This window comes from Neopelma chrysocephalum, unplaced genomic scaffold, assembly GCF_003984885.1.
Source record: "Neopelma chrysocephalum unplaced genomic scaffold, ASM398488v2 Primary Assembly neopelma1_96246, whole genome shotgun sequence".
Taxonomy (NCBI): domain Eukaryota; kingdom Metazoa; phylum Chordata; class Aves; order Passeriformes; family Pipridae; genus Neopelma; species Neopelma chrysocephalum.
The window spans coordinates 359-70937 of record NW_020924895.1 but is presented as its reverse complement, the minus strand read 5'-3'; the positions used below and the strand labels follow the sequence as shown (position 1 = coordinate 70937).

Sequence of the window (70579 nt, the reverse complement as noted above, 5' to 3'; positions counted from 1 at the left end):
TTAACCAACACCTCTTCTCGTTGGCGCTAGCAAGAGCAGAGGTGTGGGCTGTCCCAGGCTGTACAGGCAGGCGATAGCTCTGAGCAGCTCGTGTGTCCGTTCAGCACACGGATGCTGAATTGAGTGGAACGGCAGCAAAGTAAGATGTTACTCTGTAGTTAGGTTGTTCAGCAGTATTTCTGCTATATTTGGAGTTAGAGAGAGCCTGCAGTAGTGTTCACACCTTGGCTTATGGCTGCTGCTAGCATTGAAGAGACGATGATATTAATTAACCAAGTTAACTGTCCCCTCAAAAGGGCTCTGTCCTCTGGATTTGTAGAGTTAAAGTGAGGTAAAAACAGAAGGGCAGAACCTTACCTGCATCTACTATCTATCTGTCCTGAAACCACCTCTGTCTTGCCTTAAGCTTGTGGTCAAAAGCCAGGCTGGTCCTTGACTTCTAATGGTAGAGTCTCCTGTGAGAGGTGTTATTCCCTTCACTGTGCCACAAAAGCAGTTTACCTTGAGATGCAAGTCACTTATGAGTTCTTCCTTCTTGATAGCTGCAAGAAGCTGCAAGACAAGAATGGGAAAGATTGATTCTTAACTCCTATAAGGGATATAAAATATTTGATCTCTCTTCACTCCACCATTGAGGAAGTGGCAAAAAAGAGAATGGTAAATACAATAGGTCTAGGGAGCAACAGAATGTGATGGGATGAAGTCACAGAGGAGAACTCAGAGTTTTCTCTTATATACAATGTTGGATTGATTCAGAAATAAAATGGCAATGTATTTGAAAAATGAAAAGTGGCTAATAAAAGATAAGAGAATATAAACAGAATGCATATAAAGAGACAGGCAATTTACAGGTAAATATGACTGTGTTTTTTGTTTGATTATGCTTCCCTGCTTATCTGTAATAAACACATTTTCTTCATTGTGTGTAAAATAGTTGCAAATTTTTTCACAGTCTGAAAGCTGAGTGGGTGTACAGTATAATCTGCAAAGGTGCAGTTGGTGTAGCAGGATTAGTAGTGAACCATGTTCCCAATTTCACTGTCATGCCTGGATCTACAAAAACACAGTGATGTGCCTTTTAATTATGAAGGATTTAGTTCTATTCCTATTTATCTCATGGGACTTTAAATTAACTGCCACATATCTTCAAGTAACAATGTAGGAACAAAGAACAGTAGTGGTTGTTTTGGAATTGAATCCAGACTGATTTTGAAGTACAGGTTTTTATCTTTGGCACTATGTAGTTTGGTATACTTTCTTTTTCTTTACTTATGTCTTAGTAAAACCATTTATTGCCTGTAAGAGGTAATTAGAATTCCCTGATGTCTCAGGATGCCAGCTGTTCTCTGTGATACATTTTGACAATAGTAACATGTTTATAGAGGTAGCGTATGCTCGGTAGCTGCAAATAAAAGTCTCTGTGTGAATTCAGCAGTCCAGCAATGATCTGATTTTTGCTTTTGTTTCCATCAAGAATGAATTTCTCTTTGCCAGTTACATCTTCACTTTGTATTTTTTTTAGTAGAAAAACATGATAGGGACAGCTGGTAGGGTCAAACTCTTTGGAATATTCATGAGTGAATTAGATAGGCTAACAGCAGCAGTTTCTTATAGCTGAGAAATAAGACTGGTAGTTGGTTGGCTGGTTTTGTGCTTTTGTGTGATCAGTTATATTTGAGTGTGTGTGAAACTTCATTATCAGTCGCCAAACTGCCTTTCAGTTGCTGTCTGCCAGGTGTTGTAGTTTTTATGAGGGATAGGTAAACCCCAGAATATCAAATATTGCCCTGTTTGCATGTTAAGTCAAGGAAGTTAATGACATGACCTTCATATCTGATGAATTTGATATTTAGATGGTGAGGATTGTCAGCTCTTCTTAAAATCAACATTTTCCCTGTCCTTAAGCTTTTCTGTGTAATAATACTATTGGCAACAGGTGGGTAGGTAGAAAATTGTTACAGTGCCTCTTTTGCTGAGAATGTCTTAAGCTTTCTTTTTAACATGCAAGCTCTTTTGTTTCAACAGTGCTTTTTTAATTATAATGAGCTCAGAAGCATTTCTGAAAAATACTGCATTCCTCTGGGGAAGGAAAAATCTGAATTTCTCTCTGACCTAAGCTCAAGTGGTGAGGGATCTGTGTTGTCCGGAACTGTACAAGTGAACCTATCAAGAGAAACATGATAAAAGCTTCAGTTTTATCTGCAAAAAAAGCTGCAGTGGAGTTGAGCCAATTGATATTTTGCTGCTGCCAAAAGGGAGAACTGTGCTTCTCCCTTCTCCATCCCATCTGTAAGCTGTGCAGTCCTCTTTCTCCACATGACTGGGCAGTGTGTGCTCACAGTCCATGAGAGCAGCCATATCCCGGGCTGCATCCAAAGCAGCGTAGCCAGCAGGGTGAGAGAGGTGATTCTGCCCCTCTACTCTGCTCTGGTGAGACCCCACCTGGCACACTGCATTCAGCTCTGGGGCCCTGCAACATAAGAAGGACATGGACCTGGTTAGAGCGAGTCCAGAGGAGGCCACAAAGATGGTCAGAGGGATGGAGCACCTCTCCTACAAAAACAGGCTGAGAAAGTTGGGACTGTTCATCCTGAAGAATAGAAGGTTACATGGAGACCTCATAGCAACCTTCTAGTACCTAAAGGGGGCCTACAGAAAGGCTGAAAAAGGTCTTTCTACAAGGACGTGTAGTGACAGGCCAAGGGAGAATGGCCTTAAACTGAAGGAGGGCAGGTTTAGATTAGATATTAGGTAAAAATTTTCTGTTGTGAAGCTGGTGAGGGACAGGTTGCCCAGAGAAGCTGTGGGTGGCCCATCTGTGGAAGTATTCCAAGGCCAGGTAGCATGTGGCTTTGAGCAACCTGGTCTAGAGGAAGGTGTCCCTGCCCATGGCAGAGGGGACTTGAAACTGGATGATCTTTAGGGTCCCTTCCAAACCAAACCATTCTATAAATCTGTGATTCTCAACTTTTCCACATATTAGGGCAGATGTTGGTTATACCTGGTATTGCATTGCTTTGACTTTTAGAAATGGACAGAATATTTCTGCAGTGATGGTGGCAGAGTGAATAGCTTTCTGTCATCTCAACAGCTGCCGAGGACGAGAGACCTGCTTTGCTGTTGAACGAGCTGTTTATTTTGGCTCATCATGTCTCTCGAAACCAAACCCACAGCCCAAAACCAGTGACAGAGTCCCTTCCAGTTGTTGAGAAGACAGGCCTTGCTGTGTCCACCTCGCTGCTCTGCCAGCTTTTCAGCCCCCTTAGTAGCTGACCCTTATTCTACCTCAGCTTCTGCTGTGTTTTTGATGAAGTTAGCTGATAGGTTCAATTATGTAGTGATAAGATGCAGCAGAAAGGAGGAGGGACAAGGGGGAATGGGATGGTAGCAATGACTTACTAGGTTGTCTGAACTCCATTTCGTGGAACTGCAGCCTGTGTTCTTGCTTCTTAGCTAACTGTGGATACTATTTGACCTAAGTCTTCGAGTAAGAGTAATTGCTACATTATTCAGTTTTTGATTTATTTGAGACATCAAGGGCTTGAGTTTCAAAGAGCCCTTAAAATGAAGCTGCTGAAAAATATCTCCAGTTGAGAAACCAGACAAGGCAGGCGCAGAACTTTCTGTCAGTTTTTGAAAAGGTAGGCTTTGGAATTTATTTTATTAATTTAAATCCTAGTAGTTTATGTTATTCTGGGGCTGTATAGTGAGGGAGTTGTGTTGTAAACAGCGCTAAGCCTGAAAATGTACTTTTTTTTCCCCCCCCTTGTTCCTTCTAGTCTGAAGAATTTGCAGAACAGCCGGAAGATCCGCTACCACCTCCCCCGCTGCCGCCACCGCCGCCGCCTCCACCGCCCCCGCCCCCGCCAGCAGCTCCGGTGCTACCACCACCTCCATCGACTCCTTTCCATTTGCCCCAAATAGATGCCAGGTTTGTAGACCCGAGTATTGGATTACTGATGCCTCCTCTCCAGACCCCCAGCAACCTCGCCGTTTTTTGTGATCATAACTATACCGTAGAGGATACGGTCCACCAGCGAAAAAGAATTCAACAGCTGGAGGAACAGGTTGAAAAACTGCGGAAGAAGCTCAAGACGGCGCAGCAGCGATGCCGACGTCAGGAAAGACAGATTGAAAAACTGAGAGAGATTGTTCAGTTTCAGAAGGAAAAAGACATACTGGCAGGAAAAGGCTATGTGATTCTGCCTAATGACTATTTTGAAGTTGTAGAAGTACCTGCCTAGAAGTCACGAACATCACTTTTCACTTCAGCAGGCCAAGAAATTTAGTTTAAAAACTAAATTCTTTCTAATTCTGTATGTAAGACTCTCCAGAATTCTAAAACAGTAAATAAGCAGTCATACAAATGAGGTAATATTTTTTCTTCACTGTCGTTTCAGTTTGATACACTTTTAATACATTGAAGATGCACACATCTCAGAATTAGAATATGCAGTGAATTTACAAAATATGAATTGCTTTACAGAAGGAAAGGATGCAAGGTTGAATACACCTAGGAATTTTTTTTTTACAATGTCTGTCTTATGCTTAAAGGGAATGGAGATTGAATCTGGCTGAGAGTGAAGTTGAGGTGGTTGTACACCTGGTGCTTTGTCAAGGAATTTAACATAGGCTTTGGTAATCCCCCAGTAAGTAATTTTCACTGATTTTTAGAAAGAGCAGAATTAGGTCAGCTAACAACATCTGCAAGTTTTTTAACAAGTGCTGCAGAAAGATAGATGAGATACACATTTCAGTCTGGGAAAACTTCCAGCCTCAGTTTGCTATGCATTTGAAGCACTGCGAAAAGTCTAATTCCTGGATCCCTTTGGGTGAGGTATGTAAATGAACCTCGTCTTTTGGAATAGCTGTTCAACACGTATGTTTTGAGGGTGGAGAGCTGTAGAAGCAGCTTTTGTGAAGTGAAGGGCTGAACTGAACATGTATGTTACTGAACTGTTGACAGGATCAAGAGGGCAAAGTACTCTTCATGGTGACTGCTTTGCAAAAGTACCCTGGTAATATACAGTCCCCAGTATGTTGTAGTGTCATGTTCCCATAAGCACATTACCCATGTAATGGGTAGAGTGTTGCCCTCATTTTAAATTTTTGCACTTAAGTCACATGTGAACCCTGTGTAGCTTCAGGAGGTGAAGGCTTTTTTCCTTATCCAGGGAGTCAGATATTTGTGACTTGCTCTGCAATATACTGTGATTTTCTTTCTTTTGCTTTTTTTTTCACTCCCCAAAAGGCATCCACCAAAGGGCAGTTAGGGAATTAGACTTTGGAGTTGCTTGGTGCTAGACTGGTTTATAACATCTCAAATGCTGCTGCCTCTCCTTCAGCCTTATTAAGACTCCCAGAAAGAGTTTAGCATGACAAAGTGGTGCAGCAGTTTGCACTTACTTTTTAATAATGTATTTAGTCAATGAATTCATTCAAAATCAGAGAAAAAGGCATCTTGCTAACCCTATTATAATCCTTACAGCTGAAATTTCTGGATAAACTAGATGTGAGGAAGACTGCTTTTCTCAGTCTACGTCAAACTTATGTGCAGTGTGGATTCTAGCTCTGATGTTCAACAAGCCTTGTTCATGATGGTTTTAAGAGCCTCCCTTGATATCCTACTAGCATGACATTTTGAAATGTTTCGAACCAGTCTTGAAACTTCTGACCTCACTCATGCCATGTGTCTATTTTCCCTGCCATTTCATACACTTAAAGTGAACAAAAATGCTGATGCTTCCATTTGTGTACCTTTATTATACCTGATTAAAAATTAAAAAAAACAAATGGCGTGCAAGATTTTTAATTACTCTCTTTTCTCTTTTTCCCAGGATTTTGCGAAAACTGTCATGACATTTTGCCTTTTTTTTTTTCCTAGTAGTTCCTGGTTTAGCTGGGTTTTTCTCACAGAGCTCCAAAATCTTGTTACTGTTACACTTTACGCTTAAAATAAACTTGGAATTGCTGAAATTCAAAAGTGACAAGGAAAAGACGTTTTAACAACTGTTGCCATGCTGTTGGCATGTGTGACCAGATAGCAGATTGCATCTGTTTTCTCTGCAAAATAAGCCTCTCACTCTACAGGAATTTCAAGTGTGACTTCCTGAGGCGTGGTGGGTTGCTGCAGTGCCACACCCCCGTGGCCTCTGCCCTCCAACATGGAGTTGGGTATTCCCACTATCACCCTTCCTATGCCCACCAGTTCTGGTGCTGGTTGCACTTTTTTGCACTCTGCTTGTAGCAGAGGGGCAGAGGAGGGCCAGCAGTACCACATCTGATAGGAGGGAAAGACATGGCCAAGAGCGGGGAATGATGAGAAATAAATCCTCTCCTCTGGGTGCAATAAGTTGTTGCCTTATGTCAGCTGCTTCTGAAAATATGAGGGTAACTTCATATTCTTAATGTTCAGCACTGTTTCCTTCCAGTCTGGTCAAAGATCCCTGTTTTCCCCCGCCCTGTTATGCTCTGGCTGCTGTGCTTGTTCGACCCTTCCTTCAGAGATTTTAGCTTCATGACCTTCCAGGAAAGCAACACAACAAAATTAAGTCTGCAAGGTAAATTTAAGGTGTGCTGATAGGTGGCTGATGTGTGGAGTTCTTGTGTGTTTAAGCTTTTTGTGTTGGTGAAATTGGTTTAATAGCTGACTCAAGTAAATGTTTCTCCCATTGAGAGGGATGATTATTTCTCCCCTGGAGCTTTTCAGAAGTACCAGATTGAAGAGGGGACTGCTGCTCGGTTGCTGGCTTCCTTTCCTATTACCAGAGGATTTTTCTAAGAACAGATGCACTCCATTCTGACAATGGGCTTGGATTTCTCCTGCAGGAGCTTTTTTTTTTCCCCTTTAATAAAAAGTCTTGTTAAGTGCTGATGCACTCATGTTAGGGCTAAGTGTGGACTTTACTAGACCCATGAGAGCTCTCAGTATCACAGAACTCTGAAGTAAGGGAAGAGAGGCTGGCACAAAAACAACCAATTGTCTTTCAACAGTTGACTTTTCACGCACTGCACCCTATTCCTCTCTATACCACAATGTCTCTTGTTTGGTAGCAATATAGAAAGAGGAGAGGAAGGCTGTCTGCTACTGGCCAGGCTAGGAAAAGAATTCTGGCTAATAAGCACGATGTGTTTCCCAAGCATTGTTAAAATTTCCTCTTCTTTTTTCAAGTGGGATCTGTTGCATCCACACAATCATCTGTAAAAGAGGTCTGCATCACTTACTGTTTGCATTGGCCACAACTAGTACCTGCACAATAGCAGAAATTTTGGAAACTTCACTGAAAAAACGTGATTGGAAGTTAAAAAGCAGAGATGGGAATTGTAGAATGGCATATGGTTGTTCAATTGTGCTCATATGAAGTAGCTGACAATTTGTATAAACACATTTCACTGAAGCCTATTTTGTAAAGCAAACAATTCAATGAAGTTAGAAAGTAGCAGAATAGGCAAAAATGCCCCACCCTTAAATTATGGAAAGAGAGATTTGTTTTGAAATGGGCTGATGCTTCAACAGGTAGGAATTGGAGCCAGTTCTAAAAAGAGAAGTTTTGGCTTCCCCATTGCCCCAATTTCCATTTTGCTGTGACATGGTATCTGACCCATGTGAAGTGCTTTGCTTTTTTTTCCTCCTTGCACCTCTGCAAAGATTTCCCTGTCTAACTGGGACAGTTCAAATCCAGAGGTATGTTTTATGGGTAAAAAATAAATAGCTAAATACTTGGATTACTTCTTGTCATACTGAGGGAGTAATTTTTCACTGACCTTTTTTCTCCTGTGTTTCCAGTTACCATCTTGTCTATGTTGTCAGTAGCATGGTCTTAACAACTGTAGCAGCAAATTAACAAAAATAAAATGTCCAAGAAATCTTCCTGGGGTTTCATTTTCCTTCAGCTCTACTTAGAGTTTGGGGTATGGGCACCCTGTGGGAATTTTGAAGGAGTTCTCTTGAAGCTGAAGAAAGTGCAAAGCAAATCCCAGTTTGAATTTAGGAAGAAGGAAAGCAAAGTAGTTGCTTTGGTAAAACTAAACCCACAACAGTTTCTAAATACTTTTCAGAAGACTTCTCCCGTTACATGCTTTTCCGGACTCATGCAGTTATTCCTAGTTGCCCTTTTGCTTTCTTTCTTTCCTGAGACCTGTTTTAGTTTTTAATCTGTTGGCTTTCTCCGTTTCCCATCAGCTTACACCTTCATCAGGTGGCTTTGGCAGGGTGGAAGGGGGTTTTTTGAGCTATGTTTTAATTTTAACAACCAAAACACAGTCTGCTGAAGCATATTGATGACTGCAAGTTCAGGTACGTAACCCCTGCTGTTTTAAGCACAGCAGGTTATTTACCATACTTTGCCATGATAATGATTTGTTTATAAATGAGAAAGAGAAAAACAGGATACATGACTCAAAAGCATGACAGTAATTGCTCTTAGAGATTTCCCTTTGTGTTTGTTCAATGCTTTCAATGGAATTTTTATCTTTGTACAGACATCTTTGATGGAACTGCAGCTTTTTATTGTGCAAAATGGAGAGAAGGCCCAATTACAATGTTACATAGGCTGAAACAGGTGAAAATGGGGGGAAAAAAAGTGTTGCAAAGTTGCTGTATAATCCGCTATGAATAACTTGAAACAGTTGCCAAGGAATGTCATCTTAAATACTCCTAAATTAAAGAAAACATTTAAATAGGTTACTGAGAAGGAAATCTTCAAGTACCCCTCTTGAGAATAGTTATATTACATTGTCATAATTACATTATGGCAATAATTAAGTATTTCCACGGTCCTGCCACTATTAGTTCATGTAGCAGTGAGTATCAAGCCTTTTGTTGTGTGAAATGATCTATTGATTCTCCTGTAGCTGTCTCATCCTATTGTACAAGGACAATAGGTTTTGTAAGGCCTGGGCTCACACATTCCTGCAGCCTCTAAAACAAAGTGATTGTCCTCTGCCTCTTAATTGGTTCTACTGGTCTCTTAGTCAGGGAGGAGTATGGAGAATACCCAATACCATTGGGGTGGGGTTCATTTGTTTGTTCTGTTTTGGTTTGGTTTTGAACTCATGAAGGACTTGAGCAAATCAGGCAGGCTCCTCATTTCCTTTCACGTTTCTCTGGATGTGACCATTAAGGATTCAGGGTGTGTGGCTATACTGGTCATCTATATAAGAACCAGTGCTCTGGTATTTGAGGCTATGAAAGACATTGTGACTTCCTACTGGGAAATCTTCAATTCAATGACAGGTAATGCAGAAGAAGGAGGAGTTCTTGTCTGCAGTGATCGTTTCTTCTTTTGTCTTGGACTTATGTTGCATCCCCCAGCCACAGCCCAGTATTCTCCAACCAAGTTCTTGTAGATGTATCCAGGACTTTGTTTTAGCAGAATGATACAGCAGTATACTGAAACTGCAGCACAAGCACAAATATAGCAATTGCAATACGCAGCAAAATCACAATACAAACGTACTGTGCAAATTACCATTGCTGGTTTCTAAATGCTCACCATCATGGCACTGTGTCCCCCCCACTTTCTGTGAAGGAACGTGCAGGTCGAACTCAGATCAAGCCAGTTGTTTGTTTCCAACTGATTTTGTGAGCTGTTTAGTTTTTAGACTTTTTGTTGGGCTGAGTCACATACAGACTACCCTCCCACGCTGGTCTGGCTAGCTCAGGAAAACATTACTCTTGACTAACTATTCAGGGAAGGTTGTTTATGCAATCCAGTGACTGAATGATGCAGCTGTATTCCTAAAGCAAAGGTTACTATCCAGTCCCCCTTGTGCTGAGATAATTTCATCTTCCTTTGTGACAATTTGTTGTTTATCCTTACATTCTTCCCTCAGCACATCATTCTTGTCTATCTCCTCTGGGCCTTCCTCCATTGCACGGATCAGTCACCCACACTCACACCGGCTCTTTTCGGGAGTGTCCTCACACATGTCTTTTGCAGAAATAGGTGAACTTTTTTGCCTTCAGGTGCTTTACAGCCTGGGCCTGTGGCTCACAAGGGAAGGAATTTTCAGGGGTGGAACTTTTTTTGTATTAGGAGGAAAGGATCTTGTTTTCAGCTTGGGAAATCCCAAGACTTCCACCTGCGCTTTCAGGTTTGGGGTAGCTGGCTCTGCAGAGAAGGAAGCTTCTGGATACCCACTTTCACAGCTCAGTTCAGTTTTCTTGCCTTTTGTTTGTTTGTTTCTTCTTTTCTTGTGTTGATAGGATTGGACTCTTCATTCACCAGTTCACTCATGTTGATGCTGTCAGGTCCAGAGGAATAGCATCTGCATGCAAAGAAAATCTAAAGGAAGAGTTATTCCCAAGCTGGTTGTGAGCTACCAAGGTGGAGTTTTCTGCTCCCACTAGAGCAGAACTCATGTGAACTCAGGCCACAGAGGATGGCCTTACTGATAAATGTTTCAATTTTAAGCTTAGTCTGCACTTGCAGGCTTGTCTTGTAGGTGTCCTGAGCTGATACTGTGTTTTATCAAGTGATTTTGTGGTGCTGGTTTGTCTGAGAGATGCCAGGAATTGCTACCAGGAGAATGAATATTTGCAGTGTTATGTCAAAGGACTGAAAAAGAATTTACTTATCAATAACCTCAAACTCTGTAGTCTGTATATACTTTTATTTCTTAATTTCTTTCTTTCTGAGTTCAGACAGGAAAATATTTTTATTAGGTTTTTTTTGTTCTTGTTTTTGGTTTTTGCGATTTTTGGTTGGTTTTTTTTTTTATATGTTTGTTTTGTTTTGGTTGGTTGGTTTTTTTGAATGACAGGGGACTGAAATTGCTCAGAGTTTATTTATGTGTTCAGTATAGTGAGGAACTGGGCAGGTTCTCTACTACAGGTACTACATCATGGAAATCTCATGGTTGTGGATAATAGGAAACATCTATTTCCCTAAGTGAATGTACGTGTCGCTATTTCAGCTTGAAGAACTCTAACTACTTGGAAGTTATCTATTTGAAATATAGACACACACAAACCACGGTTATAGTATCCGTGGAGTTATCTTTCTTTGATACTGTCATCAGCTGACAAAACCAGATTTCTTTGTGGTAAATTTTCATATAACTAAAAGCCTATATATATATATGTGTGTGTGTGTGTGTGTGTACATATAGGTATATATATATATATGTAACAATTTTTACACTCAAATGTGCAAGCAAGTTTATGATGACATTACTTAACCTAATTGTATCACTCTGTTGATAACCATTCTTCCATCAATATTGACATTTACCTTTTGGCTTGTCTACTAAGGTTGCTAGAACTTATATTTTTTTTCTTCGTGTAATAGCTGTCAGGTAATTTATATGACTTCACTGATAAGATGTAATTAACATAAATAAATATCTGCAAACGGTGCTTTCTTGTATTGTTCACAGTGCTGCCTCACAGACTGGATTCCTACACCAAGTAAAACCCCAGCCTTCTTCAACGCCATTTGCTCCTTCAGGTGCAGAAGAAACTGGAAACTTACACATAGATTGGCCTTGCTTGTTTTTCACAGTATGATCACCACAAGATCTTGCTGTCTAGTAAACCCATCATCTCTGTGATGAGATATGAGTGTAGAAGTAAGACTTTTCTCCCCATTAGAAATCTTTTATAATATTGAATGTTATATAATCTTCTCTTTTTCTTGTGTGCCTTGCCTTGCTCCTCTAGAGCACCACTGTTTTCTCCTAACAAAGATTCATATGATTTTTCCTACTAATACTCTCAGAATTTAAGCATCTCTGTTTTTCCTTTTTTGACCTTTAGTACGTGGTAAAGAGACACTGACTCGTTCGGTTACGTGGGTTGTCAGCGACTGAGCAGGGGAGTATTTGGAAAGTGAGGCAGTAACCTTTTATTATGCTCTGGTAACTTTTTGCTGTTTCATAGTATCAAATGTGCCACAGAGATGAAAATGCAAAACACTGTTGGAAACAGCATGGGAATGAAAAGCATGTCTCAGCTGGAGGCTGCTTCAGGTTAATGGATGAGTTTGGCCTGAGGAAAGAGGAGGCTTGCTTAATATTTCAATAGATTTCACTCTTTGTGCTTTCAAGCTGAGTTTTTACTTTTATTCTACTTGCCTCTTGATTTCTATATATAAGAGATATAAAAGTGAGCTTAGCAATTCCCAGGGGACAGTGGAGAGCTTTCTGAGCAATGCCTTCACCACTGATGTAACTTTCCTCCCACAGAAACCACCTGTAAAAGTCCTGCTTTGCACTGAAATGCTGAACATTTTGGGTAAAGATTTCCTGAGTCCCACGGAGGTGAGATTTCTTCGAATTTCTGGAAATGGGCTGGTATAATCGGGGAGCTGGCCGTGGGTTTTTCTCATCAGCCTTGTTGCAGAAGAGAGTTATTGGGGCAGCGCCATTGTGTCAGACAAGACTAAGCAGCATTGTTCTTCAGGAACAAAGTCGTGAAGTCACATATGGCTTCAGCTGCCAAGTGTTTGCTCATGATGCAACAGCAGGAGATGGGCTCGCAGCAGTGTGGCAGTCTGCTGTGCTGCTGTCAGATCATGGTGAGGTGAAATCCCATTGCGATGATGAGTGGTTATTTACCTGAGCGAGTAAGCTGTCTGATAGCATTCCTGTACCAACAGTCACCTGTAGGGGAATTAAACTCTAAATTAAGCTCTTTAGTATTTTTTATTGCTCCTTTTGATTTTGCTGATTATCAGGTTGCTTGCACATGGTGTTAATGCATCAAGCTCGCTGGGCTTGCTGAGAGCCTTGGAACATTACAAACCATGTGAAATCAGGACCGTTGGCTGACTTGCATTGAAAGTGAATGTGAGGAGTTGCCCCACTGAGGAGATATAAGGGTGATAGTGTGGAGAAGGATGATGGCAGCTAAAAGGCCTTTTTGGACCTTTGTGAAGCCTAGTGGAATTGGCGTTTGTTCTGCAAGTTATACAAGAGCCATGGCAAGTTGTCTCCTGGAACTCCTCCCCATCGTCCATTGACCTGCCAGGAACTGTCCCTACACTTATCAGCCTTCCTTTGGAAAGCTGGATCTCTTCCCAGCCCATTCCTCATGCACCATGGGAGTAGTCTGCAGAGTGTTTTGGCTGCAATCCCATGTACTCCTCCTACTAGACACAAACTGTTGCACTGTGCTCGCAGTTCAGGGAGTTGTTCCAGCTCAGCCTTGGTTTGCTATTAGGTGAAGGTACCTAAATACCTTTAGGTTAATTCTTCTGACTAGGCACAGACAGGCCATTAAAATAGTTACAGGAAATAGGACATTCTGACATGGTAGAAGAGGCAAAACTTGTTTTTGTGTATTTTTTTGAGTAACATCAATTACGCTTTCTAATGAGGTGAAGCTGTAAACACTTGGGGTTTGTATTCAGCTTCTTTGGCTTGTAAAACGCAAGCCAAATGACAGAAAGTTGTCATGCGGTAGAGATACAGTCTCAAAACCTCTCAGTTTACTGTATTGTGTCTTAAAGCTATTGGATGAACTTATGCAGTTTTAAGATATGTCCATTGGTTATGTATGCCACCAAATAATTACAGGACATTCTACTGCCTAACACTACTCTCACATCCCTTTTGTTATGATTATGTATTGACTAAAATTTAACTTTTGCAAATTATATGAAGAACATACTCTGACTTCATTCAGAAACTGTGAAGGCATCTCATACACTGCTTTGTTTACACTCCTGTTTCACATCAATTGTTTCCATAGTTCCAGACTAGTTGATATTACTGAAACTGCTCTGTTGTAGCTACAAGCTATTATGCATGCATGTCAAAGGCCAAATTTCTTCTGTACTCAATATTCTTGTGCATGAAAACTGAAAAAAAAAGAAAACCACCAAAAAAAGCTACCTAATAGTCATAATTTCACTTGTGCCACTCAGAAGTCTGAGTTTTATTTGTATGTATTCGTGAGCACAGCTTTGAAAACATAACATGACAGGCAAATACCTGGAGGTAGACAACACAGAATTTTAAACATGTAGGTAGACATTCAAGGGGACTATAATGGCTTCATAGAAGTTACCATGGATAGGAAATTGAAGAAGTTATTGTATGTGATTCTAGGTCTATATTTAAGTATACTATCTCTGTTTATGAGCCAGTGAAAATGGAAGCCCAAAATATTCCACTGATGTTCAAAACAATGGTTCTGTATAAACTGTATTTGGTTCCTACTTGTATTTCTATCTAATCTCTAAGAAACCTCTAGAAGGAGTAAATATTATTCTTTATAAATTATTTGACATTAGCCCCAACAATATCGACTCAGTGTGGCAAACAAACATATCTGGATAGAAGACTCACATCCCAGGTCAAATCTTCAGGAATTAGTTTCAGAACAGCAGAAAGTCAACTTGAGCTCTGCTCTGACAGCCCTGGAGAAGGATAGATGCAAGTTAGCAGGAGTTAAATTAATTAATTAAATATTAATTAATTAATGACCTCTTGCAAACTCTTCCACTACTATTTTCCCATGGAGAAAGTGGTTTTATGATGCTGTGACAGAGGTGAGGTCTGGTCTGCTGACTTGCTGCTGCCAGAGCAGTTTCTGCTTTTTAGCCGTGGACGCTCCAAAGTAAAATTCTTGCACTTCACAGGAGCTGCCCCACCCAGCTGAGTCTCCCAAATGCTAAAATTCCCACTTTGTAAAATTCTTGGCTGTAATGTAGCTTAGCAGGAGTCCTTTGCTCTCATTGTGCTCCAAATATGAGCCCAGGCTGAGTCCAGCACAGGGCCCAGGCCCCCTTCTCCCTGGGCGAGAGTTGCAATCATTTGTTATCATGCGAAAGGTGCATCTCAAACACGGAATCACAGAACCCTTAAGATTGGAAAGTACCTCCAAGATCATCTAGTCCAACCTTTGACTGAATACTGCCGTGCTCGCCAAAACACACCATGAAGTGCCACACCTACTCATTTTTTTGAACACTTCCAAGGATTGTGACTCCACCACTTCCCTGAGGAGCCTGTTCCAATGCTCAACCACCCTTTCAGTGAAGGAATCTTTCCTAATATGCAACCTGAACCTCCCCTAGCACAAGTTGAGGCCATTTCCCCTTGTTCTATCCCTTACTGCCTGGGAGAAGGGACCGACTGCCAGCTTACCACAACCTCCTTCAACGTCAGGAGTCTTGCTCACAGGAATACTAAACAGCCTGGGTCCTGGGTGGCTGAAGATGCTTGGCATTGCCCAGGGCTCCTACCTCATAGAAACCCAGCCACCATTTGGAGATGGAACATTTCTAAGTGGAACACGCTCGGTTTCCCTTTGTGGGACTCAGCATCTTCTCATTTGTTGAGCACCTAGAAAGTCAGTCTTAGCAAGACAGGGCCTGAATAGCTGGCCATCCTATGCTCAAACTGTCTGTTAGCCAAACGGGGAGCCTTTTAACATCTCTGGCTCTGGTTTTTAGTGGGAAGGTATGCAAGGGGTGACAGGGCATTCTGCTGATGAGTGGTTGCCAGGAGAAAGTTTCTGAAAAGCTCGCAGGGTGAAAGGGAAATGGTCAGAACAGATGTGAGTCAGCCAGGGAGTGTCCACCTTGGAACACAAGCAAGGGTTTAATACTTGGGTTTATTGTTTTGTTTTGCTTTGGTTTTCTGTTTGTTTGTTTTTTCTTTTTTTTTTTTTTTTAAGTGCTCCTGTCTTCTTCCAATTTATTTCTGAAAGCTAAAGATGGAGGCACAGGCAGCTGTCCTGTAGCTCAGTGGGAGGGTTGGAGAGCTATGTTTTTCAGCACCCTGAGTTTTGTAAGGCTTAATGTGGCTGAGACAATTGTCCTGCTGCATTTTCTGTAAAAATAGTAGCTTTCAAAAAAAAAAAAGGTAGAACAACTCACATTGTACAGAAATTCAAGTAAGAAGGTTGTATTCATGAAACACAGTTTGATTGTGTACTTGCAGATTTGAGTATATGATATGTAACACTTTTCCACAGAAATGTAAGCTGAAAATGGTGGAGAACTTGTGGAATAATCTCTAAGTCTCTAATCCAACCAGGTAGCAAGAGGCAGAGAGCAGCACAGGAAAATGTACAACAGCAATTGCACTTCTTTTTATTAAAATATAATTAAAAAAGCCACAAGCACCACAACAACATTCAGTAGTGTATGTAATGTAGTGAAGAAAGAGACGAAAGAGTATGGGCTTCCAGACATTCTTAGTACATGTTGATGAAACATGGTGATTGTTTTAATCTTTTGGACAATACAGAATTGTTATCTGTGTCCAGACATATTTCTGAAGCTAAAAAAAACCCCTCTTTTTGAATTGCATGGACCCACAGAGCAACCATCTCTGCTGACTCAGGAGAAGATTATAAAGAGCAAATGCCCTCAACTGCAGAGAGGGACAGAGCTTGTAGATCTCGTCGAATTTCTGACAGAGCATTTGATTTTGCTATGATATCTTCAAGGAACTCCCCTACCCTCCCATGCCAGATGCAGCAGAAAGATTGTCAGCTACCGCCATTCCAGCTGTGTGATGGGGCTGTCACATAAGAAGAGAAGTGGATGAAATGAACAAAGCTGTGTGAGGATTCAGGCGGCTTATCGAGGTCATAGGATGTGGCAGGAATTGCCCTTTGAATTTTATGATTGCCTTGGAGATAAAAAAACTGTATTAAATTGGAAGGAGAAAGTGGAATCGCTTGGCATGGAGCACTGCGTGTGTTGGGATAAAGGCTCCCAGGCAGCAGGTGTTATCCCTGAAAACGAGAGGCAAAGAGGTTGATGCAGAGCTAGGCATGAACAAAGTTTCTGACACTCCTGAAGAAGTTATCTTTAAAACATGGTTTTCTCTCACACTTTGCAAAATCTGGACCCTACTACTACTAGTTTGCCTACCCCTGAAGTCTTCCAAGCCTTGACATCTGAACAGCAAGTCCATGATGCTTTGGGCTGCGAGGAGCATTTATGAAAGCAGAGATCAATCAGCCTGATGAAATGGAGAGACAAGCTGATAAAACAGCAGAGCCGAGCCAGATCTTTGTTTACAGTTATCAACTCAGAACAAATGGTTTCGAAGATTTTCATGTTCAAAGCTAGGTAGTGCCACCAAAACGCAGGAAGTGATCACAGTGCCCTGAGACGTGGTGCCACCTCCTGAATGAGACATCACCGTAAAGTTAGAACTGAAAAAAGAAAACAAAGATTCTAATGCAGAGGACAATCTGTTAGAAATAATAATGTGCCTACAGCGGTGATGAGCCTGTGCATCTCCAAAGAGCCCAAGTCCCTACATGTCTCCAGTCCCAGTGAAGCAGTGGGAGGTTTTTACAGGGAAATGGGCAGCAGGCAGTTGATGTACTGTGTGCTGTCAAAAGGCACAGGGACTCAGTACTGTCTCAAGCATGCATTCACATAAACGTGGTGGAGGAAGGAGGGCAGGCAGAGACTTCTCGTGGTAGGAAACTACCGAGGAAGCCAAGGACTGAAACGGCCCTTGTTCTGCAGAACCTTGTCCCTGTACTTGCAGAGCCTGGTCACAGCTCAAACAGCTGCCTGGGTGCAACTTGAAACTGAATTCAGCTCTGGCAGCCCATCAGCCCTTTCCGAGCCTCCTGTGCTAAGTGGCTGCTTGTTCCCTAGCTCACACACAGACAAGTGCATGATTCCAAGCACGAGTTCGCAAAACCACACGTGTTACGCTGGTCTCCCGAACAGAGCTCACGCAGCGTGCAATATGCATCGCAGCCCCAACAAGTCCGACGCACCAGTTATATCCACGGCCTCCGAAATCCTCCGGGGAGTCCTTAGCTCAGCACGGCCCTGGGCAACCCGCGCGGTGCTGCCTGCGCTGCCCGCGTCCTGCCACGGCGGGGAGCTGGGACAGCGGGGACGGGACAGGGAAAAGGCAAGGAGAAGGTCAAAGCACCTCCGCTCGGTGTGAGAGAAGAAAAAACGAAGGAGGAGGAGGTGGAGGAGGAAAGTGCTGGAGCACCGCGGTAGAGATAAAGGACAGTGGGATGCGGTGCAGCTGCCTGCCGGAAAAGGGTGCACAGAGGAGGAGGAGGAGGAGGAGGAGGAAGGGATTAGAGGGCAAACAGCGGTGAGGGAGACACTGAATGGGGTTTGTTGCTGGGGCCTGTAAGCAAACCAAGAGAAAGCAGGAGGGTGTTTTGGGGGGACAGGAAGCCGGAGGAGAGCAGAGAGGTTTCAGGGTGTATGGGCAGGTGGATGGCTGGTGCCAAACTGTGCCCTCTGGCACGTGCCCTCTGGTCCTGCAAAAGTTACTGGTGAGCTGGCTAAAAACATGTCTTACCCAGCAAAGATGCACATTTTAAGAAGCTGCTGGTGGGGAGAGGTGTCTGCTGGTGGCCAAAACTGAGATCAGAAAGGACCTGAGAAGTGCCCAGGGCAAAGATGAGGCTCCAGGAGTTCTGCCATTTCCCACCCTACCTTTGCTCCAGAAACCAACCCTCACCCCTTCAGGGCTGGTATTTTTCTGCTGGCTTCCTGTGTGGTGCCAGATGGTACAAAGGTAGTCAGTCCTCCCTTGGGAGCTCTGGGTGTGCCTTCCTTGGCTCCTGGCATACCACCCCCAGGGAGCAGGGAAGTTGAGATGGCTTTGGGAGGGAGAAGGCACATCCTCTTGAAGGAGTCTCCTGCCCCATAGTTGCTGCAATAGCCTCACCTCTGCAGCCTCTCTTTCTCCTCCCTGCAGCTGACAAACCAAGTGGTGCACCAGATTCCACTTTGGCTCTTGGTTCTGGAAACGAGGCTCCACAGTTCTGGTTCAGAACATCTCCCATCTGTGTCCTTCTCTTGACACCCCTTCTCACTTTAGTCCAGGTTGCCCACCCTCTGATTGCCAGCCAGCACTGCCACCTCTCCCTGGAATATGTGTTTTCCATACTTGGCTGCGTGATGCCTTCAGGTAACATGGCTTAGCACTCTCCATCATAACCTCGAGTTTTCAGTTGCTCCTAACATTAACCATGTGGGCTCAAACTGATGAATTTGTGCCTCTAGGGGGATTTCTCATTTTTGTTTTATTGGCAGTTTTGCTACCTAGGGGTTGAGGCCCAGCTCCAGCATTGCCTTTAGTAAGGCAGTTCTTGGCTCTTTGCAGCCTGGAATTGCAGCCTTATCTCTGTTACAAATCCCATGAAACCTGTGGAAAATCAAAGGCATGTTCTTGATAGAGAACAGCCACTTGAAAAGTGCCACAAGTGGAGTTTTACCCAGGAATTAATTTGCTGCCTCAGGCAGGATGCTCCTCAGGCTTCCTGGCCTATCTGGTAATATGGAGTATTCATGTGTACCTCCCTTTCCAAAATGTTGGAGGTATATGGATTAATAAAGACTTGTAAACAGAAAACACCACCAGCAGGCAAATGGAGTTTATTTCTCCAACACCCTCCTTGGCTGTTGGATAACTCTGGAAGACAAAGACCAGGCAAGGTAGGTCCTTACCTCTTGTCACAGTCTAGCAGTGGGTGGGGGCAATGGGAATGCAACCATGCTTCATATTTCCCTCCAAGCAACTATCATGTACTAGCAAAAAGCCTACTCCTATAGCCAGCTGATAAATTAACTCCATTGCCACAAGGCGGCACATTAAAGCCTTATGAAAAACAAGTTTCTCTTGTATTGTCTACCAGAGCAATGCCTGGACATGCTCTCGGTCAGTAACTACGATCAGAGGCATCAGTGGGCAAAGACTGGGGCTTGTAGTCATGACACAAAAATGTTGGATGATGCCTGAGAGTGCTGAGTCCTGTAGAGGACCACAAACATGGGGGAAAGCGTGGGCTAGTCTGCAGAGATCATTTTAAAAGGGTAACTTTGTTACACAAAAATTTACATTGGGGAGGATAATTGTGTTTAGCCCGCACTCAACTTTATGGCAGACTGTGGTGCTGTCTGTCCACACCATTCCAACCGAATGACTGCTGTTCCTTTGATGCCAGCATAAAAAAAAGGACCCTTTCTGTGTACCTCAAAGTGTTGTGTGCTTGTGCCTGGTCTGCATCTAATGGGTCAGCTGAGCAGTCTGGTAGTGCCAGCAGCTGGTGACGACAATACACTTCCTTCAAGGCAGTTTTTGGTAGCTCTGTTGGTTTTGACTTGCTTTCTGCATCTGGGATGAGGAAAGGTGCAGAGGAAGCCAGCTGCTCCTCTAGCCCTGCCAGGTGAACACTGGCAGAACTGAGGAACTGACGAGGGCCCTTGCAGATTTCCCGTGTGCGGCACAGCAGTGGAAAAAGGAAACTCACTGAATTGCTGCCAGTGGCCTGCCCAAGAGCTATGGATGAGGTAGGCTGCAAGGCCACAGAAGCAAGAATAAGTTAATAGAACACTACAAGAACGTTACTTGTAGCAGCAATGTGACTTTGAACCCCACTTAAATGACAACTTTTTCCTTACAGGAAGCTGAATATAATTTGATAAGGTTACAGCTGACAGTTATCAATCCTCTGTGAGGACCTTAGATAAGGCAAATCTGAATCACATAGCTTATGACTGTACCAAAATCTGGGCCACTGCAAGAACTGAACCCAGTGTTGCTGAAAAAAAAACAGGCTTCCCATATAAAAGTCAAATTAAATAGCCAGCAAGAATAAAGCAAAGCAGGAAGAGTTTTGGGCTGGGGGCAAACTAAAAGAATTCAGGACCCCCCTTCCTTAAACTCGAGAAGTTCAGGGATAACTGCTCTTTGGAAAGGGATAGCAAAGGGACTTTCATTTGAAAAGAAAACAGAGAAGATCCTGATATCCTTTGGCAGAGGAGTGGCAGGGGAACAGGAAAAGAAGAATATGCATCTCTTTTGATTATCAGTGATTTCTGGCTGTTTCTGAAAGAAGCCCTGTCCACAGTGTCATTGTAGAGGACTGACACTTACAAAGGAACTGGCTAAATAACCAAAGGCCCCATCACTCTCATTGCTAAACACAAGACCCCGGGGTAACATACTCTATTAAGCTGTGCCAATGATTAGTACTGTGCAAGCACTTCTGTGCTGTTGTCTGTGATGTTTTATGTAAGGGTGATGAAATATAAATTTAGAAATCAGCCTTGTCTACCCAACTATATCTTACTGGCATTTTTTTCCCCAAAAAATCCATTTTACGGCTGTAAAACAGCAAGTGTAGTATGAAAAATGAATAAGCTAAGTTAGGTCTGTAGGGAGTCTGCCTCTATTATTAGACCAACTGATATAGCTGGAGCAAACAGGAAATCTTTGAGGCATGTGATTTATCTTTTGGTTTGATCTGCAGCCTGTTTGTTTTTTTTTCCCAGCTGTAATTAGCAGAATAGTGAAAGACATTTCTCCTCCTGAAAAGACTTGCCTCTCTTATACTCCTAGACCGCAGTGGCTCTAGCCACCCAAACACTGCCACAAACAGATCAGTCAGAGTTTAGGACCCAGAGCCCTGTTTTAGGCTTACGGGATGTGACAGCTGACTGAAAATCAATGAAGTGTGATCTACCGAGCGTCATAACGAGGGCAAGATAAGGCTAGAGGTGCTGCCTTGCCTTGCAGACTCAGCTGCCCGCCTTGGTTTTCAACTAGATTGTTTTAGTCTCCTACTAAGATGAGACCGATTTGCTTCTGAAAACAGAAGATCAGATCTGAAGGAGAAGCCACGGCGGTGCCCATGCTGTCCCTGGTGCTCTTTGCTCTGTGTCTGAGCCACTCAGGTAGGTGTGATTTCTTCTTCTTACAAGCTGAGCTGCAGGTGGTCAAGATCTTTTTTTCCACTGGCCTCTTGACTCTGCTGCTTTCCAGGTTAAGGTGAATACTGGCTTCCCTTGGTCCTCCTCTAAACACTGTTTGACTAGCAAAAGAGGGTTATATCAGCTGCTGCCTTTGTGTTGCAACCACAGGCAGTTTCACAACAAGGTTTTAATAACTGGTGGCAAGGCGGTTGTGGGGCTAGAAAGTAGCAGAAAAAATCCTAAGCTTGACTCTCACTGCTAAAGGAAATCACAGGAGAATCTCCGTCACCAAGAGGGGAAACTAAAATGCCTCAGGCAAACTGATGAAAGGCTAATTGTCCTGTCTGTATTTCTTGGGGTGTTTTGCACATTTGTTTTGAAGGCTTCCTGCCTCAACACCTGTTCCTGCACCGGTGCGGAACTGCTTCTTGCATGGATCACAGAGAGAAACAAAAACCTGGGGAAGAGTGGGGATGGCAAACAGTGCTCGGGTACTTGCATACATGGTAACCTGCCGGGGAGCTCCCCAGCTTTTGCCTCCTCTGTGCACCAGTGGGGGATGTATCTGTCCTGTGGCTGTTTCTCTGTTTTTTTTCAAAGGCAGTGCTACTTTGTTCAGTGTTTTCTCCGTGGCATTAGCTGGCTTCTTCATCAGATGGGTCTTGATCAAAGAAACTGTTAGGCTATTTTCACACTTGACATGTCTTACTTCCCATTAATAGCTTCTGCTTTTAAACTGTATTTGTGCAAGTACTGAGGCTGCCTTACAAAGGCAGCAACCTTCTTCTTTCTTACTTAATTCTTTGTGATACTTCTCTTTTTCACTCTTTTGTGTGGCTTCCCCAGCAAATGAGAATCAACACATCCATCCCCCAAAACAGTTTTGTCACCTCTCTGCTATACCCTCTTGGAGCATTAGGGTCCCTGAACTTCGTGTGAGGTGTGGGCTGTGAAATGGCACCAATTTCCTATGAGGGATGTTGTACACATCCACCGACACACAGGGTGCGTGGCTGCATATTGGTGTGCGGGAAGTCATACCCAAATAAACCCAGAGTAATGTATTCTAGCATTAAGACAGAGCTGATTTTGATCCTGCATATTTAGGTGTTATGGATTTTTCTATGCAATGGCTTTTCCATTAAATTTCCTGTTTTTAACAACCATATATTCCTATGAGGCTCCTAAAAGGAAGGTGAAAAGTTTAGGAGACGGGTCTCTGCAGAGACTCTTATGTGTCAGGGGATTGGACCACTGAGGTTGTGGGTAGTGAGGAGGAAGAAATGTGTTCTTTCTTCTCCTTTGGTTGTGGATGCAATGCTTGTCTGACATGTTTGGGCAGCCAATCTAGTTTCCTAGGATAGACCCCACACTCTGTCCTTAATTTGCTGTGATGGAGCTAGAAGCAGCTCTGACATGAAAAGAGGCCCTGGAACAAGCAGAAGGGACATTTGTGGTTCCCAGCTGGATATAGAAGATCTCAAGGGCTTGTGACAAAGGGGCAAGGCAAAGGGTGGCCACAAGAGCTGCTATAACCTGTATTGTCACCTGCATGAGCCATCCCTGGCTGTGGGACAGAGCAGGTGGAAATGAGCTTGAAAGCTCCCTCTGACCAGCCAGCCTCTATCCCCCCAAGGGCTTAGTAACCCCACCACAGCTGCACTCCAAGCACAGGGGACAAACACAGCTTGTGCTAGAACAGGAAAGTTAATTGTCACCCTGTGTGAGGGGCAATCATTAGATTTCAGTGTTTATAACTCCTCAAAGAGGAACAGTCATTTGCTGTGTCTGGAAGCGGGGGGACAACAGTGTTGCTTGGACCTTGTGCTATCTTAAGAAAATCCAGACTGCATGAGGGAATGATTTTGACCCGTGGAAAGCTCTGGCATGAGAGCAGGTTTTCGCTTTAGGCAGTCCCTCAGCTGTGCTGCTTGCTGCCAGGTCTTGCCCTGCCCACAGCCTCAGACAGACCTCGCTGAGGCAGAGGAGGCTGCACAACCTGTCTTGCCCAGGAGATGGGCAGCAGCTGCTGGGGAAGAGGAAATGGACAGAGACAGTGGTCTGTGGTTATATACTTTCTTCCATGTATGCGACAGAGCACTACCCTCTGCCTCTAGTTTTCTCTCTGGAGGAGCTGCTGGGCTCAGATGCCCTCTCCTCTCTCCCCGTGGCATAGGGACCCTTCTGGGGACTGCCTTGACTCTCATGTTTGCTGCACAGTGTGTGTGAGCCCATTAACTGTGCCCTCCTGCCAGGGGTCTCCCACAGTCCTGTCCTTGCACTGTCCCTCAGCCGTGACCCTCTGCCTGCAGACCCCTCCTGCACCTAATGGCTGGCAATCCAGGCACAGGGAGCTCACCCTGGGGCTGGCACGGCATGAGCTAGGCCCTGGGCAGCACCCTATGGGATCCCCTTTGACTGCTGACACAGCAATACTGGCTGTGACCCCAGCAGTATGGGGTCAATCAGCAGGAGCTCCTTTTTCCTTCATGGTGGCTTTGAAGAGAGGTAAAATCCCTCTCATCCTTGTGTGCTGTGTGTGCTCACAAGGGAAGAGGTGGAGGTCATCATGTCAGGACCTTGGCATCACAGGGAGCGGGGATGAAATTTTGGGAAGGATGGAGGGTCTGAACTGCCCTTCCCCTTTCACAGTAACAAGGGTAAGGGAGAGCATGGTGTCAGCGATCGTGGGAGTCCCAAGCCTTGCCTCTGTGCTTGCCTTGCTTGCCAGGGCAGACCTGGCCCTGGCTGCCTCATCCAGCCCCTGCTGCTGCCAGATGAGCTCCTTTTGCTTTTTGATGTTGCCTACCTGCCCCACCTGTCCACTGGGAGAATTCAGCTTTCTGGATGATTTGCTGCTATCCCCTGGTTAACCCCAGAAGGAGGATTCACTTTCAAGTCCTGCATGAGGCTCCCCCAGGTTTGTCTTACAGCGAGGAAATCCCACCACCCCAATCCTTGTGCAGAACAGCCTCCATCTCAGAGAGGCCACAGAAACTGGCCAAGTGCAAGTGAAATCCCTGGACCCTGAATTGCCCACAGTAATTGCTGACACAGTTAGCCAGCTGGGGTTTGCCCCACAGTGACCAGGTCTCCCCTGTGGCCCCAGCTCTCTGTGGTACAGCATACATATCTGAAATATCAGAGCTCTTTCTCAAGGTGTTTTTTTAATCAGGCTGGATATTTGCTACTCAAGAGTGAAAGAGGGAACCTGGTGTTCTGAGCCTGTGGGTCTTCTAAAGAGGGATAAACAAGGAAGACTGGGCAAGTGTGTTGTCCCAAGACAAAAAGGCCACAGAAAGTATAAACCTAGTACAGAGTTAGTGCTCTGGACTAAAGGGTTTTTTTGTATGTGTATCTTGTCTTTCCATCCTCTTGTTCTGCTTTTGCTGAGAGTCTGTGCATCTGAATTCCTACAGACTTTACAAGACAAGAGCTGCCCAGAGGCAAATTTGTCTCACATCATCGCTCTGCCTCACTCCTTCGTGTCGTGGCTTTCTCCATGTCTGCTTTCTGGCATGTCCCCACTCTGTGTTGTTCTCTTCTAGACGTGGATGCCTTCAGTTCAGTCGCTGAAAACGAGGATGCACTCCTCAGGCACTTATTTGAAGGCTATCAGAAATGGATCCGTCCTGTGGAAAACTCCAATGACACCATCAAAGTCTTCTTTGGATTAAAGATATCACAGCTTGTGGATGTGGTAAGTGTTGCATCAGGATTGGTAAAACACTCCTTCTTCTATAGAGAGCCATGTATCCACCTGGGAGGGCTGGTGATGACGTTGGCTTTTGCCTGCTCACGCACGAAATGCACAGGGATGGTTGGGCAGCAAAAGGCTGAGTGTGATACGGTGCTATGACCTTCTGCCCCCCACACAGCGTGGGCTGTAGGACTCATTTGTTTTGAAGGAAACCTGAAGGTCCTTTTTCCCCTCCTGTTCTCAGGAAATAAGGCCTAATGTCCATCAGGTTTTTATCAAACAACCCATGCCAGACAGTCCCTGGCATCTGTGTTTGCAGTTTAATGACAAGGCAGCTACAGGATGGGTGAGAAAGGGTAGAGCTGGTTGGACATTATTCATTCTAAGCAAGCTTGTCTCCAGGCAAAGGCAGTTCATGTCTTAACCCAGCTGGTTACTCAGATAAAACTCTAGAGGCAGAGCAGACAATCCCATGTTTTTGCCCATGTGGAAATTTTCCCTTCCCTTTCCACTTCAGTGCACAGTAGAATTTCCACAAGGCCCAGAGGTACCCACACAACAGTGTGCTCCTTACATCCCTCAGCCCCTGGCAGTGTCCTCTTGTGCTGTGGAAGGCAAACTCTAATTTTGTGCTTTATTTACATATTCAGGACAATGTTTCAGCTTGTATCTTCCCAAACTCCCTCTGGGCTGAGCACTGTGGGGAGTTGAGCCCACAACCACCGTGTGTGCGACCTGACACCGCTGGCTGGCTGAGCCCTGCTGCCTCCCTGGTCTTTGGCATGCGATTCCTTTGAGCTCCTGTGAAATGCCAGACCTCTGTTTTCCAACTGCAGGAGCTCCCAGTGAGAGCAGGGACAGCACCCAGGAAGTCAGTTCATTTCCCGCAACAGTGACTGAAGAGCCCAGGCTCACGGGGAAACAGGACCACAGGGATCTCCTCATCTCAGCACAGGGTTAGACTCAGCAGGCTAGGTCTGCTTCTACTGTCTGTTTTCATATTGCAATCCTCTCTACCTTGTGTCACCCTAGGATGAGAAGAATCAGCTGATGACAACCAATGTGTGGCTGAAACAGGTAAGTTAAACCACATCAGATCTCCCCTGTCCCCATGTGGGGCTACTGACCTGAGTGACCATCCTGGTCTGCTGCCCACTGTGTCATCCATCCCATTTCATGGTGCTGAGTGGCTGGACAAAGGCTGCATCATGTTACCTTGCCTGAAATTTTTACTTCGGTCTTGTCACTTCAGAAAATGTGTAAAGAGACAGAAAAGCAGGGAGGTGGGCCTTTAGGACATAGGGTACCCTCTTTTCCTGACCTGCACTCCAGCTCAAGCCAGCTGTATTTCAGGGAAGCAACACACCTGATACTGCAGTGGCTATCCCTGGGATGTTGAGTGTGCCCTGAGGGACTATCCTGTCTCAGACTTAGAGGTCACACAAGTACTGTCTCCCTTGCCTGAGCTAAGAGTGGTGCCTCAGATAGCTTTCTTCTTCATTCTTTGGTATACGTAAAGAGAAAGAAAAGGTCAGCATGTTACACACACACCCATACACCCTTCTCCAATAAAAGCTGTAGCAAATTAATCATATCTCCCTAACGTAATTGCTTCTGGAAGTGACAATGATTTATACAAATGCAGGAACGGTGCAAGTTGAACTGTTAGGTCTCCTTTTGTCTTCAGTCCTGCAGAACACTGCTTTTGGTTTAGGTTACATTGCACCAGTTTATTGACCTTGTGACAATTATTTTAAGTCTCTCAGCCATGTGAGTATCTACAAACATGTCAGCCGATCCCAGGCCGAGGACATAAAAAACCGAGCTGCACTTGAAATCATGCCCTGGGAAAAGGTCCCTGGGGGTCCCTGGGCTGGTGGAGGAGAAATGTGGCTCAAATTTTGTCTCAGTCTGGGTCCTGTAGCGCTGCAGTGAGTGTGAACTTCTGGTTGGAGCAAGACCCCTAAAAACTGGACATCAGTGCAAAGATGCTCTCCCTTGAAGAGGGAAAAGCTCAGGCTTCCCCTCACTACACGAAAGACAGGAATTTCTCCTTTTGCTGGAGAAATTTGCCTCTGATCCAAATCCAGGTGCTGAGAGCCTGCCCTAAAATATCTGTGGTATTACATTTCCCCCACCTTCAGCTGCAATTGCAGAGCCCCTTTTGTGCACAGGGACAGGTCTTGACTTCTTTACTTCGAGTATCCACTTGAGCAGACAGCAGAGCCCTTTTATAGAGGTCACCCCTGTGTCCTCATTTGTCCTGTCCCCCTTCCCTTCCACTCTCCTCGCGGGCTGCAGCACCCACCTTCCCCTGCAGATCCAAGCCCTGCATTCTGCAGCGGTGAAATCAACCCACTTCACCCTCCTCATTCTCTCTGTTCCTGCAAGTGTCCCCAAAAAGATTTTATAGCCTTTTGCAGCTTTTGATAGAATGCTCCTGGGTTTGATTTTCTCCTTCTTCTTAGGGAAGAGTTGGCTGCTTGCTCAATCTAGGACAGCAGTCTCGTGTGCCCCGGGGCAGCCTCATCCCTCTGGCTGGGTGATGTCTTTACCTGCATTACAGTGGCCACAGAGGAGGGGGACCTTGACTCTCACCAGGAGGCCAAATGCAAGTCCAGACTGTCCAAGGGTATCAGGTCTGAGAAGCTAATACAGATGGGCACCTGCCAACTCTCTGTCCATTGCTGCTTAAACCTGTGTGGGAATATTTTGGGTTAACCCTCCCATGCTGAGCACCCTGTTTGTATTGCAGCAGTGACCTCCCAGAGTCACAGCCTGGAGCTTGGGTCACCTCTCTTACTGTGGCAAATCAGGTTCTGCTGGAGGTTACTCCAAACATGCTGCAGACATTAGGGACGTGCCACCATCCATTCAATGTCTCTTGGGCGTGGAAGAGAACCAGGGCACTTTGTCTGATCCTTTTGCCTGTGCTAAAAGAAGGATGTACCCAGAAGTGTGCACTGTAGACATTCTGACTTCTCTGGAGGCCTTTGGAGGCTGTGCTCAGATTTTAGCCAGGGCAGCTCCCCAGGGTAACTCAGCCCTGTGATTTTCCAGAGTTGCTGAGCTGAGCTCTCAGGAGTTGGTGCTGTTTCTAATACCCGTTCTCAGTCTGATGGGCTGAGAGCATCAAGACCCAAATGAAATGCAAAGGGAGCAGAAAATGAGGCACTCTGATTTTCACACATTCAGGTAGCCCCAGAACGTCAGGCTGTGCACTAAACACCTTTAGCCTGACACAGGTGTCCTGCTCTGGGAATTGTGCATTTGTATAGGCTTAGTTTGAACTTGTCCACATGCAGTCCACTGCTTGGGAGATTATTAGAGTGCGTAAGCACAATATCTGGGAAAAAGTACATAAAACCAAACAGAATTAATTTGTTTTTTCATTTGTGTTGGGAAAAGTGAAAAACACTAAAACAAACTAGAACTCTCTAATGACAGAGACATTCTCCTTCTGCAGCTACTGGGTAGGTGAGGGAAGTCTATCCTTCACCCTGGGTGTTTGAGGTTGAGGGGGAATCACAGTCACAGAATCGCAGAATGAGTATTTTTGGAAGGGACCACTCTAGGTCATCTGCTCCAGCCTCCCTGCTTAAGCCTGTCATTTTAGAGTACTTTGCACAGGATCACATCCAGATGGTTCTTGAATGTCTCTAGTGAGGGAGACTCCACAATCTCTCTGGGTAACTTGTTCCAGTGCTCGGTCACCTGCACAGTAAAGAAGTTCTTCCTCATGTTCAATCATGTGGATCTTCCTGTGCATCAGTTTCTGCCCATTACCTCTGTCCTATTGCTCAGCACTGACAAGAGCCTGTATCCATCCTCTTGACACCCTCCCTTCAGATACTTATATAATTGTCGAGGTTCCCCCTCAATTGTCTCTTCTCGAGGCTGAACAGGCCCAACAACCTCAGCTTTCCTCATAAGAGAGATGCTCCAGTCCCTTGATCATCTTTTTTGCCCTCTTCTGGACTCAATTCAAGAGCTCCATCTCTCTCTTGTCCTGAGGAGCCCAGAACTGGACACAGCTCTGGATGTGCCTCACCAGGGCAGAGTTAAGGGGCAGGATCACCTCCCTCAACCTGCTGGCCATGCTCTTCCTAATGCAGCCCAGGATCCCACTGGCCTTCTTGGCCACACAGGCACACTTCTGGCTCATGGACAGCTTGTGGTCCCCAAGTCCTTCTCCACAGAGCTGCTTTCCAGCAGGTTGGCCCCCAACCTTTACTCATGCCTGGGGTAATTCCTCCCCAAGTGCAGGACCCTGCATTTGTTTTTGTTGAATTTCAGAAGGTTCTTCTCTGCCCAACTCTCCAGGCTGTCAAGGTCCTTCTGAAGGGCTGCACAGCCCTCTGGGGTGCTGGCCACTCCTCCCAGCTTTGTGTCATCAGTGATTTTGCCGAGGAGGCATCTGCCCCTTCATCCAAGTCACTGATGGATAAGTTAAACAATTCTGGGCCCAGTATTGATCCGTGGGGGACACCACTAGTGACAGGCCTTCAATTAGACCCTCTGCCACTGATTATGACACTCTGGGATCTGCATTCAGCCAGTTCTCAATCCCCCTCACTGTCCTCTCATCCGGTTCATGCTTCTTGAGTTCGCCTATGAGGATGTCATGAGAAACAGTCAAAAGCCTTGCTGAAGTCAAGGTAGACAATACCCACTGCTTTCCTCTTATCCATCCAGGTAGTTGTTTCAGCGTAGAAGGCAATATGGTTAGTCAAGCATGATTTACTTTTAGTGAATCCACACTGACTACTCTTGATTACCTTCATCATTTCTCTGCAAGACTCTGACTTTTCTTGGGTGGGCAAAAACTTAAATCCAAGGATTTTAATTTTTTTGTTAAACTAAAATATCCTTATGCTCAAGAGGGTGGGACTTGATGAGCATGCAGGCAGAAACACACATGGTGCAGAGAAGCTTTTAGTGGTTGCTAAGAAAGTATCTTGATTCAGGCAAACTATGGAGTAAACTAAGGGTCGAGAATCTGGGTCCTGTGCTGTGGGTTAAGCTCTTGAGTGACAGCACAGAGGTAGGAATTTGACAGAACTGGAGAAAAGAAAGAGCAATTAGAAGGTCTGGAGCAGCTTGGAAGAAAGGGAGAAGAGAGGAAAGGGCCTGCTCCTACAGTTCGTGTAAGCATAGCCCACAGGGAGATTCCTATTTTTTCTAAACGGCTCAACTTCAAAGTCTGCACACATCCTATTTTCTGCTCTAGTAAGAAGACATACAACCATTTGCTTTGCAGACATGAAAGAGCACTTTAGCTGGGAGAGAAATCAATGCAGGGCGGGGAGAAGTGAGGAGTGTTGCAGATGCAGCAAATAACCCAGGCCAATGGCCTGCTCCAATTCAGCTCCAGAGGGATGATTATACGTCCAGGTGGGTCACAGGATATTTGCTGCTCTTGTATTAATTCAGGCTACAAGCTGACTGTGTTGGCTGCTGCTATCAGCCCTGCCTATCCCCTTGAATGATGTATGTTTCCAACCTAAGCCTTGTTGCACCTATTACAGGAAGTGTCCAGGGCATCTGTGAGACTGTGACCACTTAACAGCCCAGGCTGCTGTAAACATCTGTTAGATACCCATCCTCAGAAAGTTCACATGAAATGTGGTGTTTTCTGCTCCTGAGGGCAGCAATGACCCCTCTTTCCACACCTGAACAGCTCCCATCCCTTCTTCAGGAGCAAGGGGTGGAAAGCCATGCCTGATACCTGATACCAGCCATTTGGGCAGTTCAGAGAATAGGTGCATATCTCTTCTGGTGCAGGTAGTGGGGTCATTAACTCTACCAAGGTGTCACCCTGAGCAACTACCTCCTTTGCTTGTGCTTTGTGCCAGGTTTTAGGAGGGGTCAACCGACCACCTACCCTTGACCTTGGGCCCTATCCGTTCCCTACCCCTGGAGGAGCAGGATGTTTACTCTCCCTGTCTCTGTTTAGATCTCTGCTGAGGCTCTGGGTTGCTGTCACACTGCAAAGGGTTGCAATAACAAGTGTCTGTAGGTATAGCTGTGAAACGTGGAATCAAAGAAGTAATAGGGGAACGATACAGTGGAAGAGGAATCAGAGAATATAGCTTTTTTGGTTCTTCCTTAAGTCGTGGAGGAAATTGTCCAGGGAAGGCTGAGGCCCCCACATCCCTGGAGATTCCTTAGTAATGGAGCCTAATGGAAACTGGTTCATCTTCTGCTTCTTGGTTTTGACCGCAGTCTACAGGTCTTGTGTCATATTGCTGCTGTTTCTGTGGGCAAGTGAAAATCCTCATCTATAATGAACAGAGATCAGAGAGCTGATTTTCCACTGCATTTCTGTGGTAATCTCCAGATTGCTGGAGCCACTTTGTTATTATCTCCCCATCTGAAAAAGCTGCAATAGTGTACAGGTCTTTCTGATGAAAGAAAATGATCTTTTTGGAAGGACAATGAACACAGATATTACTCCTGTGTTCTGTTCACGGGAAAAAAAGCCATGTCTCTGCTGAAAAGTGAATAAAGGCCACCTCTTTTACACTTGAGTAGTAGTGACCATGCCATCTGGCTCTTCTGTGGGGTCAGTGCCAGCCAAAACCACCATGGGCTGGTCCAAAGGGGGAAGCAGAGGTGCCGTACTAAAGGGAAGTGGCTCCTTCCTTTTGACTGCCCTCAGGTGGGCTATGCAGGGTGGTAGGAGAAGTGAGAGTCAAGTGCTCTCCGGGAGTGCCTACCTTGAGGTTACCTGCATCGGGATGGGTTTTTGGGTCCCAGCTGTGTATGGAGGGGCAGTGCTTGTGGGAATTAACATCCTCCAGCCATGCCTGTCTGGCATCCCCCCTGCATCTGAGCAGCCTTACACCAAACTCTGCCCCTTGTGCTGTGCAGGGGCAGGGGCACAGCAGGGGCCCTGCAGGGCTGGGGGAAGGCAGGGGCTGGGGGAAGAAATGAGGCTACTGCACATGAGCGGGCAGAGGACTCTGCTGTTTTGTTACAGGAATGGATGGACCACAAGCTCTCCTGGAATCCGGAGGAATACGGTGGGATCACCGCTATCCGTGTCCCCTCTGAGTCTCTGTGGCTTCCTGACATTGTTTTGTTTGAAAAGTGAGTAACATGGCTCCTTGCTCAGAGCTTAGGCCAGAGCTCGGGCAAGGCATGTCAGCTACCACGAAGCTTGGGTGTGCTGACACAGGGCTGCTTCTTTAGGCAGTGTGAATGTTGGCTTCCCTTGTGCTCCGGGTAAGGGATAAAAAGCAGAGCTGAGAGGTGGTAGGACTGGGGCAAACATAGTCCTGAACTTGATACTGTTTCTTCCTATCCAACTCCCAGTGCTGACGGACGTTTTGAAGGATCCCTGATGACCAAAGCCGTAGTGAAGTACAATGGAGTGGTGACCTGGACACCACCGGCCAGTTACAAGAGCTCCTGCACAATGGATGTGACCTTCTTCCCCTTCGACAGGCAGAACTGCTCCATGAAGTTTGGGTCGTGGACATATGATGGCAATATGGTGGACTTGATTTTAGTGGATGAAAACGTAGATAGGACAGACTTCTTTGATAATGGGGAGTGGGAGATCTTAAATGCCAAAGGTATGAAAGGCAACAGGAAGGATGGGCTGTACTCTTACCCATTTGTCACTTACTCCTTTGTGTTGAGACGCCTTCCCCTGTTCTATACTCTTTTCTTAATAATACCTTGCCTGGGATTGTCTTTTCTAACTGTCTTGGTGTTTTATCTACCTTCAGATGAAGGGGAAAAACTTTCACTGTCTACGTCAGTTCTAGTCTCCCTCACTGTTTTCCTTTTAGTGATTGAGGAAATAATCCCTTCTTCTTCCAAAGTCATCCCCCTGATCGGTGAGTACCTGCTCTTCATCATGATTTTTGTGACCCTCTCCATCATCGTGACTGTGTTTGTTATCAACGTCCACCACCGATCCTCAGCAACTTACCATCCCATGGCTCCCTGGGTTAAAAGACTCTTTCTCCAGAAGTTGCCTCGGCTGCTCTGCATGAAGGGCCCCGTAGATCGCTACTCCTTCTCAGAAGCTGAGGAAAAGGGAAGCACCTTGAAATCAAAGTTTTTGGGGAAGCAGAAACACAAGCAAGCAAAAGACAGAGAAAAAATCGTTGTTGCCTTTCTGGAAAAGGCCGCCGACTCCATTCGGTACATTTCCAGGCACGTTAAAAAGGAGCATTTCATCAGACAGGTAGGTGAAGGGCAAGGAGAGATCACAGTATCCTTGATAGCAATAGCTTGCAAGTTCTTTCCTTTTCTGCATGCTTTTCCCTTTGCCTCTCTTTCCTGCTCTCACTTGAGACATGTTCTTCCTTGGACCTTGATAAATAATATGGATTTTGGGACAACACATTGCTTCAAGGAGAAGTGTATTGTGATGTGAGAGTCCCAGCTCTTCACAGATGCAAGAGGCCACAGCAGACTCTCCTAGAGGAAATCCTGGTTTGGGATTATTTTAATAACCTTGTCCTGTGTGAGTTTGGGACACATGTGAATCTGGAAGCCTCTGAACAGCCATTTTTAATGAAAAGGTCCCTTGAATTAGTTTAATAAATAACACTGTTGTGTGTGCAGGGTTGTGCCAGCACTCGCAATTCAAAATTCCCCTCCTGCATGTACTCAATCTGAGTCAACAAATCACTCAAGCAAACACAAGCCACTCGAACCACTTGTGCTCGAAGCAATGCCTGTGTCCAAGTGCTGTGCCAGAGCTTCGTCCTGGCACTTCAAGGGAAATGCAGCTCAGTAAAATGAAACCCAGTTTAGTATGAAGCCATCTTCAAGCTTTAAGTCTTAAACTTTCACATACGCACTTAGCTAAAGCTTTCACACAGGCCGAAAAAATCTGATTATCACGTGTGTAGAACTATGGAATTGTTTTGGAGTTCTGGGTGATTTGCAGCTGTGAGTGCTGAAAAGGTGATCTGTGTCAGTTTTAAGATACGGCACACTACAAACTTCTAATTTTAAAAACAGATCTGGGGAGCTGAAATACCTGTAGCAGTATCAACAAAGTACTAGGCTTGTTATGTTTATGTTTGTCTTCCCTCTGTCCTTCCCAGGTTGTACAAGACTGGAAGTTTGTAGCTCAAGTGCTGGACCGGATTTTCCTGTGGTTGTTTCTGGTGGTGTCAGTGACAGGTTCAGTTCTCATCTTTACACCTGCGTTACGGATATGGTTGAACAATGCTTTGTAGAAAATACTCCCAAAGGAGCATACAATAAGTACAATGCCAAGGGATGGTGGTGCCTTCGAGCTTAGTCTGTGTTGTACAGGAGGGGAAGCAATAGCAAGAATGAGGGAAGGTGATGTTTGATTGTGAGCATTGAGTAGTGCTTTCAATCTTCATATAACTCTACCAGTTACAGATTTTGCTGAAATTGGACAAGGGCTGGGTGCACAGCCAAGTCCTAAAGTGAACTGGGGTTGCACATCTGGGTTATAATTATTTTGTTGGTAACCTGGTTATATTACAATAAAAGCTAAGATTATTAGTTAAAATTGGAAATAGTAGTTCTCGCACAGTGATCATACTTGAAAGGCAGATCTACCAGCTAAAATGCTACATTATAACAGAAGTTATAGTAGGAATACAAATCTGTACTCAGTTATCTATGTTTCCAAGTAAAACCCACAAAATCTCTACAGGTTACTTTATGCACATGTCAGAACTGATAATTGCATAGCATGTGCATCAGAAAAAGTACAAATACTGTTTAGAGGGGATATTCAAAACCTTGGCTCTCTGGCCTCACCTTGCAGCAGGATCAGCTTGACAGTGGCAGAACCTACATTCTGCCCAGCCTTCGTGGCATGCACACCTCATCTCTCATCTCAGCCATCAGGAAGCTACCAGCTGTTACCCACTGTTCTGTATTATTTGCAATTTTGCTTGCTGCTCAACCAGAAGGCTGAACAAGTGAGGATTTTCCCTATGTTCCACACTTAGACACTATGATTCTTTCACCTGCTAGTTCACAAGACAAGTGGAAGATCACCTGGAGCATATCGCTTGGAGGAACGTGGTTATGCTGCTCCTTAAGGCAACAGTGATGTTTCTGAACAGTTTGGTAGGAGGGGAAGCTGCAAACATTGTTTTTGGCAAATGAAACTTGTGATTGCTGCAGGAGTGGAGTTTCTTCTGAGTGCTATGGGGTGGGCTGGTTACCAGGAGGATACATCTTTGGATGTTGGCTTGTTCATGTTTCCCAGGCAATTCAGAATTTTATTCCTTTGATTCATTTATATGGGATCCTCCTGCATGATTAGAAACAGCTCTTAATTGTAAGCAAGATGTGACAGAAAACACACAAGTGAAACTCTTGAACACACAGGTGAAGCTCTCACCACTTTTGCTAGGGCAGTGTTTTCCAACATGGAGTGCTTTAGAAAATCCCATTCAGAACTTGCAAACGTTTTCAAGGCTAGCAAGGGATTGGAGATCCAATTTTTGACCATCTAAATGTATGTAAAAGCTTTAGGTAGCCTTGAAACTGTCTCCCCCGGGATGCAGGTTAGAAAGTATTAAAAATACGTAGAGGTATTCTTGTGCTTGGATTTTGCATGCACGCCAGACCTCTGTAAATGAATATAATCCTATCTCATTGTGTCAATGCAGAAAATTCTGTTTACTTGTGCAGTTATTATTAATAAAGATGTATTTAGTAAATGATTCCTGGGGTGAGAGTGGTTATATACTGGGCTTTGTTGGTGATTTATTGTCAGCAAAGGCTAGATTGTAGTCCATTTAAAAAGCCTGGTCTCAAATCTATCCAAACAGAGGTGTCACATTCTTGGAAAGTCCTCATAATATTTTAGCTCTGTACGTGAGTTTGAGCAAGGAGCAATCAGATCTAGTCATTGTATTGAAGGAACATAGAACAAACCCAATTAGTTTAGCATATATAGATAGACATCTTAACATAAGACATTGGTACAAAATTTATGCACATTGACCTTTCTACCAGCTGCTCCTCTCTTCTTGTGTAAGTTGCATTTGTTCCCTTGACCAGTACTGTGAAATATCCATAGGAAAACAGCCAGGAAGCTCTTCTTTCCAGTATTTACAGACTCTTGAATTCAAGTAGTGATAGGTATTCCCTCTGAGCACTGCTGCCAGGAGGCTGTTAGCTGGGACAGAAGACAACTTCCCCTCCCGGGCAAGTGCTTCAGGTGTTTATCTGACAGATGTGTCTGATTCCAGGCTGCTTTTCCTGGCTGATGCTGGTAAAGGTCAGCATGTTCAGGTGATTGGAGTGGGAGGTGTGTGACCATTGCACATATATGGCTTCCGGACTCCAGGCTTCTTAGGCATCTGGGGCTGCTGCATCTGTGGTCTCACTACTCACTCCCTTGAGCTGACTGTTCCCGAGCTTCTCTAAATCCCTTTGCTGCTGGCCCACAAAAACATTCAGTGTGTTCCACGCAATGAAAACACAAGTAGGAGGACATTTGGGCAGACAGTCCTCTCTCCATGTGCTCTGCCAGCAGATGGCAACATTGCAGGTTACAAATCCTAACAAAAAGAACCAGCCACCCTCTGCCTTACTACTCTCTCAACATAAGCTTCCTCGATTTCTGTGCACTGGCTCACCTATCAGCATCTGGGATGGCACTAGCTCTAGTTGTAACTTTTCTTGTTATTTCAGTTAGAAAGTCCTGCAACAAGAGCTGGGGCAAGCAAAAATGTCATTTTTGCGTGGGTTCTTCCATGTTTGCTCAAAGGGGAGCCCCTGTTGCAGCTTTCTCCAAGGTGACGTGCTTATCATGTCCCCCATCCCCACTCTCTTTAATCAGCCAAGTACTTTCACAAAGCTGACAGGAGTACATTAGGCTTCCAGTCCTGAATGTGCCAAACACAGCTGAAAATGGCAGGAGATATAAGGGGAAATAGTACACTCAGAAAGAGACAGAACATTACTTTCTTAAGATACCAGGCTAACGAGCACAGTGAGATGAGTAGTTCTGTAAATGACAAAGTGAGGGAGCTGGTGCTGAGGCATAAAGGCTTCCTAACTAGAGATGAGGAGCTGTACAACTGTGAATGCTTTGACAAAAAATCAGGGATTCTGCTGAAGTCAGATTATTGACTGTGGGGTAGTAGCTGTCATGCTTAAGACACCTGTGCAACACACCTTCCACCACAATATTCTCGTTTGGATGGTCACGGAGTGCAACAGTGAGTGCTGGCAGTCAGATGTCTTCTTCCAGAAAATGTCTTTTTGTAGAAGTGAAGCTTTCAGGCTCAGATTGCAGCTCTCCTCTTCAAATTTCCTTTCTTTTCCCTCATCTCCTTTCTGATTAAAGAGTCTGCATAGTAAATGTCATCTAGTAGCGTCTATAAATGTGTTTATAGATGAGAGTGTAAAAAAGACAGAGAGTTTAAATAAACAAACACACAAATTCTTCAAGAAGGTATATTTCAGGAATGATGTTTAATTGACAGGCTGACAAAATAAGCCATGCTTGTTCACATATCTGTTTGTCAGTCACTACATAATTATGCAACATTCAGGAAGATTACAGAAAATATAGTTTTCTTCTAGACAGTCATGACTGGCTGCATTAAGACAGTTATATTCTTGTCATTCCACCTTTATCTCTTAGATATACATTTATTCAATCCTATTCTCTTTATTATGGAGCATCACAAAAGAGTAAAAGGACAGTCACTGACTTCAGAAACACGGATTCATGCTTTCCAAGGATTGGTGATGATCAAAGCAGAGACTGATGCGTGGCAGACACTGAAAACACTGCACTGACACTGCACAGTTAAATTTAGGTGCTCTTAAAAGAAAGAATTTGAGTTTTGTACTGTTGAAGCGACTGGGTTTAATTGGAGTGCTGCCTTTTAAAGAAGAATCCTTGGGCACAAACCCAACAGAATTATAAATGGACAAGGGACCTAAGGGTAAACCATCCATGTATTATAGAAACCACATTAGGGTCACATCCACAAAGTGTTTCAGGATTAAGCACACTAGGATTGGGAGTCTGGTTATGTAGCAGCAACCTCAGCCCCAAAGGATGTATCCCTGCAGTTACAGGTTTGCACACACAGCACTGACCCATGAGGAACCAGCAAACAGAGCATTGCTGCACAGCTGTTCAGGCCAAGGTGCTCAGCTTTGCACAGGATTCATGATATCCAGCCTTCTTCTCCTAAAATGTGTGTAATCTAAGTTGGCCTGCAGCTTTAAAAACAGGAAAACTCAGATCAATCTGATTCTGTCAAGCCAATTCTGTCTGTGATGAGTACCCACTCAGGAATGAACCCTTCCATACTGGGCCTATGTCTGAGCCTAAGCTAGCAAGAGTTTTCAGAGAGGAAACTTCCGTGGAATTAGGACCATTGTTAATCTGACAAGAGAGATGTGGCTTGGAAATCCTACTGAAGCTCATCAAGGTCTTGGTATTCAGTATCAGGAAGCAGAGGGGACTTTGGTCACATGCAAAACATGTGGCAGACAAACTAGTTTTTCAAGATTTCAGAATCATGTAGTTTTCAAATGTGTATGCCTCACATGGTTAGCACATTCTAATATTAAGTCAGTTTGCCTTCAAATATGATTAAGTGCTTAAGACCTGTCTGATTTTAAATACAAATATAAATATGTGCTTTATTGATCTGGGACCCTCTGTGGCTGAGTGCTGAGGAGGTGATGAGCAGATGGGTTATGTAAGAGGAGAGAAATATAAGGTAAATTTACAAAGCAAAAATGAAACAAAACCCAAAGTGGGTAAAAAGCAGTGGATCAAGTTATTTATCTGCTATTAGTGGCTGGATAAAGAGTCCTGCAGTCCCAAACACACAAATGATTATAAATACCCACAGAAATACTCTGTCTATCACCATAGCTACGTATTTCCAGTCATCTTCCACCTGCAAGAGAATAAAGAAAGAAAAGGATAAACTATGTATGATGTTACATGCAATTGCTAGTTGACAGCATGCAGTAGAAATGTCCCTTCTGCTTTTGAATGTGAGGAAGAACATACATGCAAGTCAGGAATGTTGCTTGTCATGCTTACAATTGCTGCAGTTTTCAAGTCTCTTCCGAAGGGGCTGATTTTCTAGAAGTGTTTTGCCGCTTTTGGCTGAGAACATACAACACTGTCCTAGTCCGCTGAATCCTTCTAAACGTTCCAGTCTGTTGGCAAACTCTGGCTGTGATGCTGACACTAACAAATAGGACCTGGTCCTGTGGTGGGTGCAGAGTGGGGTGATGTAACAGCAGGCAAAACCACCATAGCTGCACATCAATGGACTCTGTCAAGGGATTTATCCCGACAGCCTGCACAAGAGAGTTTGCTATTCTGGTCTGATTTGATGCACTGCCTTTCCAATCAGGCCCTGTTGATTTCAGAAAACTGGACAACTGGACACATGGACTATAGCAAGTCTGACAGAGCAAACTGCAGTGTCTGGTCCTAAGCAGGACAGAGTGGATTGTGTTTGCCTGAGAGAGAGACCTTAGAACCAAGTTCAGTGAATTTGCTGTCTTTTAAACTGTACCTTTTAACTTGTACTACATACAAGAACCACTGTATCAGATGAACATTTACTCATTTAAACAAGTGACTGGTTAAGAGCTCTCTGCTGAGGGATCTTTCACTTGCTTTCCTAATTTCATTATATTTTCCTCCAAGGTGCTGCTGCTGTACTTCACATGAAAAAAAATGCAGGAAGAACTCCAGCTGCTGTAAATGTTGACACAATTTTTAAAGGACTTTTACTTATGCAGGACAAGTGCATGATACCACCCATATTGCTTTGTATGTCTGGCTGAAAGAGAAACAGCCTCCAGAAAAATTTTCTCAGTGCTTGCCTGACAAAAAAATCCCTTTTTTCTTCCCCCAAAGGAGGGTTTTGGTAAATGAAAAATCCTGCTTCCCATCCCTTGTGTGTTTTTGAAGGTAAGATACGGAGCTGTTGATGCACCCACCAGACTAAGAATAGAATTTCGCGTAGCAGGAGAGATTCGCAAAAGCAAATAAACAAGACTGGCAAAGGAAGACTTTTCATGAGCTGAATAACAAAGACAGTATGTTATTCAGGTGACTTCACGGAAAGCCTCTTCTTTTTTGGAGTGCATCAGAGAAATCAGCTGAATACAGTACATGGGTATGTTTTATGCACCTGATGGGAAAGTGCAAGCAGGGCTGAAATGTTTGGGTTGAGCAGAATAGTCAGGGCATAGGTACTAAGCAAGGTTCAGCTCAGTTCCCATCCTCCTCTATGTTAATAGATCCCTTTCTTTTGCATTGGTCTGGCATGTACTACCCACTCATCCTATGAATTCAGCCACCACACTGTAGCCCTTTATTCACAAAGTTATGGACTTTGTTTTCGGATGAAACTTCTTCTTCAGGGCATAAAAAAAAAAGAGGGGAAAAAGTAATCTTTGGGTTTCACAGAAGTTGCATGAATTTCAACAAAATATTCTGATAGAAAGTATATATCTCAACATTTCCCTTACAAAGTTTTTGCGGTTTTCAGTACAAATACAGCAGTATTTAGTTTTGAAATTGATTTTACCATCAAAGAGCATCTGAGAAATTTCAAAGGTAAAAGTAAAACTTCATGACAGATCAAATATGTATGTTTCATTAGGTTCTAAACTTTTTAAAAATATCTTGAAGTGTCAGCGCATTCCTGATCCTTGTGAGGTCTGGATGTGGGGGGATATCACAAAGTCTTTCTGGCAGCTGCTTTTAGTTACTTGTGATTACACCTGAGGACATGGCCCCAGAATTCTCTAAATTCCAATGTGCATAATTTTCTATGACAGTAATCCTAATTAGGATGAAAGATTTACCACCTCACACAAGCAAATTCAGTAGTTTAAATGCCAAATCTCACTTTTAAACCCCCTCTCTTTTCTTTTTAGTTGGTCTTTATTCACCTCATCTGTTTTTATTCAGTTGTCTGCCCCCAAAACTCAACTATTATTCCAATGTATGTTTATCATGGCTGAAAATACTGTATTGCTGAAGCCACAATTATTCAAATCACTGTAAAAAACTGGAACATATCAGACTGCAATGAAGTACAGACAACAGCATTCTGGATGGATTACCTTGCCAGACTTATCACCAACTGAGAGTAGTTCTCTAGATCAACTGCTGTGTTGCTAGACAGGCCCTGTTCTTTAAAAAGCAGTTTCCAAATTTACTTGTTCCATTACTAACACAGAAAAGCAACCTGCTTTTCAAATAGCAGACTTGGTATTGGGATGTCACTGCTTAACAAGCCTGAGTAGTGGAAGAGGGTTGCTTTTGAGGATCTACAGGAAGAGGGCTGGAAGAGATCCTGGAAACTCCCATCTGGTTTATCACCTGCTCTACGGCAGGATTGACTCTGTTTGAACCACTGCTGATTAAAGTTCATTTCTTATGGACATAGCAGGCTAATGCTCCTCCCCTTTTTCTTTGAAGGTTGAATCTTGTGTTTATTCCAAAACGGTCTTGCTGTCTAAACTATCCTCTAGGGATAGAAGAGGAACAGATGAGAACACTTTTCTTGTTCCATTCCCAATGGATCATCTATCTCCTCCCTTTCTGTAGGAAACTTCAGCCCATGCACAGGTATAAAAATTTTCATTTCTACACCCAACAATACAAGTTCCTCTGGGCTGCCCTTCTAGACTGTGTTTTCATTTGCCAGAATTGCAGTGCCATGCCTATCTGGATCACAAAAACACAGAATCATCAAGGCTGCAAAAAACCTTCAAGAACATCTTAGTCCAACTGTCAAACCAACACCACCATAATTGCCCCAAGCCATATCCCCAAGCCACGTTCAGAACACTTCCAGAGACAGTGACTCACCAGTCTTCTGGGCAACTTATTTCAATTCCAATGAAAGTTTTTTTTCTAATATGTAATCTGAACCTCCCCTGGTGCCATTTAAGGACATTGCCTCTCATCCTTTCTCTTGAGACATGGCAGAAGAGACTGACCCTCACCTTAATGAAACCTCCTTTCAGGCAGAGAACAGTGAGGACCCCCGAACCTCCTCTTCTTCAGACTAAACCACCCCAGTTCCCTCAGCTGCTTGTCATAGGATTTGTGCTCCAGACCCTTCACCAGCTTCCTTGCCCTTCTTTGGATACACTCCAGCACCTCAATGTCTTTTTTGAAGTGAGGGCCCCAAAACTGAACACAATACACAAGGTGTAGCCTCACCAGTACCGAGTACAGTGGGACAATCACTACCCTAGTCCTTTTGGCCCCACTATTCTTGATATAGGTCAGGATGCCACTGGCCTTCTTGGCCACTTGGGCACATAGTTGACTTGTGTTTAGTTGGCTGTAGAACCAGCATCCCCTTTTCTGCTGGACCACTTTCCAACCACTCTTCCCTCAACCTGTAGGGCTGTGTGAGGTGGTTACAGCCGAAGTGCAGGACCCAGCACTTCACTCTATTGAACCTCATGCAGTTTTCCTTGGCCCATTGATCCAGCCTGTCCAGATCCCTCTGCAGAACCTTCCTACCCTCCAGCAGATCTACACTCCTGTCCAACTTGGTGTCACCTGCAGACTGACTGAGGGCGCATTTGATCCCCTCCTCCGGATCATTGATAAAGATATGAAACAGTACCGAGCCCTGGGGAACAGCACCAGTGACCCAGCTGGATATAATTCCATTCACCAGCACTCTCTGGACCCAGCTATCCAACCGGCAAAGAATCCGTCCACCCAAGCCATGAGCAGCCAGTTTATCCAGGAGAATGTTGTGGGAGATGGCGTCAAATGCTGTGCTGAAGTCTAGATAGACAACGCCCACAGCCTTTCCCTCATCCACTAAGTGGGTCACTAGAAAGAGATCAGGTTGGTAAAGTAGGATCTGCCTTTGTGAATCCATGCTGGCTGGTCTTGATACCCTGGCTGTCCTGCATGTGCAGTGTGATGGCACTCAGGATGGTCTGCCCCATGACCTTCCCCAGCACTGATGTCAGACTGACAGGCTTGTGGTTCCCCAGATCGTCCTTCTGAGCCTTCTTGTAGACGGGCATCACACTTACTAATTTCCAGTAACTGGGACTTCTCTGGTTGACCAGAACTGCTGGTAAATAATGGAAAGTGGCTTGGTGAGCTCTTCTGCCAGTTCCCTCATTACTCTCAGGTGCTTCCCACCTGGGCTCACCCATGGGCTTGCAGGTGTCTAACTGGCATAGGAGGTCACTAACAATTTCCTCCTGGATTATGGGGGCTTCATTCAGCTCCCCATCATTAACTTCCAGCTCTGGGAGCTTGGTATCCTGTGGACAACTGATTTTGGTATTAAAGACTGAGGCAAAGAAGACATTAAGTACCCGAGCATTTTCCTCATTCCCTGACACTGTGCTACCCTCTGCCTCCAGCAAAGGATGGAGACTCTCCTTAGCCCTCCTTTTGCTGCTAGTGTACTTATAGAAACTTTTTTGTTGTCTTTAACCACAGTGGCCGAATTAAGTTTAAGTTCGGCTTCAGCTCTTCTAATTTTCTCCCTACATAACCCCATAACGTCCTTGTAATCACTCCAAGTTACCTGCCCCCCCTTCCAGAAGTGAAACATTGTCTTTTTTAACCTGAGTTCCAGCCTAAGTTCTCCATTTAGCCAGGATGGTCTTTTTCCCCAGCAGCTTGTCTTACTGTTCCTGCACCTTTAAGATTTCCTTCTTAAAGCATGTCCAGCTTTCTTGGACTGCTTAGACCTTCAGGTCTGACTCTCAAGGGATTCTGTCAATCAATCTCCTAAACAGGTCAAAGTCTGCCCACCGGAAGTCCGAGGTGACAGTTCTGCTTGCACTCCTCCTAACTTCATCCAAAATTGAAAACTATGATCCCACAGTCACTGTGCCCAAGACGGTCTCCAACCACCACATCTCCTACCAGTCCTTCCCTATTTGCAAACAGAGAGCCCAGTGGGGCACCTCCCTCGGTTGGCTGTGTCAGGAAGTTATCTTCCACACACTACAGGAACCTCCTAGACTGATTCTTCTCTGCTGTGTTGTACTTCCAGCAGACATCTGGCAAGTTGAAGTACCCCATGAGTACAAGAGTTAGTGGCTGTGATACTTCATCCAGCCTCCTGTGGAATGCATCATCTGCCTGTTCATCCTGGCTAGGTGGTCTGCAACAGACTTCTACCAGGACATCTACCCTGCTGACCTTCCCCCCTGCTCTTTATCCACAGGCACTCAACCCCATCATCACCACTGATTTCACTACAATCAAAACAATCCCCAATGGGAGGGTTATTCCCCTTACCTCTTTGGTTTCATTTTGAGACCTCATGTTCTCTGCGATGAACTGGACGTTGCTAATGACATCCTTCACCTCTGGGGGGTACTCCACCTGCTCCACCATCCATTTCGGTGACTGATGGCTCAGTCCTCTCGTGGTGGTGGCGGCGAGTTCAGCTGCCTTGTCACAGTGACTGCATCGCTGCTGCTCCTTCTGCAGTTTGGTATCTTTGTGTTTGCTGTGCTTTGACTTGCCTGACTTACTGTCCGATACTTTCTTGGGTTTTTTGGGGTAATTTTTTTTCTGCTGTTCTAGTGGCCTCTGCATCAACAGGACTTTGGGGAGCAGGTTAAGAAAGACGGTTTTTACCCATTCGGGCATTGTGTGTGTGGTTGGAGTCCTGTAATGTATATTCAGGACAAACACTGTAATGACAATTGACAGAGTCACAAATATCATAGTGAACAGTAAATATTCACCTACTAGGGGAATTACTAAAGAGGTCGATGGGATTGTTTCTGTGATCACCAGTAAAAATACAGTCAAAGAAAGGAGCACGGAGATGCAAAGGGTCACTTTCTCACCACAGTCAGATGGCAGATAAAAAACTAACACAGTCAGGAATGAGATGAAAAGACAGGGAATGATCAGATTTATGGTGTAAAACATTGGCAACCTTCGAATATAAAAGGAATATGTTATGTCTGTGTAGATCTCTTCACAGCAGTTATATTTGATATCATGTTTGTAGCCAGAAGCATCAACTATTTCCCATTCACTATTTTCCCAAAAGTCATTCATATCTACTTTGGATCCAATGATGAGAAGATCAATTTTGGCTTTGTCATAGGTCCATGAGCCAAATTTGAGCGAACAATTCTGATGATCAAATGGGAAAAAAGTAATATCCATAGGACAGGAGCTTTTAAAAATAGCTGGTGGGGTCCAGGTGATCATTCCATCATAGCGAAGGAGGGCTTTGGTCTTTACTTCAACTTGAAAATCTCCCACAGCACTAAAAAAAAACCAAATGAGGCAAAGAAAATTACCATGAAAGTAAAATGTCTGTCATGGAGGCTGCAAGAGGGCACTTTTGAGGGAAAGGGTAAAATGAATCAATAAAATGGGTAAAGTGAATCATCGTACTTATTATACAAGACAATATCTGGCTTCCAAATTTTATCTGCTGGTACACGAACAAATTCAATGCCATCATATTGGCTGGGATCCCATCGCAATTTGTAGTCATTCCAAATCTGAAAGAAGAGTGGACAAAGATTTTAAACCCTTGAATTATCAGCAAATATCTGCTTCTCAGATCCTCCTATAAAACGACAGACTATGATAAAGATGTAAAGTGCAGCACATGGAGGAGGGGTCAATGATCTGAAAGACAACAAGGCCACAACCTGGAGAATACATACATACATACATACATACATACATACAACCAGACATACGTGAATACTGCTCACACTGATTTGCTACTCGGTTCTCTGCGAGGAGATGGGATGTGAATTGTTATCCATCGCTGGTATGCTCTCCTCTGTCTTCCTACATCAGTAAAGACCCTTGCCTGTGAAAGGTTACCTCCCCACTGCAGAGAGGAGATATGGGCCCTGCCGCTGCGATCCACAGGTTAGAGGAGGACAGCATCAAAGGAGACCAGCATCCTAAGGAGAAGGGAGGTACACGTGTACACTAACAGGCAGCTGCTGCCAGGGGACATTACTGATTCCACAAGAGCAGTGAAACATCAAGCCAGGGCAGCAAGGGATGCTGAGCAGCCCTCTTGAATTGCTGCCTAGTGCACTATCATGGGGCCATGCTCCATTGTCTCTCAGCCTATCATAAGTACAGTATCTTTTGTAGAAAAGTTTGTGTGGATCACAATCAGTGCCTGGAGACAATTGGTGCAAGTTGACCATATTTTCTCAGTAGTTTAGGTCCTCTAAGGATTTTTATGTATGTAAAAATGAAAAAAAAAACCTATCAGGAAAAATGGAGGTGTGTTCCTTTTGCTAATAAATGTCTTGGTGGAAATTAATTAGGAATGCAGAGTTGCATGTTTAATCACTCTTTAATGGGTGCATCCAGCTAGATCTACTAGGAAAAAAACTAAAAAAATCAAAAAAACACTCAATGATCACAAAGCCGGAGGAGAATATGCTACACAGGAAAGGAGACAAGAATGAAGAAATAACTTTTTGAGTTATGGTTAATGGGGCTTCTCCTTTTCCATCCTTTAAAATCCTTGTTACAAAACAAGAACTTATTCTATAGTTGTAACTCACAAGGTAACACACATTTGATCATATCAATGCAAAATACATGAGAAATGCAACACTTACATGTCTAAGCCACAAATTTGTTTCCATAATCTGATTGACTTCATCCTAGAAAGAAACACAGGCCAAAAACTCAGTCCACAAAAATGGAAACTACAATTCCACATTTACTGAAACCAGATTTTTTTCTGGCTACTTTTCAGGACTTACATATTGGGCACAGTCATGTGCAGCTCTACTGCAAAATTTTTAAAGCTCTATTGAAAAATCATACTCCATAAATATCAGACATACAAAGAGCTGCACTGTTTTGCCAGTGGCTGAGAACCTGAAGAGCACAAAACTTAGAATTTCTCTGAAAACAGCACCAGAAGAACAATGTTGGTTTCAGTGTTTAAAAAGCTTTGATTACACTATGCAGAACTGGTCAAGATTCAAGAAAATGGCAACTGTATCACAGTGTTCTTGAATTTCTATACAAACCTCTAGAGCAGATGCATTCAAACAGCACTAAACTAGGTCACTCTATACAGAGAGTTTCTTTTTACAATCAATTATTGCTATTGCCAATCAGTGAAGAACCAGGAAGGTGATGCAAGAAACACAAATTTTGGATCCTGCTGTAATGAGCCTTCAGCCTAAAAGTATTCAGAAATACACGTTACCTGTATGTATGAATGCAGGCTGACATTCCCAAAGAAAATATCTGCAAGAATATTGCTTTGGGTAGTTTTTAGTTTTTGAGCATGTGAACTCAAGAGAAATTATGATATTTACCATACAAAGGTGGAAAATGTAGATTCAACATTTCATACTAATGTAAATACTAACGTAGTTCTACATTTAATACTAAAGTTTAAGCACAAAAATAATTTTGAAAGGCCAGTAGGGCTACTGTCTGTGGGTTAAAATATCTAAATTATTGTAAAAATCATGACTCTATCCTGAAAAAATCCACCTGATTTATTTATAATGCTCATTTTTTTCTTCAAAGACAGCACTAGGAGCCAGGGGCTGCAATGTGAGACAGAATTGTGGAAACCTGCCAAGCTACCTGTAACAATGAAACAAAATACTTCCACAGAGGAACTCCAAAAGGTGACACCCTTCACCACGAGGACTTACAATGCCTGCATTTATCCTCTCAGATAACTTCTCTCGACGGCTCTTGCTGAATGTTGCTGCTTGCCTGTCATTTCATTATGGACTCAACCAGGTGCTTCAGAATCAAAACTCTGCCTTTGTTCTGCGGATAATTTGCTTCACAGAGAGATTTCAGCAAGGGCTGAGGCCAGGCTTTGCTCCTTCGAGAGACCCCCTGTCCTGCCCAGAGGGGTTTTGCCACCCCAGACACACTCACCCTTGTGTACGGTGCATCCCAAAACATGCAACACTCATCTCCCCACCGCTCTGCAGGCTGCACTTCTCTTATGTCATGTTGAAACAAACAGACTGAAAAAAAGGCATGCAAAAAAGATCTTACCCCTCAGGACTACTGGGAAACGCCAGTAGACCCACAGGAGAACTGGTCACGTGCTACAGGCAACCCGGACATACCAGGTGTCCCTGAAGTGATCTATCCCTGTGGAGAGTGGGCTTGAACATTCAGCGCTGCTGCTCTGGGCTCTGGAAGCTGCTACCTGGTGCGAAGGGGTTTGATGCTACAGAGTAAGCAAATGAATCTGCTGCATTCAAACCACTTGTTTGAGCAACAGGAGCAACTCAGCTAACTGAAATAACAGCAAAGGTCTCAGCACGTGCACTTAGACCCACAGGAAATGCCAGTCAGGGTGCGTGCAGCCATCACAATCACATCTCCTGCTTCAGCGATTCGCGTGTGTTTACAACCATCCCCAAATCTCAGCAGTATTCCGTAGTGAGCCTTACCACGTTTGTAAGCTGGGTAATGGCCAACTCAAAATACACTCTGACGGGATCAGACACATTTTCCACCGGCCTGATGAACTGGTTGTACTGGGAGAAGAGTTTGTGAAATAACCGTTCCTCTGATTCACAGGCTGTGGTATCTGTGTTAGTAAACATAAAGAATAGCTATGACAGAGGTAAGAAAAAGGGAAAGAAGGCACTGGATAATATACTATTATCCAAATCTGGGCTGTATTTCTGGATCTCGTGCTTGTGACTGTGTATCAAGCCACCAGCCTGTGGGCCTCCACTTGGCTCACCCTGGTATCAGACCGAAGTAGAATGAAGTGTGAAGTAGAAGAAGTAGCAATGTGGTAGATTTAACCTTTGTGGAGTCTTTATGGCTGGATAGAGAGTTCATGAAAAACATAGCTACTTACTCAGCTGAGGCCTCAACTACTCTATCAAATGTGAGGGATTCTGGTTAGATGATTATAACGATGCCTCCTAGTCTTAAACACTATGACTACATTTCATCCTCATGTTTCCTACTTCAACTCTTTAGATAGCACAATTTTTATTCTGAAGGAAGTTCATTTATTAAGTTCTATGAACAAAAAAAAAGTGGAAATATTAAAATTTCTTATAGAATACCACACATCTTTGTAGTGCAGAGCTGTTCTTTGGGAACAAGCAGATCATAGCTGTAACCCCCAGTCAATAAAAATAGACCAGGTGGCTTAGCAGGAACAAGGTATGTGTCAGGCTGACTCACTGCAGAGTTAAGAACCTGTTACATACAGTCCAGACCAGAAATAGTTATTTTCACAGTTCTAAAGGCTACAGATTTTGTTTTAAAAAGGAAAATATTCAATCATGTTGGCTCTGGCAACATCACCTCAAAAGAATAATTTTCTTGAATAACTTCGCTATTACAATGCACTACTATAATTCAGCACTTCCACTCGAAATACTTTATGAAGTCAAGATTTAGAACTTTCCTCTTATACTGTGCACAGCTTTTTTATCAAAGCTCTTTGATGATCCCAAAGATGTTACTGACACAATTGAGGAAAAATTAGTTTTTCAGAATCATGTTCATAAATTTTTTTGCATTAGTTCCAAGTTGCACTAGAATGTATCAAGAAAGCAATCATGATAAGGTTTTATGATTGCAAATATTAAATATAGAATGGGTTTGTGTCAGGCAGCATGGTCTCTGGCACAGCATAGAACATGAATTTTCAATTCACATATTCTTCAGTAAACACAAGGGCCTGTAGATGCACAGATGTCTTACAGGATCCTACAGAGAGACACTTGGTCTAAGCATACTGCACTGCCTTCATGCTTAGGCTGCCTTTCCCCTGTTTTTTGAAAAAAAAAAGTCATTTTGCATCTAAGGTGTTATAAAGCATCCTTGTATTGCAGGGGATTATCATAACTACAAGCAGAAATGCTGGTTACTGGTGACTTGCACGTATGGAAAGAAAACTGTAGTAAAAATTTCATAACTTAATGTTTCATTTCATCCTTTTAGCATCATGAATAGATACATGAATGTCTGTAAAGTTTGGATGTTTGCACATCATGTATTGTGCCACTCAAAAAGGAAATCAAAATTTCTTTTCAGATTTCATCATCACCACTCACTGCTCTGTGACTAGAAGTACACTACTGTGGGAACATGAGTTTCTTAGCAAAGTCTCACAACTAAAGCCAATGAGTCTAAAATCATGTTTCACTTGAAATTTTCCTACTGGCCTTCTTAACAGATGCATGCTTTAAAACAAAATAACAAAACCAGACAAGTGTTTAGGACTTTCACTTTCAAACTTCAGTTACAGATTCTCATCCCACTGGTGTTGCTTTAAGACAATACCTTATACCTTGCTAACACAAGCACTGTGTTTCATACACATCTTGGTCATCAGCAGAAGTGACACTTTCAGAAAAGATATAGTGCCTTAAAAGCAAAAATCCTGCTAAACCTCAGTGAGACTTGTGCATGGAAATGACTCCAGCATATTTAAACATAGATTACAAACAATGGTGAACAACAATTGATCAAGTTCTCACTTTCAAAGGTGTGAGTACTGAATGTGAACATCTTTAGCCTGCATTATTTAAGCACTTGCAAATTCAAGCACCAGATGAAATTACTAGAATGCTATTCCATCTTTATTGTTTGCTAGAAACATTTATTCAATTAGTTACCAAACAAAAATGAAGAGTTTTATGTAAGAAAAGAGGTATTGCTTTAGCTCTCTTAAAATACTGATGAAATGTTACAGATATCAAGTTAGAAATATATGGTAGAGGCTTTACATTTAATTCATTCAGGAAAACAGAAACAGAGACAGTGACTAGCAAATACTTTAGAGACTAGTATCAAAGAGAGCCTACCTTTAATCAAGGATGTGAACACAAATGCCCACACACAGAAAGTGGGGTAGCATGAACACAGCCACCTCTCAGGATGCATTGCTAGCAGCAGAACAGAGTTTCCTTTTGAGAACAGAGGTTTGGGGAAAGACACGGAAGGCAAGAAGACATACAACCCCCCTGGACGGTAAGTAGGTGGTAGAAAGACGGATTTCAGTTTTGCAGCCTGCTGGGCAGAGCAAAGCCCTGCAGAGTTGCTTTCACTACCACTCGGCAAGGAGAGCTTGTGCTGTGCAGAGCGAAGGGAGTCAGGCAGCGTCCTGTCAGGTGACTTCACATTTTCAGTCACCCGCACCCTCGCCTCTGGGGGAATGTATAAGAGTGCAGAAGAGATAGGGAAGGCAAGACACAGGACGGCCGTCGTGGAGCAGGGGAAGCAATTAACTCAGCCCTTCACCCACTCGTTAAGAACTCTCATCGTACTAAAGCAGCTGCTTTAACTATTGCCTGGTGCTCACCTGAGTGAGTCTGTCAGAGTTTGCAGAAGTGAAACAACTTCAGTTTCTTTGCTGAGGACTAATTCTGCAGATGATGGAAATGGATTCTGTATGGTTTTAACATACATCTGAACATTGAAATAAACAAAGCATCAAGTGATGGAATTGCTTGACAGTATTTGAAGTGAATAAATCTAAGGCAAGTAGATTCATTATTGCCATCTGACAGGAACAACTGAGCATGCTAAGTTCTATCTTGACAGAAAAGTCAGCTCACAAAATCAATTTTTCTACCTTTGTGTGTGTCTGTGTGTGTGTGTGCAGTCATTCCTGTGACAGTATCCTGGTGGAGGAGTAAAATAAAAAAAAACACCATCAGGGGCTGTTACAGGCCAAGTTCTCTGCAACAGTGTTACTCTAAATCATATAATTTAGAAACAAACGATAGAGGTTAATGCATGTTCTCTCCTCAGGTGTTCAGTACACGTGTCCTTGCAACAGGAATGCCTGAAAAGAGTCTGTAAGCAAAGGGACTGAGAAACTGAGGGTCCTGTTTAACTGCAGTGGGGTGGAAGGCACCACAGGTTATTTAGTGACATCCAGCCTCCCAGAGAGCAGCTCGGACAGGGAATCTCCTTTATGTGTGTTCAATCCAGCATGAACAAGTCTGAGCGACTGGATGAATGATTTGATCAAAACAGAAACGCTGCTGATCTCCCAGCAGTTACATTGTTGTGTAAGCATAGAGAGAAGGAAAAAAAGCTAAAAAGTGGGAAAAAAGGATGCCCTTCACACTGTATAACAGAGACGCAACGCTGCAGCTCAGAAAAAGAAAGAAATTTATCATTTATACAAGTTGTTAAAATATGGGCAGAAGGGAAGAGGCCCGTCTGGAAGAAAAAGACTTAAGAATGAGTTGACTGTATAGAGAAGATACCTGAAGTAGACAAAGTTGCCCATGGCAAGTTTGGAGGGATGAAAAGAAAATATTTAAGGATTTCCAGCAGAAGCCTTATTCCAGAGCTCACTGTAGTCAGGGAGCCTTGAGCAGAGAGATGAGAAAACAAAAGAATTGAACCACGTGAGTGTTTGGGAGGCTGGCAGTCATTTTGCCCTCAAAAGCAGAAGCAAATTATAGTTGTAAGTAGACACCATAAGGCATGTCTGTGAGGCATCTTTAAGCTGAAGTTAGATATAAATTCTCCTCACAAATGATTTTTAGATGAAAATGTGGGTTTCAGCATAGTGACTTTTCTAGTGAATTTCCATCTTGCCATTATTTTCCAAGGGGGAAAAAAAGAGTTAAAACCACAAAAAATATTTTGCTTCGTAAGGTGATCCTTACTCCCACACTCAAGGTGAAGAGCTGTTTTGTTATGGGGGCAGAAGGGACCAGGGGAAGCAGGTTCAATCAGGAGGCAACACCAATTCTTCAGTAAGCACATGGCAGGAGGGACTGTGCTGGTAGGATCGTGCTGGACTAGGTGCTGCCTTTGGGAAAGGCTGAAGAGAAAGGCGAAGTTCAAATTGAGGCATGGCCAGTGGCTGATGAGGCATCCAGACGGAGAACACAGAGAGACCAGCTGAGGTACTGCCTCAGTACAAGGATGCCAGCTGGGAGCGGAGCAAAAAGTTTGTGAATCTTTGCTGCTTCAGGAGGTACTTAATTTAATCTAACATGAACTGGCCAAAAGAAGTGTCAAAATGCCAGTCTCAAATATACGGTACGTACTGACAGGCTTTCACTTTTCCCTTGACCTCCAAGTATGGAAGAAGAGGCTGATAGTCCCTTTACATGTGCTTTTACTCTCCAAGAACACATAGACTCAGAAAAAAAATATCTGGTCTCTTTTCTTCGGGTGAAGTGGCTAAGGAAAAAGAGGGCAAGCAGCTTGCAGGGATGCACAAAATCTGCCCACTACGAAAATTTCTAGCACACAGATGCACCTCACCACTGGAGCTTGATGTGGTAAAAGCTGAGTGGTAATGGCTGTAAAAAACCTACAACATCTGGACCCATTCGGAGGGTTGCCTGTGTGTCCTACAACTCTGGCTGAAGGCATCTGTCCCGGCGCTATTTGCAAGCCTAATGATGGATCCTATCTTTTGGAATCAGGCTTAGGTCTGAGTGGCTGATTTTTCCTTATAGAGTTACGGAGTTCACTGCTGAGAGACATATCTGATTTGTTTGTGGGCTTTGACAATGCAATGTGTTCACCTGCAGTGGGACTGTGACAAACACCTCTCCAATTGTGAGATACTCATGACCATTTGCCGAGAAGCCCCTGCCTGCAGTGTAGGAGTTCACAGCCTGCCAACTCTTTGCTAACTACCACTAGGCAAGTGAGTTTGCACTTAGAGGCACCAGTTACCCTTTCCATTGCTGGTCTGGAAGCACTGTAGGGGAATGAGACACTTTGTACTGTTTCAGGGCTACCCATATGTTTGTTCATTGTGCCTGCCCTGAAACAGTTGGCTGGGGCCTCAGCGGCACTGAATTTTATGTGTACTCTGCTACTTACTGCTTTTCCAAGCAGACAATTATTAGGGAAGCAACCAGCTCTGCTAGAGCTCCCTCCTATACGTGTATTCACACACAAGTGCTTCCATGGGTATGGGACACCCAATGCTAATAAACATTATGTCAGCAGAAGGAAATCCACTGTAATGGAATCATGAAAGCTCAGTCAAATCCCACCACCTTACTGACAGTTTGTAGTCAACCTTGGATAGGTTGTGCATTAGCCAAGTTAAGGTAAGGACTTGGTAAAGCTCACAGAGGGAAGACTTCTGAGAATTGGAGACGCTTTAATTGATCAGGCAACTAAAGGACAAACTCTAAAGGCTGGGACATGAAGCTGCTTTGCAGGTTCTGAGTGATGAAGGAATAATTTAGCTTGAAAAGTTTGTTTTGAACAGTGCTTTTTCTGCACCTGTGCTGCATGGACAATTCATTACCTTGTGAACACTAATATTTTACCTTAAATATCTTAATATCTCAATATCTTAATATGTTACATATGTTCTGATTCATGGCATTTGAACACTGTCATGTTCCAGGTCTTTCAAGAAGCTTGACTGTAGAAATAAAGCAGGTTTGTCAACCATTCAAGGATTTGGAGACATCAGGCAGGGAGGCAGAGGTCACCTCTGTGACAACTCTCTGGGAGAAGTGTTCTATCTCAGCGAGCACTGGGCTCAAAGGAGGAACTACCAAGAGACATTTTTCACATAAGCAGTTGGGCAAAATGGTCACAAAGATTTATACCTCCCAGAGGCAATCCCAAAATTTATTAATTGTGTTGTTAGAGTTATTCTTCACTAACAAATGTTCACATATTACTAAGGCAGAGCAAACAATTTCTTCCTATGTTCTCCCCTCTGACATCATCCAGATGCTTTCTCAGCTTTTTTTCTTGGTTACTCCTGCTCTGTTTCTGAACTGCGTTTATCCAGCCCCTTCCCCCTCCCTCAATTCAGTAGGCAAACACTTGTCTGATAAGCTCTAGCTTCATGCCCACATCTCACCTTCCCTACCCAGTGTAATTTCCTACAGCTGCATAGAAGCAATACTGACAGCAGGACTTCTTCATCCCTCTTTTTATTCTTCTTCTCTGGATTCAGTGCCATAAGGAAGTGAACAGGCACACCTCTTGCCAGGGCATTGAAAAACAAAGTATTGTATCGTTGTTTCCTCTGACGTTTTAGTGCTGCACCTGCCTCATCTGTGACAATTACAGTCTCATCAGGGTAGGAGGTTGCTATTAATCTATGTTAGCCCTGAGTGCTGTTGGGATCCCCTGTTTTGTTTGATTCCAATAAACCAGGCTAATAAAGCATTTATCAGAAGACTATTAGGAATCCAGCTTTTACTGCCTCGTTGGAAGTCATTCAGCTGTCACAGAAGCACTTTTAGGTCACTACCTGTTGCAGAAGTGTTAGTACAGTCTAGCTTGGTAAGTGTCACACCCTGAGCAGTACATTCACACTCCCCACAGCAAAGCCTGGCTCTCACCCATATGTAAGCCCTGGTCTTTGGCCTCTCTCCTGCTCTGGGACCTCATGTGCCAAAGGTGTTTGCCCTCTGATCCACTAGACACTGGCCAGTGGCTTCTAGAGTGCAGGAGATATGAAGCATGAGTGAGGATGGAACTTCAATGGCTACTGTGTGCACAATAATGTGCTCATGTTTCAGGATCTTTTGTATTATAGCCTTTTTTTTTTGTTAGTCACATTTTAAATGATGGGTGGAAAGAGGTCTTGAAACTTGTATTGATTAGGGCACTTCCACAATCTGAGCATAGCATTTCTTCAGTTCAGTAGCTCGCTCTGTCATGAAGTCCTTTCTTTCTTTCTCTTTCATTTTAAAGAGATTGAACCACAGTACCACTGTGGTCCTGCCTCTGCTGCCCCAGCTGTGAAGTAGGCACTCAATAAATAAAATAAAATAAAATAAAATAAAATAAAATAAAATAAAAAGAAGTAGCCAAGTATTAATAGGGATGCCTATTCTCATGATCCTACCTGCTAAGCAGCTGCAATAACCAGAGTACAGCACAGAAATCCATCTTCTATAAGTTAAAGCATCACTGATGGCAACATCTCCAAAGCACCTTCATTGTACATATGGGGTTGAACATTTTTTGCTTCAGTGACCTCCAGTTCAGACTGACTCTTCTTGTAACCTGCTGGAGATATATAGGCTGATAAAACCCAATCTGTTTCAAGGAACTAAACTCCAAACCAATCACCTCTGTTCAGCTTTTTTAGAACTCTTACTAAAGGAACAAGTCCTAGGAGCAGGTTTTCAACATGTAAAATACATGTTTCCACACTTCCCTGGTGTAGATTGCCTTTCTTTGATGCAAACATATTTTGACATTGTAGGGAGGGTGCATTGGCTATTTCTGTACCCTCTCTTGACCTCCTTGCCACAGATGCCATTTCTCCTCAATCCTAAACTGAAAAATCACAATATATTTTGAAAAAACTCTGAAGAGATATAAATGGAGATAGTCCAGCAGAAATCTCTTTCTTTATGCACATAGTTGTGATAGCATAAATAACATAAAGACCACACAAGCTAGAGTAGGATCTCCTGGAAGCCACCTACTTCTATACTGACATCTGCGGTGCCTCCAGGGATGCTAGTATAGAAAACATTTTATTTCCAAGAAATTTAGCATTTCATAAGTAGGGAAAAAAACCGAATCAAGTAGAAGTGTAAATGGGAATGCTTAAAGGGATGCTATGACATAATAGCCTGAAATCATTGGACTCAGTGACCGTAGGGGGGGTCTCCTAATGCCCTTTTCCTGTAATGATGATAATGGTTATAGTAGCAAAATTGTCAGGGAATATACAATAGTTGTGAGTGTGATGAGTGGAAAGGGGGGGTGTGTTTGAACAGAAGGTACAGGGCCAGATTGAACAAGAGAGTGATGGAATATGACTGCAGCAAAGAGTTCCACACTGAAGGTCTGGGTTTGCCTAGCCTAAAAGGGATGAAGGAATGAAGATGAAAATGCCCAGTTTTAGCCCTTAAATGTTCATTAAATTGTAGATCATTGGAAGGAGGAAGTAACCATGTGAACAGAGCCACACAGAAAATGCACAACAAACAGTGCTCTTGTTGATCCAACAATTCAAAATGACAGTCATGCACTGGCTGAATAACTTCTCTGAGGCTGTATTCTAGTGGTCTGAGATTTCAACCTTAACAATATTTTAGCAAATTCATGCGTGTGTTTCAAAGAAATAACAAAATCCATGGAGATCTTTCTAGTTGGGGGGAAACAAAAAAGTCCTTAAACTAATTAGTGTGGAAAAACTCCTTAATAATTGGGGGGGAAAATGATCATAGTTGTCATGAGGGAGAGGGCTGGTCAGTGAGTTGGAGGACTTATTTTTTGTGCATGCATCTTTTACCTGAAAACTTCCATTACCCCAACAGCTGTTGCTGTTCTTCTTGCTCCCTTCTAGATCTCTAAGGGTACAAAACAGCATGGGCAGAAGGTAGGCAGGAGCTACGTGTACGTATGGTGATAAGTGAACTAACATACATGTGATGACTGACCACGTGGTTACTTCCAAATGAGACACATAGTCTGTCTATTTTTCCTTCAGATGGGGCGAAGTGGTAATCTCATTTGGATTGTTCCCTTTATGCAGTTTTTGATTCACAACAAATTTACAGAAAACTCAATATCTTTAAGATTCATTTCCAACTGACTTTTAGAAGGGTCAGTAAGTGGACAGAAAAATGTGACAGCAAAAATATTGTTTGAACAGGAAGCAAGGCTGAAATAAAGAACAGTTTTCCTACTCTTGCTTTAACCATTAGCAAGAGATACACAGTATATAGTATATAAACAGTACCTCTTCAAATTTTTTTCCCAAATTCTGGAGTAGGAAGAACACTAGATTGAAGGTGGAGGACAAATCTTCTTAACATAGGTCTATCTCCTGGAAGCTCTGGGCCCCCATCATGTCCAAGTACAGCAGAAATAACAGATGCCTGCTTACATGGTGATAAACACTGTATCCATTTATGTACTAAATGTCAGATTCTACCTGGGATAGAAACCTCAGAAATACACCAGAGAGATCTAGACCAGGCAGCTTGACATTCCTCCTGTCACTAATGCTGTATCAGAGGACAGAAGCTGAAGAGAAGCTGAGCATGGTGAAAGCTTTCGTCAGGTTGATACCTTGCTGATGCTGGATACTCTGAAAGTCTAGCTCCCAGCCACCACCCCAGACAATACCAAAAAATGTGCCATTTGAGAGAACTTGTGATTTACTTCTCAGCTTTCTCCTGTAATAAACCTAATCAATGCCCTTCATCACTTTCCCAGGTGACGAAGAAGTTGAAGGACACAGCTTGTCCACATAACACAAACAGGTCATAAGCTTTTGTTTGAAAGTTGTTATGACTTTGGTCCTTACTCCTTATTCTGGAACACTGGAATGATCTACAAATGTTTCTCTTAAAAATTATTCATGTCCAACTCCCCAGTGTTTCCCAGGGCATTATAACATTTTACTGACTCTACAAGAAGGTTTGCACGTGGTGAAAGGGCTCAATATGTTTAAGACGTACTCAAAAACTTCATGTGGGAATGGAAAATAGCAGAACAGGGAGCTGGAAGGTTAAGTAATCCTGTTCATTTCAGAGTCTGTGAGGTGCTCTTACCTTTGGTGTCCTGTGACTTTTGAAGAAACTGTTTTGTTTGTGATTATCTGTGCTTAGTTTTCTGAGTAATTTTGATTCCTTGTGATTAGTGAGAATGCAATTTTTTTTTAACCTGGTTTACTCCCTTTTTCCTCCCAAAGACCATATCACCACTCTGGAACAAACAAACAAACAAGAAGTAGTAATAAAAGTGTTTCTGTCTCAGAGAATCCAATATTTCCCTCTGCACCTGTTTTCTCAACCCATCACAAAAGGTTTCTGGAGTTCCTTAAAGCTAGTGGGCAGTGAAAATGCAGTCCCATAATACACAGGCAGCCAAAATTCAGTGTCAGAAAAATTCAGTGTCAAAAAGATCTATTGTGCAAGATCTCTGCACAAACACACTGACACAGAGCCAATCTTCAAAGAAGTCAACATCTAAACTGGCACAAGAGCCAGGGCATGAAGGAAAAAAACCTCAGTGGTCACATGAATGTATGGAACAGCCAAAGCACTGAGCAATCATGCGAGCCAACAAAAATTGAACACGAAAACGTGGGCTTCAGTGCACTAACCACTAAGAGATACTTCCTGGACAATCAGGCATATTCACAATTATAATTTCATCTGAAACTAAGCCTCTATTTCTGTTTTTCATCAGATTTCACTGGAATTTGGTCAGCAGGAGCCCTTCTGGTACAAACTAAAGACACAAAATATTGAGAAATTTTAGAGCAAAATCAGTAACAGAAACAGCCAGGAATTTAGTCGGGCAAACCTCAATAGTCCTGTTAAGATTCCATGTGGAACTGAGAAAATGTGCAAATGTTTTTCTTTAGATTCCATGAAAACTGATCAAAGCAAGCATATTTAGAGCAGCACTGATGTCAGGTCCTTGACATGCAATAAATCACATTAAGTGTGCTTGGATTTCCCCATCAGCTGAGACCTTTGTCAGAATTCTCCTCAGGGGACAATTTTCTTCTCCGGAAGGAACTGTTGCAAGTCTCTGGAGAATTTTGTCGTCTTTTAAAGAGAAAATCATTATCTCAGTGCTAAAAAATGAGTCTGCACTGTGCCACGGAACTTGTACAAATATTGTGCCAATGTGTCTTAGCAGTGCTGTTTTTCATAGCCCAGAGCTATTTACCTCAGCTGTTTCCACAGTTTTTCAGAAAATCATGCAGATTTTCACATGAAATTTTAATTTCCCTTTAGGTAAATGATGAAAAATGAACAAAAGGAGTATTTGGCCAAATCTAAACTCCCTGACAGAGCTCCTGGTGAGGGGAAGCATGCTATGACTGTAGTGACATACAGCAGCCTCCGAAGAGCAAGCAGCCAAGTGACATCTCCCACGAAATCTCATCATGACACACCTCCTATGTGAAACATTCCAATGGACAGTTGATTTATATGAAGGACAGGGAGAGGACTCTTTTACCCTTAGAAAATGGTGCCATCCTGCTACAAACAGAACCACTCAGACAAAAATCCAGACTTCAGCTGAAAATATTTTTAATCCATTTTATTAATTACTTAATTGCTGGCTCTTGAACGAAGTATGTTGAGGAAGATAGCTCTGGGACTGACACAATTTAAATCCATCACCATCTGCACAGCATAAAGAATAAAGGCACTGCAGCATAAGTGACCAAAGCTCTAGAGGTCCTTGAAACACAATTTTTTAACCTTTTAAGGCTGGTCTAAGTTTGCATCTGGAAGGAAAGCACCTCAAGGTTGCCAAAGGAGACTAGCTGCCCATTCCCATTTCAATGGACAATAAATTAAGATCCAAATCTTCCAGTAATTCAGAAAAGAACAAAACAAACACCACCTTATCGTCTGCTATGTGAAGAGCCATCCTGCTAAGAAAACAGTAACTCTGTAACTGAAGGCACAACAGGGAGCATTCAGGTTAACAAGAGCTAAGCGGCAAGATCTTCCTTTTGGTAGGTTGGTGGACTTGTCCATCTCTTCTATGGATACCTTCATATTAGTGAGGGAGGCATGGAGGCCATCAGCAAAGTTGGCTGACTCTTCTTTATATAGCAAAGCTTTATTTTTGTTAAATTACAGTCTGACAGCTACAGAGTTCTGTACACTTCATTTAACGTGTGGCTTTGTGAACCTCATGAGTTCTGACGTTTCTAGGACAGGCTGAGCCATCAATACCTCTTATGCCTCCGGCCAAAAAGTGTAAGGAGAAAGCCTGATGTCATTATGGTCAGAAACCATCTTTTCTTTTGTGCTCTGTCCGAAAAAGCTTTTGGAAGGAATATCAGCAACCTCATAATGAGCATTGTGACTGAGAGAGGGAGGAAGTGGAAAAATTAATTAAACACATCATCTACTTTAGTTACACAAGTATTGCCACTGGCTATTATCTGTGAGTAAGGCAGTAGCTGAAGGGGAAAGGCTTCAGGTTTTGTACATAGGCATAGGATTAGACAAGAGTGTTTGGTGACCTGTTGTCAATGCTACATCCTTTGTGATGGGGTTTTAAGTTTAGGCAGAGCTGAGATATTCCTATCTTTGCTTCAGGCAGAAGTAGATAATCTGATTAATGGGGGATTAATTCCATCTAACTCCAGCTATCCAGAAATGAGGTGTCCATTTCAAGGCTTTCTCTGTTATCAGTGGAAGAAGATTTGCTGCTGCAGAGCTTGACTTTGAAACAGAGATATCTCAACCTGTTCTGCAGGTACTAGCTAACTGTGGATTCTGGGTGGTTTAGGTTAGGCTAGCTAGATCCCATCCTTTTTCCCTCCTTTGTTTCATCTGGCACAACAGGACAGCAATGTATCTAGACCCTGAGACTGGCACAGACTCTCCCTTTGCTGTATATTTATACCACCCAACACCCTCTAAAATTTGAAAATCAGGTAGTAACAAAGAAGATGTTCAGATGTTCAGGGCCAATTTAAATGAATAATGAGAATTATTTGCTTGTCTTATGGAGAAAACTGGGTGACAGAAGTGAGGAAAAAAATGACAATTCCTTTGCAGGGCTCCGCTGCACAGAGGCTGTGCAGCAGGTCCAGTGTTAGCTTTCTGTGACACATGCCTTAAGGCATTGTAACTATAATATTGTACATCTATGGTATTTGAGCTCATGACTCATCTATGTGAGTATCTAATGAAGCAAAAATTGGTGCAAAACATATGATAGCAATCATCAGTACAGTCGGGCAGCTGAACGCTGTAACTAACTCTTGCAATTTGCTTTTTGTCAGAGCACCCACTAACACATTATTAAAGAACATCTTAAGTCATCCTGCATTACCTGCTTAAGGAGAAATGTAAATATGGAGATATAATTGAATCCAAAGCATGTGTTGAGCTGGAATGTGTATAAAAGGCCAGGAAAATTTCAACTGTCATTCATTCATTCATACTACAAAAGATGCAGCAGTTTTGAATCAAAAGTGGCAGGACACCCCTTGGCTTCAGGGTGCAAATTCAGCTAAAATGTTCCAGAGCCACAAATGAAAACATTTCGGGAAAACATGATGAAGAGCAAAAACGGTCACAAAGTGGCAACTGGGCATCGCAGCAAGTTGGTGCCATGTCAAACATCAGCACCAAGGCAGGCAAGGGCATGTCATCGCTTGTCTGACATATTTATGCTGTCAATGAGCTGCAGCTTGACAAGGAAGAGCAAAGGGTGAAATTCCCTGGGTAGACCCACAGGGAGCGAGCAGCAATGACAGCTAACATCTTCTGGAAGTGAAGTGTTGCTGGCTCAGCCGAAAAGGGCTCCCAGTTTAGAGTTTAGAGATGGCTAGAAGCCTTGCAATTCAGAAATAGTCAAAGTCCGTAAGAAGGTAAAAAATGAAAAAAGAGACACATTTTTTTGCAAAGACATCGCATTTTCCTTAGCCACCTCTATGGCCAGTAGAAATTTTTCAGGTTAAACAGTTTGTGTTTAAGTTTACTAACTTGTGTTTTTTTCAAAATTAGATCTCTCAGACAGAAAATGCTTAATTCTGAGAAGGTAAACCATTGAAATTTAAAGCCAGCCTGATAAACATCTCTAGATTTTACTACTGTGATAACCTGAACCCACTGAATACTTTGTTACTTCTTACATAAAAAGCTATCAAAGAGATTTCCAAGTCCTATTTTGTTTCTCTTTTTTCTATAGTTTGTTTCATCCTTCCACCTTCAACCTAAACATTCCACTGTGAAGAAATTCTTATCAGTATGGTTGAAGTTTGCAAAATACAAGCCAAAGAAGAAGATATGGTTTGGAAAACACAGATTTCAGTGTTGTTCCTTTGCACATCCTTTTCCCGAAGAAAATCATCCTTTCTCACCCCTTTGGTCAGAGGGAAACCGTAAGAAGTAAGATGGAAATCTGGGAGCAGCAGAATACGCCCCATGAAGAAAAATTAAGGTACCATGTAGAAAAAGGATAATACACAATGTCGTCACTCTAAGGAGACCTGTTTGCAGACAGCAACAGCTGATTGGCAAGACACTGAGAGCTGATTTCCCTGAAAAGGGGAATATGTATCTGTGTGTTTGTGTCTGTGCATCCATATACATTTTTACTAATCCTGTTAGGTAGGGAAGGCCCTAATAGAACAAGTGCAAAGCATACTTGAAATTGACACACTGTGTTAATCTAAACCCCCTGATGATCCTATCCTGTCCAGATTAGGCTGCATCACAGCATGTCATGGTACAGAAGCATACACCCATAAAATCCCAAATGACCGTGCAATGCTCATATCAGTTGAGCTGCTAAATCTACTTCGGACTCTGGAAGAAAGTAGTTATGCTATAGTTCAATGAGTTCACCAGTTCATTTTCAGAAGGAGGTAAAACTGTGAATTCTAACTGGGCAAAAGAATTCCCATGGTCTATGTAGGAAGCAGCTGCAAACCTTGAATGACCTCGTGCTGTGTTTTAACATGTTGCCTGAACCTCAAAATTTGCCCATTTTAACACGCATTATTTTAAGAGTTCTGTTCCTTGAAAAAGAGTACTCAGTTAACTTAAGCACACCCACTTCTCCACTTGCAAATGAGAATACCTTGCCTGAGAAGTTTTCCCATGAATTATCTACCCACAATTATAACCTACACCTTCTTGGATGGAAATCTGTGGGCAAGCATAGCAACAAGTCCACCTCACTCTGTACTGGGCACCACTGTGCACAGTTTCCAGGATTACTTGTTTCTCTCATTCTGTATCAGGCTAAGCATGACTATAAGGCTGAGGTGCAAACCCCAAGCTTTTAACAGGAATGCAGTGTGTGTTTTAGCAGACTCCTCCTGCCATTACAAAAAGCCCCTAAAGAGCACTGTATAAAATGGTGAAGCAGCTGGCAAGAGGCTGTTGCCTTGGGACTGGTCATTGCTCTTGCAGAAGGATGGGCTTCCTGGAGAAGCTGTATGAAACGCTGGCATGAATATTCTGCATTATCATTAAGAATGATAATGAAATGTGAACATTATCACAAACTGTCACCATTTATATATGGCTTGTGTACAACTGTGACCACAGGTAAACCTGTCAAGATACGAGGTCTGCTGTGAGTCTAAGACAGGTGGTGCAGGGGAGGGTATATGCCAAAGAGTGATATGCAAGTACCCAAAGAGACCTTTGGGAAGCAGAGAGGAGACACACAGCCATTTTGCAGACAGCTTGACACTGTCCAACTCTGGAGGGCCAAGGCCACCGACTTGTTCTCATCTTGCAAGGCAATGTGCGCGCAAAGCTGCCCAACAGCTGAAGTTGTTGACATCTCTTCCTTTCTCCCTGCTGGTGCCTTAACCAGATAATGCCCAAACACTGGGAGCGCAGAAAGGCTTTTATCAGCCTTCCACAGTGCACTGTCAGGGCCATGCTAAGACAGCAGAGGTGTTTGTCATCCCTTACACAGCTTCAGAGAAGTGACAGTGCTACTTCTTGATGGCGAGAACTGTGTAAACCCATGAAATAAAAATATTGCAAGTTCTGCCCTGCTGAGGAGATTTCTCTGAAGCAGATCTCTTCTAATGCACTAGTATTAAATCTTTGCAAACAAGTAGAACAACTTAATAAATTATTAGGCAAAGCATTTCCAGTGGCTCTTCTGAACTTTATTCCTTCAGTTTCTAAGTATCACTTAGTGGCCTGTTACTCTGCTCTCTTCTGCAGCTCATGACTAAAATAGAAAGGCTACAAAGCTACAGGGAAGATACTGATGGACAGCTCTGCAAATTGTTCCAGCTGAACCATAAAACTGTCAAACAAATGATACATGTTAGTTGTGATGGCCCTGTGCCTCCCAGAAATAAAGTGAATCCTTAATGGAAGATTTTAGTAAGGAATTAAACATTAATTAGGGCATCTATAAGATAGATATAAAAGGGATTAGAGACAAACCACAGGTTTGCTGTAGCAGTGGTAGAATGAAAGATAGAGCAGTTATTTTTAAAGTTTGGTTTCTTGACTGGTTATGAGCAATAAGGCTGAGAAGACCATATGAAAGAAGAACACATCTTTATTCCTTGTTTTGAAATGGGTAGTGGCCCAAAGCCCTTAGTTTTGTTTATTTGCTTCACAAGCACAGTGCTGTGAGAGTACTTATCTTGTCAGTTACTGACATGGTTCCTAACTGGAAGAGTTTCTAATGACTCACAAGCTCATGTGATAGCCACAGGAGGTCTAATACGGAAATTAAGGTTATACTTGGTGTCAAAGTGACAAATAGCTCTGTAAGGGAGAAATAGTTTTAACTGAGTACAGCTGGGTTGACTTGTTTGGACAAAATGAGCCAATGTAAGCTTTCCAAAGGACTCACAGAGTAGCCATTCTGATTTTTCTAGAGGACTCTTTGATTTATTATTATTTTTGCCTCTGCCTCTCACAGCCCACACAAAACACCAGTTACAATCCACGTCCTGTGGAACAAACAAGTGTGGATGCATAAATCCTGTGCCTTTCAGTTTTGGGGGCAGGCTTCCAAACCTGTATTTATTAATTGTTGACTGTCATCTAATCTGAATCTCAAGTTCCATCCATGACTCATCTTTCATATTAACACAACCAGTATCACAGATTTCCAAAACTCGCTTTCAGACCAGATACAGAGAATTTAATTCTAATTCACAAAAAAAAAAAAAAAGAGTGTCTCTTGGATTCTGTTTATTATGCCATTATGATAATGGATGATTTGACTGATCCATTAAGAACAGATACATAAATAATAAATATTCCCATTTGGAATATTCCCAGCTGCAAACCAAAAGCTGGCACAGGCAGAGCATCCAGGAGGACCTGGAAACTGTAACTATAGTTTAAGAATTTGTTCTTGTCCAGCTACCAGTGACTGATCTCAACTTCCACTTGTTTAGTAACATGAAGTGCAATTCAGTGCTGTAAAACATCCACTGGTTAATGTTCTTTGCATGGCAGTGCACAGCATTATCCCTGTTGAACCACAGAGCCTGAAAGTTTCCCCTCTGGTCTCCTACTCACGTAGGAGAAAGGTGCTGATAGAGGACAAGACAGATTCACTTCCCTTCCTGTTCAGGTCCAGTGCATATAAGGAATCAGAGAGTTGCAGACAGTGTGATTTTCTCCTGCAACTATACCCTAGCTCTTTGAGAGGTCTTGGTAGTTAGGAGAGATGACTGAGCACTGGCAGAAAGCAGATGTCACCTCAGTGTTCAAGAAGAGCAAGAAGAAGGACCTGGGGAACTACCATCCAGTTAGCCTCACCTCAGTCTCCGGAAAGGTGATGAAGCACACCATTTTGGAGATCATCTCTATCCACATGGATGACAAGAAGGTGATCAGGAGTAGTCAGTATGGATTCACTAAAGGTAAATCATGCTTGACCAACCTGATAGCCTTCTATGATGAAACAACTACCTGGAAAGATGAGGGGAGAGCCATGGATATTGTCTACCTTGACTTCATTTTGGAACCTGTTGGCAGAGCAAGCTGTGGAAATCAACTCCCCATGCTCTGTCCACTCAGTGTACTGATGCCAGTTCTAGGAGTAAAGATAGTACCAAAGACTCTCGAGGTTTGAGGGATAAATCTATTCTTTCCTCCACACTCAGCCTTCCTTCCTCAAAGCAAGAGGTGGAATGTGCTCTGATCATAGGTAAATATATGCAAATCCACATTCCACCAAAAGACTAAATGAATTGAAAAAGAAGTGACTATGTGGGCTGCCACACAAGTAAAGGGCAATTTTTGCCCTGGGTAGATGATGCAGCCAAAGAGGAAACTGAGGAAATAAGGTGGTTTGTGAGAAGGATGCGAGGCAGTGTATCATCCTCAGCTAACCAATATAGTTCTGTCTCTCCTCTACATGACCCCAGTCAAAACAGATGTGACTGCCATATAAACAGCAATGTTAGTCTTTCTGGTACCTCTGCAACACTCTCCCTACATTATAAAATAAATTTTGCTGTGGGCAAAAGGAAATGCAGATTATATGTGGAGCTCAGAATTTATTGTTAGACTAATTAAGATCTCCACAGTCTAACTAAAATACAGGAGATTACTATCTTTAGTTCAGCTACAGTAGAATCAACATCCTGAAAATAAGAATAAGACTGTCCGGGGACACTGAATTCCTACTATCCATCGCTTTTCTCTGTCCTTAACTTTAGCCCACCATTGTCCTTCTCAGAACTAAGACTAAGGGAGGACATAAGTTCTCCCTAAACAGAAGGTGGACATCACACTGAGTCCCTGGTATGCCAATTTCTTCATCACATTCAGGCTCTCAGTCACTGTAGGGTGGCTGCCTGAGCCCTATTTTGGGCTCTTTTTGATGTTTTCTTAAAAAAATCTGGTTTGCTTTCATTAGTTCCCAGCTAAACTTTGACACTTGGACACAGGGTACCTCTTTGCTCAGGGACAGTGGAGTAAACCCAGAGCCGTACAACTGGCAGTAAAATCTTTCAGAATTATTTATTTGTAGCAAAGCAATCTCCCTGAGTCATGTTGAATCAAGGTGGATTAGGAGGTGACATCTGGGTGACAAGGTCCATGTTCCTGTTAAAACAAGAAAGCATTTATCAAGTAACCCCAGGCTTTATAGACTGAGTGAAAGCCAGGGTAATATGACAGATACCACAAATGCAGGGAGATGTCAAATCCTGGCCTTGAATGTATCCAGCTTTGAGATATTAGAGATATGCACATGGATGATGTCTAGAATTTCAAGCATTCACGTAATACTGTTAAATTTATTGTATTCAGAAGAGGTGATAACAAGACCTCCTAATCACATCTTAGGTAAACTAAGAAACGAGGAGGAAAGTCCTTGTGAAGGGATGAAAACTATTTTAATCGCTCTGAGTCTCTTTGCATCTACCCAGACTATGTTGTATACCAGCAGTTGATCTCCCTAGGGTGCAGCACACCTGCACCTTTGCTGTGAAGTCCAGAAAGTCCACTGCAGAAGCCATAAAACACTTTTAAACTTGTTAGAATTGTAGCCCCAGACTGAAAGTGGGAGTTGGAAAAAAAATTATAGTGTCACACCAGGAAAGCAGCAGACACTAAAAAATCTGAAACCCTTGGGAGGAAACAGCACATCCCACCCACATAGGGGATTAAAGCACTCTGTTGTCTCCTATACCACTGATCACCCTTTGCTAATCCCAAAGAGATGACCATGCAACTCTGGGATGATAAGCCCCAGGCATCTTCAAACTTTTAAGCTCCCTCAGAGGTGCACCCATGTTCCTGCATCACTTCCCACTTCTATCTAGGGCTGATCACTGCAAGAAAAGCAAGCCCCAGCACAGGCAATCACCACCAGGGAGCAGGTATTATGTCTGTCTGCAACCTACACAGCCTGTTGGCACAAACCTAGTGCTAGAGGTACTGCAGGTCTTGAAGCAGCATAGGACCATCATAAGACCGTCCCATTGAGGGCAAAGGCAACAGATAGCTGCAGGACACATCCAGTTCAACTACTCATCCCAAAGGGTGGAAATGAATTAGTGAAGACGAAGAAGGAAATCTGGAGCTCACAAAGCCCACCAAGTCACGGGTGAAAGCTGTAACATTGTGATAAGCTGAGCTTTAAAAACAAGACCTCCATAAGAAAAGCAGCACCAGGATCCATGCTGCGTTGCTGACACGAGACCCGATGTGAAATACATATATCTGAAACCTTCAGTATATTGCACAAAATTATGAGCAGCAGCAACTAGGGGGGTGGGTGTACAGAGCTGCTAGACTTCTGCAAGGAACAAGATCATTTCAGAGTTAGATTTTACAAGGTTGCCCATGCTATGGAAGCTATGGAGACACAAGAGCCAGAGCACAATTTCATACCATCTCCAGCGTACCAGCAGCCAGTTGAGTCAAGGCTGGTCTAATTCTCTCCTACCTCTGTTCCTGTGCTTCTTCAGTTGCAGACTAACAGGAACTAGAGCCACACAGTGTCATGTCTCTGCAGTTTACCTGTCCACAACAAAACAAACTGACCCACAAAGGAGATGCTTCCCACCCAGTCAGCCAGAGGAATTATCCTCACACCAAGTTGTCTTGCTGTTGGACCTGACATATGGGAAACATCAGCAACAGGCAAGCAGTGGCAGGGAAGAAGAGAGGGACCAGTCCTTTCGGCAGAAGTCCTGGTTAGACTGGATTAGATGTAACATGAAACTTGAGACTATTCTGCTGAGTCCATCTGCTGCTGAGTCCAAAGACCAGCTGCTACCGTGCAGAAATGTGGAGTTATCCAAGAAGTAAAGACCCTTTTAGGCCCTGGAATGCCTCACCATTAATAATAGTTAGTTATTATAAAAACTACCCAGATAGCTCTAGATGATTTTCTAGGTTTCAGTTTCCATATGTTATAGCAAAATTCTTGTTCCTGCCATGTGGCATGATTAGATGGCTATGTGGCAAAGCCATCTTGGCATTTCCAGTATTGTTCTTTGAAGCCAAGTTGGTGATTCAATTAAGTGCTGAAGGCGATGGAGGCATCTGTATGGAAAAGCATGTGCACACACACACACAGATTTCTTGTTACCTCCCAACAGAGAAACAAGTGCAGCAGGAAGATTTACCTGCTCCCTGACATTCCTGAAGGAGCCTGGAATGACTGTGTTCCTAAAACATCTGCAAGGATGCTGCAGGGAGTGCAGCTGGGTCCAACTGCCTTACACAGTCTTTCTCAGAGGAATAATTCAAGCTCAGGAGTAATAGGTTTTACATCTCTCATCTGCCTAGCTTGAGACACTGGAGGATTTTACGCTGACCAGATAGCTGGCCTCAATTTACCGGAACGGGCCACTGCACAGTGCTGCTTCCCATTCCCTGAGCCTTTGTGCCTTCTCAGAAATGCCTCAGGACAGGAAGAGCTCTCAGTCTTTGCAGGAAGACAGGAGGAGGCTGCTGTAAAATCCCCAGTGTACTTTGGGTGGGAGTGTGAGCTATGGGAAATCTCCCTGGTAAAATGCTCCACAGAAAAACTCCCACTGGACACTTCCCAGCCCTTGGATGAGCACAAAGTCAAAGGCAGCAGGGGAACTTTCCTTTCACTAGGGTCTTTGCCGTGGCTTTGCTCGACCATCTCTAAAACTATGCTCAAAGCAAACTGGACATAAGTGTTCTACTCTGAATCAAACTTTTACACCTGGCAGAGTGTTTGCTGGAGGTCATCTGTGGTAACCCTGGCATTTGCCCTTCCCCCAGAAGAAGAGGCTTGGGAGACTTATGGAGTAGACCACTGGATTTCATCAGTGCAGCCTGGCATTCGACCTGCAAAAGCTGCCAGCAACATGTTGGTCCTGTTGACTAC

General features: G+C 43.4%; 3 protein-coding genes across 6 annotated transcripts in view; 2 read left to right on the top strand and 1 right to left on the bottom strand.

Annotated features, from left to right (window-relative positions):
* THAP1 (THAP domain containing 1) overlaps nucleotides 1–5789 on the top strand; it is a 6709-nt gene extending 920 nt beyond the window's left edge. Inside the window, exon 3 of the mRNA XM_027708479.1 lies at nucleotides 3780–5789. Coding sequence (XP_027564280.1) covers nucleotides 3780–4244 — 465 coding nt within the window. The 3' untranslated portion in view covers nucleotides 4245–5789. The remainder of the gene's footprint in view (nucleotides 1–3779) is intronic.
* Nucleotides 5790–21283: 15494 nt separating this feature from the next.
* On the top strand, nucleotides 21284–36009 carry CHRNB3 (cholinergic receptor nicotinic beta 3 subunit). 2 transcript variants are annotated; one of them, XM_027708477.1, is made up of 6 exons: nucleotides 21284–21632; nucleotides 25199–25350; nucleotides 26383–26427; nucleotides 32333–32442; nucleotides 32668–33550; nucleotides 34422–36009. In XM_027708477.1, exons 1-6 carry the CDS (start codon nucleotides 21590–21592, stop codon nucleotides 34554–34556), a joined length of 1368 nt encoding a protein of 455 aa, XP_027564278.1. In that variant the 5' UTR covers nucleotides 21284–21589; the 3' UTR covers nucleotides 34557–36009. The 2 variants fall into 2 exon arrangements, with proteins under 2 accessions (XP_027564278.1, XP_027564279.1); XM_027708478.1 differs by lacking the exons at nucleotides 21284–21632; nucleotides 25199–25350 and adding an exon at nucleotides 26291–26306.
* Nucleotides 36010–37794: 1785 nt separating this feature from the next.
* CHRNA6 (cholinergic receptor nicotinic alpha 6 subunit) lies at nucleotides 37795–51329 on the bottom strand. 3 transcript variants are annotated; one of them, XM_027708475.1, is made up of 7 exons: nucleotides 51154–51329; nucleotides 48769–48908; nucleotides 46945–46989; nucleotides 45740–45849; nucleotides 44618–45608; nucleotides 39196–39245; nucleotides 37795–38556 (listed from the first exon to the last, which is right to left on the bottom strand). In XM_027708475.1, the coding sequence occupies exons 1-7, from the start codon at nucleotides 51230–51232 to the stop codon at nucleotides 38541–38543; spliced, it is 1431 nt and encodes a 476-aa protein (XP_027564276.1). In that variant the 5' UTR covers nucleotides 51233–51329; the 3' UTR covers nucleotides 37795–38540. The 3 variants fall into 3 exon arrangements, with proteins under 3 accessions (XP_027564276.1, XP_027564275.1, XP_027564277.1); XM_027708474.1 differs by having other exon boundaries at nucleotides 37795–39245; XM_027708476.1 differs by lacking the exons at nucleotides 48769–48908; nucleotides 51154–51329 and adding an exon at nucleotides 48242–48303 and having other exon boundaries at nucleotides 37795–39245.
* Nucleotides 51330–70579: the final 19250 nt, after the last annotated feature.

Coding starts and splice junctions, on each gene's coding strand:
- CHRNB3 (XM_027708477.1), top strand. CDS start 21,590: ATGCTGTCCCTGGTGCTCTTTGCTCTGTGTCTGAGCCACTCAG. Junction 26,428..32,332: donor CCAATGTGTGGCTGAAACAG/GTAAGTTAAACC, acceptor GTTTTGTTACAG/GAATGGATGGACCACAAGCT. Junction 33,551..34,421: donor AGGAGCATTTCATCAGACAG/GTAGGTGAAGGG, acceptor TGTCCTTCCCAG/GTTGTACAAGACTGGAAGTT.
- CHRNA6 (XM_027708474.1), bottom strand. CDS start 51,232: ATGCATCCTGAGAGGTGGCTGTGTTCATGCTACCCCACTTTCTGTGTG. Junction 45,850..46,944: donor CAAATTTGTGGCTTAGACAT/GTAAGTGTTGCA, acceptor CTCTTCTTTCAG/ATTTGGAATGACTACAAATT. Junction 45,609..45,739: donor GATATTGTCTTGTATAATAA/GTACGATGATTC, acceptor GTTTTTTTTTAG/TGCTGTGGGAGATTTTCAAG.